Here is a 72,089-nt window from a genome sequence, read left to right as displayed (position 1 = left end):
ACTTATCAAATAAACTGTACTGCAATGTACTTAAGTTGAAACTTACCAAATAAACTGTACTGCAATACATTTAAGTTGAAACTTACCAAATAAACTGTACTGCAATGCATTTAAGTTGAAACTTAAGAAATAAACTGTACTGCAATGCATTTAAGTTGAAACTTACCAAATAAACTGTACTGCAATACATTTAAGTTGAAACTTACCAAATAAACTGTACTGCAATGCATTTAAGTTGAAACTTACCAAATAAACTGTACTGCAATGCATTTAAGCATCAATAAGTGCATATGGCTTTCAATAACTTAAGCATATTTGACTGTTACAAATGTCAATGATAAGTCTATAGTATATGATAAAATATACAAATATTATCCAGAGATATAGTGTGTTCAATGAAAGAGAGAAAAAAACAGTCTTTGATATGCTGATGGTGTGTCAGCTTCCTTTTTATCAAAGTATGCATGCATCTCAAGGTTTCTAGCCTGAGGGCAAGTTCAAAAGATCAAACTGCTCAATTGACCACTGAGAACCTCATCTGCACATCAAAAGAGAATCTGCAAAAATGGGGTCCTCTCAAATTTCCAATCCCTGTGTACTATCCTTGAATACATTAGTAGTGCATGTGCTTGTCATGCACATCAACCAAGCTACATGTTTCCTGCAAGTCCTAAAATTCATGATTAAAATATTACTTTCATATTAATTATTATGTTTACATACTTACAATTGTGTATATATAACAACCAACTTTCTCCCTAGATAGGATAGGAAAGAATATCCTTCCCTCACAGCACAGTTTCATATAACAAGAACCCCAAGTGTTAATGATGTTGACAATTGTTCAGACTTTCCATTTTCTTCCCTTGACAAGATAATGCACATCCTCACTGCAATAAAGTGAATCACAATGTAACAAGGAAGAAGTCAAAGTCCAAGTCATGAATGGGCATCTGAAGCACTTGAAGAGTAAAGTAGCTATTGTTACTACTACCACAAGAGGGGCTCTGTGACTCTACTCAACCTGCTAACATTGATAGCAGTGGAAAAATAGCCTGGGGTAAAAGATGGCATAAAACTTAACAGCCTGTCAGTGGAGTAAACCATCTGAAAATTCAGTCACATACCAAATTGGCGTGCATATAATATGCACACAACTGCAAACATTATATATCATAATCTGCCAATTATAACATGATGGAATATATGGGCCTGTCTTGTTGACAATTGGGTGCACATTATACACTGATAGATAGTATAAGTTAACAATTTACTGTAATTACAGAAAATATTCTTCAAGCAATAAAAATAGTCTAAAATATTACTTTCATATATTTCAAGGATTTTATTTTTATTTGAGCTTTAATAACTGAGATAGAAATAATGGTCCATCATTTTTGGAACAAATTTTATCAATGGAGAAAGAAATGTTTACACAATAAATTTAATCAACTGCATTTATTCTTAACTCTACATGATATGGAAATATTTTATAGTGGGAATGGGGCCAACAGGATAGTTTTTAAAGCAGACACTTGCAGGTGATTTCATTCAGATGAGGTGAAAACTCTTTTTTTTTATCCTTTATGAAATCAAGTTTTGCAACTTATTTTTAAGTACTCACTGCATTATGTACTCAAATGTTAAGTACTTACTGTATTATGTGCTTAAATAATGTTAAGTACTCACTGTATTATGTGCCTAAATAATGTTAAGTACTCACTGTATTATGTACTTAAATAATGTGAAGTACTCACTGTATTATGTGCTTAAAAATGTCAAGTACTCACTATTATGTACTTAAATAAGGTGAAGTACTCACTGTATTATGTACTTAAAAATGTCAAGTACTCACTGTATTATGTGCTTAAATAATGTGAAGTACTCACTGTATTATGTGCTTAAAATGTCAAGTACTCACTGTATTATGTGCTTAAATAATGTGAAGTACTCACTGTATTATGTGCTTAAATAATGTGAAGTACTCACTGTATTATGTGCTTAAATAATGTGAAGCACTCACTGTATTATGTGCTTAAATAATGTTAAGTACTCACTGTATTATGTGTTTAAATAATGTTAAGTACTCACTGTATTACACGCCTAAATAATGTTAAGTACTCACTGTATTATGTGTTAAATAATGTTAAGTAGTCACCATAGTATGTGTTTACATAACATTATGAATTTGTATTATGTACTTAAATAATGATCTTAATATATTTTGAAGTGGTTTATCTTATTTTAACATACTTATGTACATTATTCAGTTGCTTTGAATTTTATTTGAAATTATGATACAATTAGTAGAAAAGATACAATCATTCACTGCAATTAACCAGGCAATATTTAAAGGGAGACAACACTGACTGATATTATATATATATATATATATATATATATATATATATATATATATATATATATATATATATATTTATATGAAAACCAACGTTTTCTTTTCAGTTTAATTAATTAACATTTAAATCAATAATTCTCAGGGCAGAGCAAGAAAAAACAAACAATAGAGCAAGTCAGATGCACATAAGTAAATACAGATGGACAGAAGTTTGGTATGATGGAGAAGCAAAGCCTGTCTTCCTCTGTAACCTTCCAGTGCCAAACTCATATTTATTTATTGGGTTGTGCCCGAGTTAAAATGCACCCTGTACCTATTTTAAGATTATTTTCCTTTTGGGCCGAGAAGCTACTTAGGAAGCTGATATCGATCTCTCTCAAGTGTGAAGTTATGTGCTCAAATCAATGTTACGCAAAAAAAAAAAAAAAAAAAAAAATGACAAAAGACACCTGTTAAATATGTATCGTATGGGATGCGTGGGTACTAATATTAGTGCAAGACGTGTGTTAGTTGGGTTTTCGCCCCGCGGTCTGATAATAATACAGTATAATATTTTTTGACCCATCAAGATTGTGTTTGGTACCAGCGGGGTTGTAAAAGGTGAAAAAGAACCCTCTCGATTTGTCAAAGAGTGATAAGGATTCTGTCGTATAAAACCTGCTGATAATAATATCGGCATTCAAAATAATGGATGTAAAATAGATGTATGGACTAATGGTTGGCTTGATGAATATTTGGATATGGCTTATTCTTCGGTTTCTATTCGTGAAATCCCATCAATAAGATCAGTATGAACTGACCAAATGTGGCGAATTCAGGAAGACAGTCTAATCTTTTCACATCATTTTACATGGAAGCGATGCAGGCATAACCTAATGCTTACCTAAAAGCACATTTAACATACATAAATATTAACATTTCTTACCATGAACTGAGAAATTATACAACTTCTAACAATCTGCATGTGGCTGACCAGGGGACACGACTCGAAAAACCTGTATTGGCTGTAAGCACCTGATCATTCCCCGATTGTTTTAAGTTGCTTCCCTTAGTTAGGTACAACAGCACTTCACTTCACTTTTTTGTCTTGCCTGCACTCAGGGCTTGAGTAATAGTGTGGTGTGAGTTCTTGACTTTATTTTAAAATCTGACAGCAATTTTGTCCGAAATAAAATTATTATTATTATTATTATTATTATTATTATTATTAATGTGATTCAAGTTGTTCTTGTAATTATTTTTTTTTTTAAAAAAATTTGGGGGGAGGGGTATTTCAGCAAAATTTCGTTCTTGACTCCAACTTCAACTGTTTAACCACGTCCATAGCGGATTCTGAAGCCTAAGATGACCTGTAAACATCAGGAGCACTCAAATGCGCGAATATTTTTGACCCACTGTCAAAGCTATGTTCCATCGAAAGCGAGAAAATACATTGTTGTAATTATGAAGCTGCTGAAGTTTATGACACTAGAAGTTTGCCAAAGAAAAGCTGCAAAAAAATAAGTTAGAGGTCGGTGGTAACCTAAATGTACAACAACTGGATTGTAGTCAGTTGATATGCAGATATAATTAAATATTAGCGTTTTATTGTTCTCAAATATCTACAGAGCAAGGGTTGATTAGGAAATAGTCTTAATTTACTGACGCATGGATGTGAGAGCACTGGTTTTGTAAAAGATACATACCGTAATCTTGTGAAATACCAACTTCAAGACTGGTTTTTTTTTTTTTTTTTTTTTTTACTTGTGCGCGAATACGATACATTATATGTTGAAAACTATCTGAAAGAGGAACAGTGAAACATAGTTCACCGTTTTTAATAGAAATTGTGAAGACGAAAACTGGAATCTAATCCCAAACATTTACGTTATGCTAGTGTCCATATTGATCTTCAACCACTCGCTGTCTGGAAGCTTGAAAAATGTTTATCGAAATTACTCGGTCTTTTGCAAACATTTCTTAATGTGTTCAATTTTTGCCTAGGAGGAGTTAACAGACATAAGACCGAGTTATCGTACATGATATTTATAAATATTAGACTCCCAATGATGAAAATAAAGGTCTGACGCGGATATTCATTTGAAAGGTGCCAGTCAAATTTAAAAATTCCAATATTTTATCGATGATTGCACTACTTTTTTTAACGATATCATTCTTAATTGTTCTTTCTATTTATATTTTCCGTTACTGTGAGTTATTTTATGTGGCTATAACCCGAACCCTGTTAGCTTTTAAGCGTATAGATATCTTCAAGTAGAACATACTTTACTTCTTTATTTTGGATGTAATACAATACATACCACGATGTGTATCATACAGGTAATTATAGGCTACTGCATATGTATGGGAAAATATGAACGAGTTTTTCGGATGAAAATACTGCACGACCTTGGGAGTACAGTATATCCATCCGAGCAAAACGTGTTCATATTTTCCCATATAAATGTAGTAACCTTTTTATTATATCCTCATTTTCTTGTTCTACCTAAGGCTTAATTATATAAACAAAAATACACTACAAGAAACAATGTAACTGAATGTATGCTGTATTCCAAACTAAATACACAAGCGCAGACTCATCATTACACAACAACAACATTATTAATGCGCACATAACTCCGCCTAGATAAATTTGAACTTAGTCGCGCGCTAGACATAATTTTCGAAAGAAAATGACATGTCAAGTTGAAATTTAAATTTGGAGTCATATTTTGAATGGATGCGCATTGCAACAACTTTTCCATTTTATCTGGAATGAATAGATTTTGGTATTTTTGTCGATTCTACGAAATTTCGTGATTGTGGACTGGATTTATATGTGACAATTCCACATGAAATACATCGGACTGGAGAAGCGTGCTGACATCTGTAAATGTGTTTCTGTTTCTGTCATTGAATGTTTGAAATCATCATGTGGGGAAAATATGAAGTCTTTCAATTGCAATTACCAAAACGACGCAATGGAATTTAACGTTTATTTAATTTTGAGTACAGTAAGGAGGATGTAATTGCATTTGGAATATAGTCGAAATTACAGTACAAATTCGAAATGTGTAATCAAGCTTGAGAACCCTGACATGGTTCATGTAATTCGGATTTGCAGAACAAAGAAAGTACATTTTGAGGAATTTCAGGATGTAAAACTGTAAGTATATTTTTTGCCATTCTTATTACCAGCTAAAGGAGACAGTTTATGCCTTGTAACTTGCATGTTATTTATAGATACCCAGCAATTTTATGAAATCTGGCGTCTATCGCCAAATTGTGAAACACTGTATCAAAAATTTAACGCGGAATGCAGCAAAGCAGCTGGTATGTAGCAGTCCACGAAACATCTGCTTTAGTTCATTCAGAAACAAATTTAATCAACCAAAACGTAAAGCGTCTGCTACACGAGTGTACATGATTGGTTTACAAAGTAGTTCCTAATACACTATTGGGCACAGTTGTCCTGCACGTGAGTGCAATATGAAGGTGTGCAATATCGTAAAATACTGAACGATCCTGCCAATGTAAAGTTAACGGCTTCTGAGATCCATGATATTGAAGCTCTTTTGGCTCAGAGTGCGGAGACGAAGCGAAGAAACGGTTACTTGTCAGAGATTTTCAAGGAAAAAGTCAGGATTGAATTGACGACTTATCATTATCTTGGATCAAAAAAAAAAGGAAAACAAAAAACAACAACACAAAAACGGATACCTGGGAACGTTATTACCTTTTCAATAACAGTTCGTACACTGCTCTTTGGAATCCAGTGGTGTGTGCTAAAGATGAAATGCCTCATCGCAGACCTCAAGACCATCAAGCTTATGTCATCAACACGGACGACAGTCGTCTCCCAGGAACCCACTGGGTAGCCATCTACTTCCCTAAAGACAGTTGTATGGAGTATTTTGATTCGTGTGGATGGCCACCTTTAGAAGACAACATCATCAACTTTATGAGATGAAATGCCCAGACGACACCATTCAATAATGTGAAATTACAGTGCACAAATTCCATGGTGTGTGGACAATATTGTGTGTATTTTCTTCATCAAGGCAGTCTTGGATATTCTTTGTGACATTTATCGACTTATTTTGATCTTCTAGAAACGATAACAAAGTAGATCGATGATTTTGTGACCATTATGGCTATCTCTTGTCTTTAGCTCGGAAACGAAGTGTACATCAATGGCCCAATGAGTTCCATCAGTTGAAGTCTAGCTTCACTTCAAAACGTTGTCAACCTTGTGAAAAATAAATAGTTTAATTGTTGTTAAAATTGTTTGTTTGTTTGAAAAATTGTTTTATAATTAATTGTTGGCTGTTTATTGCTTGAATAAAAAATGTTGTCATTTGAAAAAAATGTGCCTGTCTGTGAAGGAGCAAATTTCTGGCGATCTATGAAGGACGCATTAGTTAAGACCAGAGAACAATTAATTAGATTTATGGGGACAGGCGCGTATCAAATAGCCATACTGCCATGATCGGTAATGTCATTTCTAGGGGAGAATATCATTCTTAATTAAGCATTCGTTTATTTAGCCAACAGAAGACTGTAAATGTCAACATTGAAAGATCGCAGAACACTGTTACTCAAACTACAAGGTCAAGTTTTCCACGACTTTGGGGCCTCTGGAAAAAGGCGGCAGATATATTTGATTCTAATTGGTTACGCTAAATAAGGGGCGTGTTTCCACATTAAATTTCCTAGTTTTAATATCGCCACATCGCGTATCAAATAGCCATACTGCCATAATCGGTAATGCCATTTCTAGGGGAGAATATCATTCTTAATTAAGCATTCATTTATTTAGCCAACAGAAGACTGTAAATGTCAAAATTGAAAGATCGCAGAACACTATTACTCAAACTATAAGGTCAAGTTTTCCACGACTTTGGGGCCTCTGGAAAAAGGCGGCAGATATATTTGATTCTGATTGGTTACGCTAAATAAGGGGCGTGTTTCCACACTAAATTTCTTAGTTTTAGTATCGCCACATCGAAAATTTTAATCACTCTAAGCCTTTCTGCAAGAGACAACAAGTGTAAAAATACATCGGGAGTAAATCTGGGAGAAATTCTCTCGTAAACTGTTGTCCAAGAGGACTGTTGTCGAGGAAAACCGACGAGCAAATTTGGCGGTAGAAGCGATGAACGTTGATAGCAAAGGGAGAGAATAGCTTCTGCGACGTATTATCTCTGAGACGTATTCTGAGACTTATCCTGTGACGTATTATCTCTGAGACGTATTCAGAGACGTACTTATCCTGAGACCTAGGTAGCTCTGAATCTACGTGCTACGCACAGAGTTGAGGACAGAAAGAGGCATAACATAGGTCGAAGGAACAGCTACAGTGGAAGTGTAGTGAACGGAGAAGCATGTTATGCAATTGTACAAGGCACTGACTTCGATTGTTCACTTGATCCGTTGATGAACTAAATCTATCAGTAAAACAGATCGGCTACTTTATTTAAATATATCTGGGTTCTTTGTGATTCAGTTTTATTTCTAGAAGCAGAGTATATTCCTGATATAATGAATTCTCACAATTGCTTTATGCAATTGATTAAATTGTTGTTTACATGTACGGGGGCTGGTGTTGGTCCATTATATATCACCATTTATATTTATATTTACTCGAACTGGGCAATAACATCGAGGGCGGTCAACCTCTAGATAACGAGAACCAAATTAAGCGGACACCTTGAATAAAAGGTACAATCCGCCAACCCACAAACCTCTTGCAAGAAGAGGGGACTTTATGGAAGGTTTCTACAAAGTGGACCGTGGGTACGCTTACACTGTCGTTTGTTTTCAATTTTTATCATTATACATGCTCTTTGACTACTCTCTATCCCTTACCCTAAAACCAACTCATAGTATTTCCACTCAACAAAAAAAATCGTCGGGATGTTTTCTATCACGTCCGCACTTAAACAATATAAAGCGAGGCCGCCTTCTCCAGTCTGACCACCCATTGTTGACTCGTTCATTTATGAAGATGCCTTCTAATTTAGCTAAACTAAACGAAGCCTACATGCACTTGCATCGTGTCACGCAAAGCCTGATACCTAAACCTGAAGAGATAGAGACTGTCAGGATGCTGAAAGTGGCCAAAGACATGATATAAGAGGTCTTCAGAGAGGAAATCAAGAAGGAAAAAGAAGAATGGACGGAGAAGTACAGACTTCAGAAGTAGAGAGAGTAGCAGCAACAACAGCAGGAACCAGAAAGAGGTTTTGTCGACTGCAGTGTGGACAGGAAAGAGTTCTCAGTCTCTTTCCGAAGAAGCAGACCTTATCCTGTGGGAAAGATTGCCGCCAGACGGGGACGCAATCATAGACGATAAAAGATTACCATAATCTCCGTCCACAAAAAACAACCTTTTCAGGGCTACCCAGATCTCTAGAAGAGGGTAGTGTGACTATAAAGACTCACTCTTTTACTGATATATGTGTGTTTGTGTTTGTGTGTGTATTTGTGTGTGTGTATTTGTGTGCTTGTATTTGTTCGCGTATCTTTGTGTAGGTAGTATATTTTGGTTTGTTTTTTCTTCTTCCCTCTGTGGTGTGTTTGTGTGTGTGTGTGTGTGTGTGTGTGTGTGTTCGCATATGTTTGTTTGGATAGTAGAGTGTGTGTATGCGATCGCGTACGTTTTTGTGGATATTATATTTGGGGTTTGTATGCGTTCGCCTATATTTGTTTGGATAGTAGATATTTTGTATGATGTTTTCTTCTTCCCGTGTGTGGACAGTAGATAATGTGTTTTTTTCTTCTTCTCTTCCCTCTGTGTGAATAGTATATTTTGGCTTTGTTTCTTCTTCTTCCTCTGTGTGTGTGTGTGTGTGTGTGTGTGTGTGTGTGTGTGTGTGAACGTTTGTATTGATAGTAGATATTGGGGTTTTTGTATAGTAAATATTGGGGTATTTTTGATAGTAGATATTGGTATTTTTACACTTCCCTTCAGTGTGGATATTATCTTTGGGGTTTGTATTCGTGTTAATACGTTTGTGTGGATAGTATATTTGTTTTCTTTATATTAAATATTGTCTTCTGTGTGGATAGTAGAGCGTATGTTTGTATGCGTGCGCATACGTTTGGTGGATAGTATATTTGGAGTTTGTTTTTTCCTCTTCCATTTGTGTGGATAGTATTTTGGGGTTTGATTTTTCCTCTTCCCTCTGTGTGGATATTATATTTGGGTTTTGTTTTTTTCTTTCTCCCTTGTGTGGATAATATATTTGGGGTTCGGTTTTTCTTCTTCCCTCTGTTGTGTGTGTGTATGTTTGTATTTTTGTTTTCTACTTCCCGTGTGTGGATATTAATTTTTTTTTATAAAAAATCTTCCCTCTGTGGTGCGTGTGTGTGTATTTTATTTTGTTGGTATGCTTTCGCGTACGTTTGTGTAGATAGTATATTTGTGGTTTGTATGAAAATAGAAGAAACCCAGAGGTCCTTTTTAAGGACCACTCATATCCCTCGAAAAGATTTGCTTTCTTGCCTAACATTTTGTTAGTCGGTTGTATAGTTGTTTGTGTGATAGATTGCTGTTCTTCAATCTATTTTCTACGTGTTATATATGTATATGTCTCTACTGATTTTGCCTCTACCTAGTGTATGGCGTATTCAGGTCAGCCACTTGCAGCATTGTTGTCAGTGTTACGCCCAACTGAGGTAAACCAATTGCTACATTGTTACCAATCGCCAGTACCTTGACATCACCCACCTGTTCCATTCGTATTGTCCGAATACAAAACCCAAACTTTTGTCTTGTCGCTATAGTGGCCTAGGGTGATTTTTTAAAAATGTTGTCGCTGTAGTGGCTCGGTATGTGTCCTGTAATGTTAATTCCCATTACCGCTAATGTGGCCCCATACACTACGGCCACAACTTAGCATGATATCGTCTCACAACCTTGTCTAATATGGCGAGGCATAGTACTTTGTTAACTGAATACAGGGCTATACTGCCAATACATGATATTTATGTGGGCTTTTTCAGCACGATAAATAGCCAATATGATGTATACCATATCTTTATTGCACTTTTTAAACAACATACAAGTCAACTTTCGAGAAATACCAAACTCCTAAGAGGTAGAACAAATGCCTCTGGGAGTCAAGTAGATCAATCAAACACAACACGATATCACTCATACCCCCAGAAGCATTAAACCAGAGGAAACGTTTTAAGTTTATTTACTAAAACTCAGCCTAAATATCATGATTGTTCCTGATAGCTTTTCATGCTATTTGTCATAAATCTTCAAGCAGATGCGGACACTACGGTGGGTCGAAATTTGGTTTAAATAGCGAAGAAAGTCATCGCCATATCACATGGAAGCGACGATCTTTACAAGTTAAATGACAAAACATTTTCACGATATATAATGGTTTGTAGGCACCATTAAGGGCATACAGATTTGAGAAAGACATCACGAGTGAACAATTGAGGAAGCTGCGATCCGGAGCCGTTAAGAACTTGTAACTGAAAGTGTACTGTTCAAAATGTATGGAAACAGTCAGGACACTATTCGCCTGTCAGACAGTAACAAATCACCGTCCACTGCATCTGTGAGTGCTTGTAACATTTCAATCGCCGAAGTGGCTGACCTGATTGAAGGTGGCAAACATGACCAATAATTTGAAAACAGTTTTTAAAAAAGTATGAAAGTGGAATAACTTTCTTCTAGTACTATGTCATGAGAGAGAGAGAGAGAGAGATGCGAATACAACTTTAACTAACGCCACTCTTGATTCAACTTTTATGAGCTAAAGGGTGTTTTATTCCATAAAGATCAGTTAATGTAATCTTAAGAAGGTTTTCAATTCATCGATTTAGTAAATCGGAGTGAATATATAGGGTCTGCCACACTTGGTTTATTCACAGAGTTTTCAACTGAAACAACATTTTATGGAAGCCATTTGATACTTTTTTGAGCAGCAAAGCACGCCGACATTAGCAAAGCAATGTATAAAATGATAACAGTGGCATCTATTGTATCTGCCTTGATCTCAGCAGGACTCTCGGTAATATATTTTAAGGCAGTTGACATAAACTTAGGAATGTACACTAAAGTATTAATTTCAGATCAACATAAAAGCAGGAATATTAGCATACAAAAATTACATTTATTTTACCACTGATTGATAATTAAACATTCCAAGTCATTTATGGTTCAGGAATTATCAGCCTATGTATTTGAATGAACCCTGTTATAAAGTAATCTATGGAATGACGAACTGTGGTAAAATATTGTTTGCACTAAATTTGATAAAGTCTGAATACTCATTTGAGAAGTTGTCATCTGTCCACGTTTTATGTGGAACAATACATACCACATAAAGTGAATATTCAGAGACGAAAGGTGACCGCCATAGGTCCAGAAACTGAACAGGATAGGTAATCAGATGTACAGATTAATATATGACTTAGAAAACGTTGCATTGTTTATGATAGATGACTGGATGAATCTGGATAACGTAACAAAAGAAAGGAATTATTTTATGTAATCCAGATCTGAGTGGTAAGCATTGTGAATTATTGGTATGTAAACATTGTAAATTATTCGTATGTAAACATTGTGAATTATTCGTATGTAAGCATTGTGAATTATTCGTATGTAAACATTGTGAATTATTTGTATGTAAGAATTGTTAATTATTCGTATGTAAACACTGTGAATTATTCGTATGTAAGCATTGTGAATTATTCGTATGTAAACATTGTGAATTGTTCGTATGAAAGCATTGTGAATTATTCGTATGGGTGTTTTTGCAAAAGTACATCTGTTTTGTTTTTTGGTCGTCTTGAACAAGGAAACATATGAACCATGTTTTCAAGAATATCACTTAATTCTCGATTAAATAAGAAATTATAAATGTTTTGAAACAAAACAAAGAAACAACCTTTTCATGAAGCTTGAATTTCTGTAACTTTCAAGTTCCAAAGTGACCGGAAGTTTTTGTATTTGTTCGTTGTCATCCAATACACGTTCGTCATCATACAGTGACTACAGCTATTCGTTAATTACGATGCCGTCAATCTGGTGACTGTGTGAATTGAGCAAATAAATGGCCGTGATTATTGTGATGTCATATATATATATATATATATATATATATATATATATATATATATATATATATATATATATATATATATATATATCTTGATTGTATGACCTGAGTGAATATATCACTTGGGAATTTTACTTTTCACCGATGCAGCAATCGTTGTACATATCAAAATGTATACGATATTTCTTAACATGCATTATTAGAAAATAATTTGCATAATTTCTTTTCATCTTATAAGTCCTGTTCGCCTCTAACTCACATAACTCGAGTATTGGTGTGCCATTCAACAAGCGTTCTCATTCTATAACCGTATCTGAATTTCAGTTGGGTTTGGCAAAATATAGACTTCAGCTATTTAGATATATCTAGCAGAGCAAATCCAAAGTATTAAGTTTCACCTTTTTGTTTTGAGAGTGATTAGTACCAAAGCATCATCTATTAATATCAGACAGGTAAACAATATATCTTGTAGACATTTGAAATCCTTTTTCACCTGGAGATATATTAAGTCCGATCCTCATTCTAATATTTTCCAACTGTTTCACAAAAACAGAATTATTCAAAATCTTGAAGTCTTTTGTAAACTCATGCTTGCTTCTTTTCTATGATTTCCTTTACCCACAGTTGCCGTTCAAAGCAAGACAGCTATGTGAGTCCTTGTTACTTTCAAACTTTGTACATGTAAAGTTTTGAATGTCTGTAATACATAACATACTTTCAAACTCAAATACATGTAAAATTTTGAATGTCTATAATACATAACATACTTTCAAACTCAGTTATATGTAAAGTTTTAAACTTCTGTAATACATAACATATTTTCAAACTCAAATACATATAAAGTTTTAAATTTCTGTAATATATAACATACTTCTTTGTATTTCAGCGGATTCAACAGTTTTGGTAATTATACATTTCTTTTGAAATTCCGGGTTATCATTTTCTTCAGGAACAAATTTATCTGAAACAAGGGGTTGTCCTTGAAATAGATGCGTAAATGTGGTGGCATATCCAGATCTATTTCTAAAATCCACTATGATTCACTAAAATTGCATAAATTTAAGAGAAAATCTTTACATATGTCACGTGTTCATCACTCGCTCAAGTTGTGTTTAATTGGCCTATTTTACCAAACAGTCCAATGATACAAATTATGCCATCAGCATTGTCTGGCGTCAGTGAAATAATTCCCAATTCTCGTCATTGAAAAATCGTGTGCGTGTTTGTGTGTGGGGGGAGGGAGGATTTTAACGTAGCTTTAAACGTTTTCCAATCATATCATTCTAGTAAACTTTTGTCTGAATAAGTTGAAAACTGGTCAATATTTTTGTACTCTACTAAGTCATTATATTTACTGTTGTAAAATTAATTTCCGTTCTCAAACTGAACTTTTTAGATTAAAGCTATTTGAATACTTCTCTGATAGCATCGTGCATTTCATGCACATTCTTTGTGCTTACATTTTGTGCAATTGTGCTTTCTATGCCTACATGTAAATATTTACCTCTCATTGGTCACCCCTAAGAATAACATAAATTGTTCTAATTATAATTATATTTCTTGCCTGCTTGTAAAACCAAACAAGTCGATCTAGACAGTATTTTTGTTTTCAGCAATTTGTAACTTTTTATTCGAACCCACACATTGGCTCAGTTGTATGAGATTTATATCGTATTTGGCAAATTATCACAGTTACTGCATTTAATTAAAGTTCTGATTCATAATGTACCACTAAAAATGGAACTAAGTCTCTGTAACTTTAATCTCTTATTCGTTGATTCATTATAGAATGACCTCCAAAGTTTACGAGATCCTTACATTCTATGGTGAATATATATATATATATATATATATATATATATATATATATATATATATATATATATATATATATATATATATATATATATATATATATATATGTGTGTGTGTGTGTGTGTGTGTGTGTGTGTGTGTGTGTGTGTGTTATTCTTTCCTGATACGTCTCAGTTTTAGTTATCTTGCTGTCAGGTTTGTTGCTACTTATTTCAATGCTATCTTCATTCAAATAAATCTGTGAAGCTGCATCATTTCCGAAATATTTATATAAGCTCTCTGAAATACATTCAGTTTGTGTCATTATTTGTGATGTGTAAAAAATCTCATGTTAGATTATGGAGGTGATTTATTGCATTTTTTGTTCTTAGACATTCATCATAAATTGTGTACTAAGTCAAGCTGTGCTCTATGGTTTTTCAAATTCGAGGAATGAGGGATATTTTGATGCCCCTGTTATCTTCAAGGGGCAGGACTAATCGCTTGGTAGGGTTGTCACTGCAGGTCTCCAAGGTCAAATCAGCTGGCATCTTGCTGTATTGATTAAATTCCGCGAAGTTGTTCCTGAGAGAGATTAGGTCTACTGCAGTTTTAGATGCCATGTGATTAAAGTACTGTTAGTAATGTTAGCTTAAGTCCCTTGGCAGTGATTATATGTCATCTTAATCTGGAGGTCAGTCATACTTGACAAGTCAGTCAACGAGAGAGAGAGAGAGAGAGAGAGATAGAGAGATAGAGTTATCCTTACCGTATGCTATAAAATATTATGTAATATACATGCACCTATCTATATTATCTTACTGTATGTCCGTCTGTCTGTCTGAAAAATGGTTCCAAAATTATCATGTAATATCCGACGGTTATGATTCAGCTTTATTTTTAATTGGCGATTGATATTCTAATATTTAAATAATGACACTCCTTGTCATAGACAAAGCAGAGGCACGTAAATATTCATTGGGAAAGTTTTATATCACGTGTTAATGTTTGCTTTTTGTTGTTAGAAGAGGCTACTAAAATTATACCGTTTGCAGTAAGTGGTCATAAATAATTCATTCGTTGGAGTAGGTGGTCATAAGAATTTCAACAAAATGGATGACCTGCAGACAAACATGAGTTTTCAATTGTCATGCTCGAAGCAACAATAATAGTGGATATAAATCTTTCCGAATTTAATGTATCTGAGGTCAGCCATTGACCTTTTCTTTAAATTATCTTGTTAACGTTATCACTTTAAAACGGGATCTTAGAAAGTGAGATAAAGACAAATGTATAGTTGAAGTTAACATGGTGCCACAGCACCGAAGGAATTTATTATAAATTTCAAATATAATGACAGATAAAACAGTATTTTTCTTATAACCCTCAAATATATGCAGCTGTATTTGTCGCACACATACGCTTAAAACATGCATTGAATCGGAGAAGAAAAAGAAACAAAACTCCAATCCCTACCAGCACCACCACTACTACCTCGGGATCCAGTGGATGATTCAGGATGCGTCTTAATTGGACAACAATTGTTTCATTAAATCAAATACAGATTGGAATATAATTCAGTTAAAGTTTGCATTTTAGTTTGGTACCATATTAATACACGTACGATGAATATTTTTAATTTGGAGAGTGAACATTTGAAGTATTTGAGTAGATGAAACTACTAGTGGACAATAAAAGAACGGATTTGACTTATTATGGAACTGATAAGAAGAAAGATTCAGTGCAAAAATGTAACGACTCGATTTCATTTCGTTGTTGGGCTGCAATGAAAGCGAACAAAGGCGTTTTTTTTTGTGTTGTTCAAAAATGTGATGATCATATAACTTGTAATAGAGTTAAAATAAGTATCAAATTGACATTGGAGAAAGTAAAGAAAGTTAAAAGAAGTAGCTCTTAACCATTCTATATAAACAAAATACATAAATCTAGTCTGGTCTAAAGTAGGTCGCTGGGTGGTGGGGGTGGGGGTGGGGGAGGAATACAAATAATATAGTTAATATCCTTTAACTATATATTTCAGAATTTAGTGTTTTATCAAGCGGTTTTCTATGTCTCTTTGTTTCCTCCATAACTCTTAACATTTTCTGATTATATATATAGATATACAAATCACATACATTTCCTATTGATACATATATATCATTATCGATAGATATAAAAATATAACCAAATAATCTCACATTTATGCATATTTATACTATATATGGATATACAAATTCAATACATCTCAGATGATGCATTTATAGAAATAAAAAACACTAATTCAACCAAAGATATTTCTGAATATATGGATTGAACGAAATGTTGATGTCCGTTACAAAGGTCAAAAGATCATAATATGATTAGTTCATCTATAGATCATTCTCAGAATGTATTCATATATTCATGTGACCCTGGGGTCAACGAATCCAAAATGAGGCTCAGCTAGACAAACTTCATTTTACCTCGCAACACGTAGTGACTCGTTATTCTTTTGTAATCTAAAACACCATCCCTTGGCAAGGCATTCATTTCCATCTTTATAAACTGAAAATTAAAGAGAAAATTATTTTAATAAACAGATTAACAGAATATCCCATACAAAAATGACAAAATTTTAGATTGTTTAGAAACGAATCTTCCTTATTATGTTTACTTTATTTAACGTTTGCATTTACATACTGGGTGTTAAAAAATTAATCCATATACCAACACCACAAAAATAATATTAATTATAATCAATGAAGAAGTTCACATAAATAAGGGACCAGTTTGTGTGTTTGATATATATGAATGGCTTTCAAACAGCTTTGAACCTAAAATCCTGCTGTTTTGTGGGTAAATATATAACTGCCAGTCTGTTATTGAATCAAAACAAATGTGTTCCTATGAATATAATCTTATATCCATATTGTCAGTTGACAAATGATATTGCACTGAGTTGTCATTTAAAGGGAAAATCCCAGTCCCTCCCATCCCCCAGGCACTAAAAGCAGCAAGCACCATAACAACCAGGTTGTGCACTTCTGATACAATTTGAAATGCAAACATACCGACAAGAACCCAAAACTAATTAAAGCACACCACAAAATCTCTACTGGTTTGGGGGCATGGTTGGTTAAATGGGCAGTTTGTGTCACTATGCACATTTTGTAAATGTTTTATTCTGACCGCATGTTTTGACCACAGCAATGATTGATCATAGCTGTACATTTAAACAATTCATAATCAAAAACAAAATCCATGCTTTAAATAGTTTCTTTTCTCTATCGTTAACTTGTAATTTGTGTGCTGTAGAGAAAAAGGACACACAAGATAGGACGTAAATTAACTTTCATTTAAGAGAATGGACATATCCCTCACTGTAATACTTGAATCGTTTCGTCATCTGTTCATTCCCTGAACTGCTGGAGATACCCGTGATGAAATTCTCAAAGAATTCAAACAAGTATCTGGCAAGCAGCTCAGATCGTTACTCGATGCCATATTTTTTCACGATCTGTCTAGCTTAGCCTCGTTTTCGCGATATATTAATATTCATGAGGATCTCATTAAAAATGGTTTATACCTACCCTGATCTGCTTGATTGCTTGGTGGCAACACTGTTGACAACAGTTCTTCGTTAGGTCCTACCCAGATAAATACACCAGTCTGCTTCAGATATGCAGTATTTTCAGGCCTATGACACTACTATCTAGATAATTGTTTATCACATTTTATACGCTTAATGTAAAACGATGGTCAACAGGAGGTAAAATTTAAATATTGTCTTTTTATGTAAGATGATGCAAATGCCATATATGATCTATTATCAATGAAGGCTAACATAAATAAGCTTTCAGTGCACTTACCTTATTTTCGTGAGATTTTCAGCTGTTCTTATAAGTCCATCGGAAACCCCGAAGCTCCAGTTTTCACTTATTTTTGCCTTCATTGTCTGCGCGGCTAAACCCGAGAATGTATTTTTCTGTTCAGGACGTTTGTGCAAGAAGCTTCATAATACACCTCTGTTCAAAAAAGTTTATTATTCACGAGGAACTACATACTAGAGGGTGCAAAAGCTTATGTAAATGAACAGATTGTTGACGTTCGACATAACTAGAATTTTATTACCAAATTGCATCACTCTGTATTGGTAGAGTCCATCTCCATGTGCAAAGGCCGAAAATTATATTGCTCTATAATGTTATGTATATTTAATTTAATTTATATTTGATTTAATTTAATTGTTTGTTCTTACTTTTAATTTGTTATATTCCATTATACGCTTTTGTAATGTAACTTTATTTACTGGATTTGACATTGTCCAGAAAAGGTTCAGTTTTGACTGATTTTTAAAATTTTTGACGTAAACAACTTTTTAGAGACATTTATCTAATGTTGACCTAGTTTCTGACTATAACGTCGCCTGCTTAGTAAGAGGGATGATTAATTGGATTTGGCTGGCGTTATCTAGAGGATGACCTTCCTCTATGTTATAGCCGGGTGAGAGTGGAAAGATAGAATTTCAACAGAGAACTGAGTAAGACTATTGGAAAGAAATAATGCAATATGGACCCCCTTACACAAGAAAAATAATTTTTTAAAATCAGTAATAATTAATAGCAGCAACTCCAATTCAATCTAAGTTATGTCAACATAATTTAATAGCAGTGTCCAATTTGGATTTATTACATCATAATAACGAGTGGTGAAAAGAGCAGAATGTCCACGACTGATTGCATCACCTTCCTCCCTTGACCGTGTATCAACTGTTTCTTTTTCCTCGAGCCTTCATATTCTTCCTGGACTTCCTAGTCCTTTATTTTGAGCTCGTCACTTCTTTTTTCGGACTTCCGTCTTCAGACTGTCCAGTCTCACCCCAGAAAGCTGTTCCTTAAAGAACAAAATTACCCCATAATCTCTATATGTACCCTTTTTTACAGGTACAGAAATTCCATCATTTACTTTACTCAGAAGCATACTAGCTATATGCACTGCATAAACTCTGACAATCCGATAGATCATCAATCTCGCTTCACAGCGACCTGCCATATATTAAAACGTGAGCGTTATATCCAACATTACCGTATATCTGTATCTACACTACCACATGCTCAATTGCTATTGAATAAAATTCACAAACTTCTAGCTCACAGTAATCCCTAACTGACAAGATTATTTAAACATTACAAAATCATATAATATGTGATTATCGTTAACTCATGATAATCAGTATCGACCTAACAGACAAAGGAAATTATTTCATTTGACCCTATGAAATCCTACACATATGAAAATTTGGATAGCATGCGATTGCCAATTCTATCAATAATCTAGTAAATGTAAAGTTAAACAGATAAATTGCGTAACAACTCTAGCATCAACAGATTTTGTGAAATTGAATAAACGATACATAATATGGATCCTAGTCATATCAAACGCATTTGCACAAAACAAGCAATTAAAAATAGAAGATTGCGTGAAAAATTAAAATTGCGTACCTTAATGCTGTTCTCTTTCAGAAATTGTGCGTCCTAGCATTTACACCTGTCTTTGTTGTTTTTGTAGACAGCGACCTCGTACCCTTTTCTTGTCTAACGAGGAAAGCATTTTGTTTTAGGCTTCCTCGGACTCAAACTACTCTCTCTTACAAGAATTTTAAGACTAAAGAATTTCGACCAAGGTCATCAGTTTAAATTCACATTACTTCTAATGTTTATGTCTTAATTTACTCTGCCCAATCGTCAGCAGAGGTTCATAACTTATCCAAAGTTAATCATTTATTTCGTCAGATTTTAGATAGCCTAGAATCTGTGAACTACGGTGCATGTAAATTTCCTTATGAAAATAATAATTTGACATGAGTTCCTATCAAGCGATTATGGTTGGTAGACCAAATGTTTACTTTCTCAGGACATCGTTGCAATGCCCTGGTCAAGCACACTAAGTCAAAAATGATAGCCTTGAAAGCTTTAACACTGTAATGGGTGAGAAAAGAAGAAAGGTCGAATTGATCCTCCAAAAAGACTTCTCTGGATTAAATGTGATAACATTTTAATGCTCAATGCATTCAACTTTAAGGTTCGATGCAATTCAAAATTCGACACTTTACACAGACCATGATTTAGAACTAGAGATAGTTTTTGGTAAACAACCTTTAAATATTTTTTAAATTCTTTCTCAGGGTAAGATTCATAAAGTGGATTCAAGACCATACATGGAATACGTGAGAAATAACTTGTGTTTATTGTTACAAACGTTTGGTTTTCTCAGAAGAATGAACTCTTGACCTCCATTTGGGAATTTGTTTTGCGTTGTAGTTAGACTTATTACTTTGAGAAGAAATTGTCATTAGTGCCTTAACACTTCTGAGACGTCCAGGTGTTTTATGTTGTGTCCAGTTTGGGCTAATTATTTTATTTTTTTAAATTATTTTAAAGAAAAGGGATTCCTATCCCTTGAAATTCTAGTGCTCTAAATTAATTCTTGGACAAGGACATTTACCGAAATTTTTACAGAAATAATAAAGAAACTGGAATACTATTTTCTGCGATTCAACAAGAGATTGTGGACACTGCAGCACTTCACAGATTACAACAGACGTCATCGTCTTCCATTTTGCATTTCATCGGGATTCTAACTCAGTTTCATTTAGTACGTTTTAATAACAGGACTTCTATTTTTGAGTTCTTGGATTAATGTTGGATTTTATTCGTAAAACCGTAAGTTCTTTTTCTTATTTTTATCTTGCTTTTCTAGTGAAATACATTATTTGTTACATTTTGCAAAGCTTGTTGTCTTCACTTTTTTCTTGTTACTTTTGCAAGAGCCTAAACACATAACAATACGTAAGTGAAATCTGCCAGAATCCTTTTATCATGTCAAACTTGGTAAAATAGTTTGTATTTTCAAATCTGTCATCAAATATTGGTATCGGAAATGAGTCTATTTTGGTGATACTGGTCACTTTTATGTAGTCAGTGCACATACGAAATAATGATTTGGTTACGACACAAGAGTACACGAAGAACTGCAGTTACTTTTGCTTGATTCAATAAACGAAGTCGCCTACAGATATTTAAATTTCCTATTTAAAAATTCCAGCTAAGCAGGCTTCACCTGTAAGAGTGATGTTGTGCAGGCTTAAAATCTACAATTTCAACATCATGGTAGATTTTGTTTGCTCCTGTTGGAACATCTGGGAACAAGTGTTCATATTCACATGTTAATTGCTTTAACTCAATCTTTTCCCGTGGCTGTAGATGTGAAAGTTTCTTATCTAGATTCTTTAATATGTCAAAATTTGGAAGACTGCTTGAACCAAAGTAATTGCAACTCTGTTGTACATTATCATATAAATCGTCATTGTGTGGGACAAGATGAACTAAATTTACTGAACTATTTACAGGGCTCTCTCCATCAACATACTCATTTTGCACATGTATATGATTTTTGGCGGAGTTATGTCTGAATCCGACTCCCAGGAGTGTTGATACAATTTAAATCACATTCGTTTTAACTTTATTAAGAGCATGAAATCTAACTTAAATAGGATTTTGAATCATTGGCAAGAGAGACACAATTTTATAACTAGGTTATTACTTTTGTAGTTTTTGTCCTGTCTTAATTATAGTTTTGAGTGAGCAGACAGAAAAATATAGCTTGCTACTTCATAATCAATGTTTTAATCTAAAAGATTAATATTTAAATTCTTTATAGAAAACTATTTCTCTTTTGACAACTCCAACTGTCCATGGACAATATGTCCAAAAGCTATTTCAAAAGAACTAAAGCTGGCCATTTGACAAATAAACAATATGTACAACATTTGGAACATAACCTTTAATTTCCCTCCAATCAAATTAATGTAAGATCGTGTGGTAAGTCTTACTGACTCCTAAATGAACAGACAGATGAGTTTCATGTGCTACACTAAGAATTTTGGGGCCCGGAGTGGCCGAGTGGTCTAAAGCGCACTCCGTTACGGATCTCTGCCATCTCACCTCTGTCTGCGTGGGTTCGAGTCTCAGATTTGGCCAATGTGGGTATGTGAGAAATCTTGCCAGTAGCTTCTCGTGCGTCGGTGGTTCTTTCCGGAGGTTTTCTCGGGTTCGTCCTCCACCATTAATACTGGCCGCCATGTATAGCCTATCGTGTGCTGAAAAATGGCGTAAAACACTACAAAAACAAGAACAACAACACTAAGAATTTCCTGCCTATACAACTTTTGATAAACAATTTGATTGCTCACTGACCACTCGTCACCAGCGAGTACCTCAGGTGGTCTGCATTTTCTCATAAGGACCCCATTTTTCACAAAACAGTAACTTGGTACCTCTGCAGAATCAGCTTCGCAAACAGCTCTCTGAAAAACAGATCTGAAGATCGATTACCTCCTAGACATCAAGTGATTGTCGTTTGTCACCCTGATTCGAAATAGGAGAATGAGTGGTTAATAGAGGATCACAATGATGAATAACGTTTTGATTGATCAGTAACAGGAGCTAAAGTGACATTATCAAAACCCTGATCATGACCTTGACCTCTGAGAAACAAGATCATTTGGAACAGCTCTATCTTGAATATGTTGATGATTTTTTTTAAATACTTAAAGCAATCACAAAAAGTGCCCGATACCCTTGCAGTAAGTGTTCTCATGGAGAGATAAGTATTTCTTGTCAGTCTTATCAGACGTTTGATTCTTATAAGTTGTGTCAGATTGAAAGTTGTAAGTATTCGCTCGAGGCTGAAGTGATTTATTACCAACCATCTACTCAAAGGAACACTTGTTGACAAATTAAACTTTGTGCGTCAAGGGATATTTACCATCTGCACTAGCAGCTTCTTCCAAAGTTTCTACCTGGTGTTCATCAAGGTAAGTCTTGACATCACAATGGATGGAATTCTTAAAGTTTTCAACTAATGTTGTCTAAGTTTGTCAGAACCTTAATCATCCATTTTAGAATCGCACCACCATGCAAATTCGAGATAGGTTTGGTATTTTAATTTTCTACAATTCCTAAACTTCTGTCGATATGCCTCTGGTACCAACTCATAAGCCTTCAAGATGTATCTCTTGTCCAAATCATAATCAGCACTTGCTTCTATTGACAGTGAAGTATATTCTTCACGAGATTTGCCAATACGTACGCTCTGTAAAAACGAAGTCCAGTGATCATTTGGTCATTTCAAACTTAATGCTATTTTTTTTTCTTCAAAAGGCAAACAATATTGATCAACTTAAGTTTGCTGAAAAGGCGAACTAATTTGATGTTTCTGATATAATTAAAACCTGAACGTGTTGGAAAGTACGTTTTGCTTGCTGGTTCTAATTCTTTTAATTTCAATAGTATTTCCATATTTGTTCGTCTCTCTACATTTGGAATTCCATTTGCATATCTTTTTCGTCTTTTTGCATTTGCATTTTTCTCTCTTCCCTCACTCTTTCTTTTTTTATGTATTTGCATATGTCACTGTCTTTCTTTATCCAGCATTCGCATGTACCGCTTTTCTCTTTATTGTTTTCTTCCTTTTGAATTTAAATGTCTCTTTGCATTATTTCTATCTGAAACTGAATATTTCTTTACTAGAAATCGAGCTATTTCTGCAATTCTACTGTCAAACAGTGTAATCGTTCTTGAGTTGGACAGGAAACAAACCTCTCCACCCTAGATGACATTGCGAGAGCTTGTTGGTGTTAATATGAAAAAAGAAACGCCGGGATAATGAAATGTTCGAAATTAAACGAATTTAATTTTCAAAATAAGTTCGATTTCTCTGAAATATTTTTGAAATTCGTATCCAGGACAAGCCCCCAATTTCTGTCACTTCTCTTTGGTCATAAACTAAATAACAGAAAGAAGGAAAACCAAAAGGTTTTGTAAACATAATAAATAATTTAATTATCAAAGTTATAAATGAAAATGTGAGAGGAAATTACAGCATTATGAAGTGAATCGAAAATGATCCTGAAAGTTTGTATTAAAGTCCAAAAGAATGAAATGCTCCGTATAAGTTTCAGGTCCGGAAATGTTCTGGTCCACCATAAATCATGATGTTGTCAAAATGACGCTGTCCAGAACTCCTTGAATAATCACAATTGTTCCAAAAATTAGTATACTCAAATGAACACTTTCTGTTTCCGTTGAATAATCCAAGCAAATGTTTCATATAATCTTTGAATATAAGATAAAACACGTATGCAGACTTAATGTTACAACAAGAACACAAGAAATAAGAATATGAAAACTCCCCAGTCTGAGCTACTTAGAAATAGGCGCAGAGCTACAACACGCATATAATCACCTCTACCTACGTGACAAATCTCAAATTTCGAACGCCTCGGATGTGGGAGGTCGTAGGTTCGATCCCCGGCCGACTTACAAAAATGGTACTAACAGCTGCCTCGCTTGGCGCTCGGCATTAAGAGGTTAGTGTTATGACTGGTCGGTATGGTGTCAGGATAATGTGACTGGGTGGGACATCATGATACATATCTGCGGCATGATGCCCCATTGCTAGACATCACTTTAAACTGCCACACTGCAGCCATCGTAGCGATATGACTGAAAAATTGTTAAAGCTACGTTAAAAATCCAAATCACACAAATCAAATTTCGAACATCGTAGAAGAATTCACATTGTTTAAAGAATCAATTATAGAAATTAAATTGATTCTTCTAAAATACCATCAGACCTATCTCTCCAGTAGGAAAAGAGGCCGAATCTCGTAAACATCTTTACGAATAATTGTATTATTAGTAACTGTCAACACACACGTAAGAGTCTTTTTACAGATCCTATGCAATTTTACATTTCTTAATATCTTAAAATGGAGCCTATGCACGTTCGCCAAACCCAACTATATATATCATTACAATCTACCATCCTGAATAATAATTATAAAAATTAGACGAACTAATGTACCAGGAGTTAAAAATATAGATATACAAAACAATACGCAAATCCAATCACTTTCTATTTAGTCACCCATCGATTCATTAAGCAGAGTGATGTAAAACACTAATTAACTCATTGTCTTTTTAGTCATCCCCCATCCATTAATTAAACAGCGTGATATAATGCAGTAATTTAGCCACTGTCTATTTAGTAATCCATCCATTAATTAAACAGTGATAAAAGACACTAATTGAATCACTGTCTATTTAGTCATCCATCCATTAATTAAACAGTGATAAAAGACACTAATTGAATCAATGTCTATTTAGTAATACATTCATTGATTAAACAGTGATAAAATACAGTAATTGAATCACTGTATATTTAGACATCCACCCATTTATTAAACAGTGATAAAAGACACTAATTGAATCACTGTCTATTTAGTAATACATCCATTGATTAAACAGTGATAAAAGACACTAATTGAATCACTGTCTATTTAGTCATCCATCTGTTAATTAAACCACTAATTGAATCATTGTCTATTTAGTCATCCATCCATTAATTAAACAGTGATAAAAGACACTAATTGAATCAATGTCTATTTAGTAATACATTCATTGATTAAACAGTGATAAAATACAGTAATTGAATCACTGTATATTTAGACATCCACCCATTTATTAAACAGTGATAAAAGACACTAATTGAATCACTGTCTATTTAGTAATACATCCATTGATTAAACAGTGATAAAAGACACTAATTGAATCACTGTCTATTTAGTCATCCATCTGTTAATTAAACCACTAATTGAATCATTGTCTATTTAGTCATCCATCCATTAATTAAACAGTGATAAAAGACACTAATTGAATCAATGTCTATTTAGTAATACATTCATTGATTAAACAGTGATAAAATACAGTAATTGAATCACTGTATATTTAGACATCCACCCATTTATTAAACAGTGATAAAAGACACTAATTGAATCACTGTCTATTTAGTAATACATCCATTGATTAAACAGTGATAAAAGACACTAATTGAATCACTGTCTATTTAGTCATCCATCTGTTAATTAAACCACTAATTGAATCATTGTCTATTTAGTCATCCATCCATTAATTAAACAGTGATAAAAGACACTAATTGAATCAATGTCTATTTAGTAATACATCCATTGATTAAACAGTGATAAAACACAGTAATTGAATCATTGTATATTTAGACATCTACCCATTTATTAAACAGTGATAAAAGACACTAATTGAATCACTGTCTATTTAGTAATACATCCATTGATTAAACAGTGATGTAATACAGTAATTGAATCACTGTATATTTAGACATCCACCCATTTATTAAACAGTGATAAAAGACACTAATTGAATCATTCTCTTTTTAGTCATGCACCAATTCATTAAACAGAGTGATATAATACAGTAATTGATTCATTGTCTATTTAGTCATCCATCCATTAATTAAACAGTGATAACATACAGTAATTGAATCGGCGTCTATTTAGTCATCCATCCATTATTAAACAGTGATAAAATACAGTAATTGAATCAGTGTCTATTTAGTCATCCATCCATTAATTAAACAGTGATAAAATACAGTAATTGAATCAATGTCTATTTAGTCATCCATCCATTAATTAAACAGTGCTCATTTATAAATGTCAAGGTCGATGAATGGATCAATTAAAAAACCTATCAAATAAGGACATTAGTACTGATAAGAAATGTGAGACTGTCCCATTTCCTGATGGGCTAGAATTGTAACAATTGATTTTGTTTATTACAACAGGTATTTCAAAATAACGAATGATTCATTTTAAAACCCCATTATTGTATTTTCTTTTACTGTCTAGTACACAATACTATAAAAGTGTTGTTCTTTTCCGAAGCGTTTTTTATTCTTTTAATAGCTATCAGATCTGGAAGAGATGCATTGAGTAATCTGAATTATTTATTTAAATTAATATCATTTGTTGAAATTGCACTGCAGAAAAAAAAAACATTTATTCAAAAACTTGGAAATATTAACAGTTGTATGGATTTATTGTGAATCATTCGATGACATTTTGTTTTGGACTTTTATTTCTGACGGATTTACTATGAAACATTCCAGGACATTTGGATATAAAACATAGTGATTCCAATGTCGTATTGGTACATAAGCACAGCACACTTATCATTCGGAGTACCTTAGGAACGTAATCGGATTACTTGGATGTATTGAAACCCATAAAACTTCAAGGATTCTTTAAAGGATTTCATTAAACACTGTAAGTTATTTTTTTTAATTCTTTCACTCTGTGTTTGAGGGAAATAAATTTATACTCAGAATTATACATCACTTGATGACTTTTCTCTCTCTTTGTTACGTGTTGCAAGAGATAGTAACATTCATACATCCATTCACTAGAAAGGGCGATATAATACACTAATGGAACCATTCACTAGAAAGGGCGATATAATACACTAATTGAACCATTCACTAGAAAGGGCGATATAATACACTAATGGAACCATTCACTAGAAAGGGCGATATAATACACTAATGGAACCATTCTCTACATAGTCATCCATCTATTCGTTAAAAAGATTGATAAAATACACTAATTCAGTCATTGCCTATTTAGTCATTCATCCGTTCATCTATCAGATATTAATGTTTCTCATTTTGTTTTAAAGGAAGTTACTAAATAATCACTGAGAATACATTTATAAACAGAAAATAAAATCACACAGCGCTTGAAAGATTTGTAGTTCATGTGCCTTTTACTATATACAATCGGTGCAGTATGTTTATTTTTAATTCGCAAATATGTAGAAGTGGAATCTTTCTAGCGTTATGCTTGTTCTCTGTAATACAATGATGCTACTTGAACATTGAGTTTACAATAACAGGTCATAAATATTTCAGCAAAATGATGTCATATAATAATATAGACCCTGCCGGTAATACACAAGAGGAGCAATTTCACATTCGTACACCTACAATCTACTAAGAAATATATTTCAAACACTTAATACAGTATCCTGGAATATCGATTGATTGACGTTTTTCATATTCGTTTTCTTCATTGTATCTTGCAACTGCAGAGGAGTGGCACGTCAAAAAATGTATCCCTTGTTATAACACCACAAAGAGAAGAGTTAGTCATAAAACTTCCACACATAGAGGAGAAAGTTTCTCCGCACCTATAAATACTTCACAAATCTTACCGTGATGTTCTGAAATATCGAGTAATACAACCTCAAGATCAGCCTTCTCAACCCTGGGGAAGATGAAATACTTCATATATGTGTCAAGGATGTGTGCACATCTGTATGCTATATTTTAGGCTAAGAGATGCATTATCGAATCTATCTTTCAGAATTGATGACTACATAAAATTTAAATGTATATAAAGAGAGAGAGAGAGAGCATCCGCCTCGGATGCAGGAGGTCGCGGGTTCAAGGCCTGGCCAAGTCATACCAAAGACTTATAAAATTGGTACTAACAGCTGCCTCACTATAAAATTGGTACTAACAGCTGCCTCACTAGGGGCTCAGCATTAAGAGGTTAGTGTTAGGACTAGTCGGCCTTGTGTCAGGATAATGTGATTGGGTGGGACGTCATGCTACATTTCTGCGGCACGATGCCTCAGAGCTAGACATCACTATAAACTGCCACACTGGAGACATCGTATCGATATGACTGAAATATTGTTAAAGCTATCATTGAATCTCTCTCTCTCTCTCTCTCTCTCTCTCTCGATATATATATATATATATATATATATATATATATATATATATATATATATATATATATATATATATACACACAAACACACAGGAGTCCTCACCCTTTTATATCATGAGACTGCCCCATCGCCTGCATGCTAAATCAACGTGGTAATATATTTAGCCGCTATAAACAATGTCAGAAGTAGCGAAACAAGACACACCGTAACCCCTTTATAATCTACAAAGTTCACATAGAACCAAAAACTTAAGGTCATAAAGAAGGAATTAGATAACGAACCAAATCCCAAAGCTACTTGCAAATAAACATAAACAACCTCACAGTAAAGACACAAATAAGCAACGAACCCAAAGAAAAATCATACCCCATACAAGCTAATAATATCTCTCCACCTCAAAGCAGCCCAACAATGATAAGAGTACCAATGTCCCTAATTACACCATTTCTCGAATTCAGCCGAGATAATAATCGACGGCATTATCAAAATCAATGTAGACAACTACGTGGCAGCTGATACAATATGGTCCCTAATATATGTCTTCAATAAATATGCTAATTCCACCCACGGCATACAGAACTACTTATATTACTTACAGTCATACGGAAGATGTAAGTAGGAAGCATTATAAATCGAGTCAAACGATATAATTCATATATTGAAATGGGATTGTAGGGGACACAAAACACTGAATCGCTTCTAGACTTTCAGATTTAAAAAAAATTAAGGAATTAACAACTTTTTAGTAAACATATACTACTTAGGAAAGGAAAAGACCATTCAACCGGAAACATAAGCAGCAGAGCCTTATGGGGGTTCTGGCTCACCTGTCCCACCACGTAGTCTAGGTGAGTGAGAACCCTCATTTCCCTCTACTACTGTCTTATGAGGCTTCATCGTTAGAGCAGCATGTTTTATAGCCAATCACACATGGGATGAGCTTATGTTCTACTTGAGTAAAAGAATGGATGGGATCTAGAGAAGGTTTTTGTACCTTTTCCAGGATCGCTTCTAAGTCAGAGACGATGTAAGACGTGTGCCCGTATTTTTGTAGTGGTGTTCGAACTGTAGTGTTTCCTCGCGTGGTATCTGTACGGTTTGTAATTCTTGGCAGTATCCGGACGAAACGTGATCTTGTAGTCGTTTGGAGTGAGGAAAGCATTGTAAGCATTGATAGCAGAAATACCCTTGATTCTTATGATGCGTGTACCGAGATCGACATAACCGGCTGAAGTCTTTGATTTATAGAAAGGTTTTGGTAATGCAGTAAATTGATGCTGCGTTGTGAGGCTGTTTTGTAGATCAGAAGTGGATAGACCACGAACTGTTTCGCCCGCTTTCTTACCATCGAGTCAGAACACGTTAATGGAGAGTTCTTCGTTGAGTGTTTCTAGTTTAGAGACGTCTTTGACCGCTGAGGAAAAGGTGATACCGGTAGTTTTAAGGGTATCAAAATACGGCCTGTTCTTGGAGACTTGATCCGCATTGTCGTCAGTGGATGTAGCGCGGAGAGGACGGCCAACACAAAGCAGTCGTCATCGTTGTTTATTTTGGTTTTTTTTACATTGATTCAGGCTTTGTAGCTAAGCTTTGCTTAGGGAGTAGTACGTACATGCTTTCGCGTAACAGTGTGAATTTGAAAGTTTGAAACGAGATAGAATTGACTCCGGCAAAGATCCAAGCTGATCCTGACTTTTGATAATCTTCAATGCGATGTTGGATAAACGATCATGCGATGTCAACAATATGACTGAAATCATTACTGCCATACACGATGAGAGATTTGGCTCTCGCTCCACACGTCGATGCTTTTGTGTTCATTGACCCTATGAAAGTTGAGGGCGACACCCAGTGTGATGGCTGTATGGGTGCGCAGTTCTTCTTGGAACGTAGGATGTAGAATGCGCTGCAGGAGTACTAGGTCTACTCCTTGCTTAAGAATATTGGAATGATCGTATATGCATCCTTTGGCAGCCCCTCCACACTCTTTTACGACGCGTCTAGGGGGTGGAAGACACGTGATCGTATCGCGTTGTGGTTGAACAGCTTGTTGATAGAGTTTGGGTAGTGTTTTCCAGATATCAACTCGACCGTATCGTCTAAGAATGTTGTGCTAAAGTCGAAAAAATGTGCCCTTGGGAGCGGTTTGTCCTGTGAGTGCTTTGTATTTGTCTATCAGATGCTTCAGATACTACCTAAGTTTACCACAGAAAAGTTCAACGAGTCTTGTACGAGATAGTACTGCGATCGAAATTATTCTCTGATTAAATCCAGGGTTAAAGCCCTGCTTGCAGTATCTTGAAGAAGTTCTAGGTCAACTCCATGTGTGTCAGCGCTGAGGTGGAAGAAACATCCGATCGATGAAATATTACTACCAAATATCCAGAACGAACCGGAAACCTCAAAACCATTTAGAACTGTTCAACGAGTTTCTGGCTAAGATTAAGCATGACACAGTGGAAAGTGCATTCCGAGGTTAATCGTTAGGAGGCGAACGAGGAAGGAGAGGTACGTAGCGTACCCACGAAAATCAGGCATGTGGTGAGGTTTAGCACGGCGGGTTGTTTCATCGATCATGTGATTGTCCTTGGAGTGATGGTGACGATGTACCGTCATCGTTTCGTGTTTGTGGTCCATCGAGGAGTGATTCCTATCGAACACTCCATCTTTCATCTCAACGGAGACAAATCCGAAAATCGACTGTGTAATTTGGATATAAGACTATATAAAAAATATGTCAAAAACCATGTTTTCACTCTTTTTATTATACAGAGGATCTGTTCAGCAACTTAACGAGTTCTTCTTGAAGCATTTAGGAGAAATAACGCTTAGCAGAAGTTTTTTATCGTAGGTGATGCTGCGCGTGCCAGTGTCGTATAGTTATTTCTGGTGCACCGCTGTGAGCAAGACGAGATCGTGTCGTATGTTCACGGTTTTGGCTAGGCTGAGTTAAACGCTAATGTCAATGTTGAGATGAAATGCACCGACGATGACATTCGCGAGATCTTCGCGAATTTACACGATGACATAGGTCAGATATCGCGTGTGGTCTCTCTTCTTTCTCCGTGGTTCTATATTAAGATAATATCAAAATCTTTTCAACGTTTTTTTCCACTCAGATATCGCATGCATTGCTGTCTAAACAGATGCGCTTCATAGTCGATCTTCACGATATCTCAGGATAAGTCTGACCGCTGCTCTCGCGTTAGTAAGGCCTGCCAACGCGATGCTCCGAGTGCTTTGGTCAGCATCAGTTCGATATTCACATAAACGTGATTCCGTAAGACCGTGGTAATGGCTTCGTAGAGCGATCTAGGCTGATGCAGGATCACGTCTGTCACAAAGACCTCGTTGTCGCCATATATTCTCTGCATATTTTTGGTCGTAGATTTCTTCGAAAGACTGAAGGTCGTACACTGATTGCTTACCATGTCTTCGATGAGGTCGTCCATGGTTCTCATTTCACTGATCAGTAACAACATTGCATAGGCGTTAGATTTTGTTGAGTATTTTCTGATAGGTCAGCATAGCTTTTTTATTGCTATTTGTGGGAGCTTCCAAGCGTGGCTCGAGAGGATTCATCAGGATCAGCATGATCAGTCCAGCTCCAGACACATCAACATCATCGGATTTGCGAGTGCACCGGTAGAAATCACTCCCGTAGCCGCCACAATCAGTGGAATCATCGAAATGACTCAGGATGCGCGTGCAGCGTCGCTACACGTGTTTGTAGTCGTAGACTCACCGGTGGTATAAGCAATACTACGCTTCTAGCTCGTGACGCTGCTCTACGATACGTTTTCGTCGATGTGGTTAAAGACAAGGATAATTCTGCGTCGACTAATTTCTTTTCATCAGCAATTCAAGTTGTGGTAAGTGATCCGTCAAGAATTGGATGTGCACGTTCACTTTAACATCGTCGATTTCAGACACTTTTACTCTCAAGAGCCACAGTGGATATATGTATAAGTCATTTATGATTAAGGTCAGCTGATTCGAATTTCACGACATCCGACAGCGTCTCAGGAGTCGCTGTCATTTCCACATGGTCCAGATATTGTTATAATTCTATAACGTCCGATGGTACATGAAGCTAATAGTACGCCAATGCGATTTTTTTCAATTTTAGATGGATTTTTTTCAAAGTCTTTGATCGCTGAAAATATGAACTCTCAGACTCTGTTAACCCATGGACAGTATTTGTTACGATATTTTTCTCGATTTTTGATCTTATCCAAAAGTTATGAGAGGTCTTTGGAATAGGGACAAAGTGTCCTCGTGGAAGAGCACTTCCTTTCTTAAACATATTACTCAGCTTTTGTTCTATTAACTCTTGCTGAAATGTTCTAAATACGCGTAGGAGGCTGCAGCCACATCGGGTTCAATCTTCCCTACACGCTAAAAATGATCACGTCAAAAAGCGCTTCCGCTGCCTTGTTGTTTTCAAACACGGGTGCATAATCGCTAGCGTAACCTCCTCTAGAGCTGTCGTCGACTCGATCGTATCCACGTCATCGTACTGCAGTCCGAGCTGCTGACAAAATTTACCTTTGTTGACAGACCCAAGGGCTTGATCTCCTCGAAAGTGTTTTCGGGAGACCACTTTGTCCATGCATGTTCTCCATCAACGAATGAGACCGCTTTTGATCATCATTCTTCCATCGCTGGTATACCTCTTCCAAGGAATTCGTTTAGGGTCTCATGCATAAAATCTCAATCTAAGACTCATAGGATAATGCTTACTAGGGAAGTGACCCCCATCTTCTATCTTCTCTCCCTTCCCTCAGAATTAAAGAACGCTCTATTCAGAGAACAGGGGTCAGCAGAGGAGGAGATTCCCGTCTTTTCCACCTCTCTTCCAACAGATTTAGACATCGCTCGACTCAAAGAACAAGGACCTCCGGAGGAAGGAGCCACAGTGCTAGCAGAGGGATTAACTAAGTCAATCATGGAATCAGTACAAAGAATACTAAGTAGGACAAGGACTCCACATTGGAGGCAGCTTACGCTACCTTCACATGCCCGCTGCGAACGTCTCGCGACTCAAGGTGATAATCGCCTCCAAACAAGCGAGAAATATTAGCGTGGACGTGGATAACGAGATGGTGAAAATACGTAATCATCTGCTGTATCAAAAACTCGTCACTTCCGATCAGCATCGCATTTTTTTACGGGAAATTGATATAGACTATATGGTCAATATCACGCTCCTGTTCGATTCCAAGTCAGCCACGTCCAGGGTGAGGTATAATCCTCTCCTGAAAATGGACCAATACTCGTTGTACGAAATCTTACTCATCTCCGCCGTAATCTGGAATAGCTTCTTCATCGTCACCGTCAAAAACAAATGGTTCTCGTATGTCGTCGCGTTTCAGCAAAACCGATCGCGATTTTCCCCGGTGCATACAACATCACCAATGGACAATGGAAACGTATCCGCTAACATCCCAATCGAAGCCAATTACTCTACCCTGAGGACTCGCTATCGCTGAAATTACATTGTACAATTCGACATTGCTCACTTCATCGGATCTCTCCTGGTGTTTAACACGGAAACGTCTCTGGCTCAAAACGGTGTGTACGAAGGAGATATGCCTGTCAATATCACCGATGTCAACAGTCTCCTCATCAACTTCTCCATCGCTCAGGGATCCTTGTCCTCCGTAGGCTCCTCTTTCAGCGTGATTCATTCCATCTCGATTAACGTCCCACCAGGCTCACTCATGCAACTTCAGCCCAATCCCTTCATATACCATCCCATCCTGAACACGTGCGTGATCTCGGAAATCACAATGTGGCTGACCGATCAGTCTGGCAATATCGTCAATAACAACAACAATAGAATCACCCATAATCTTTACGTCAGATGCAAAGTGACATAATAAATGTTCGCAGATTTAAAAAAAGATGAAATCTTCACGTGTACATCGACGTAAAATCATAGGTGGATTTTATCCTTTATCCACCCTCTTTGCTTTCGTAGCAGCAGCTCTTCCAGGCATAGCCACCAGAGCTGCTCCCATCGCTCTCAAAGCCGCCGAAGCTTGAGCCACCGTAGCAGCCTCTGCCGTGGTGACGGAGGTAGGACAAAAAATAGCTAGCAAAATCACGCATACTCCACTTGCTGAAACATCCATGGAGGAAATGACCATCTCCAGAGAGGCGAAACAGGCTCTTAAAAAAATAGCTAGGTTTCTCAGTGAGCGATCCGAAAGAACTTTACATGACCTAGACAGAAATGTCAGTGCACCCGTACATAGCATACCCTCCTTGATTGTCATCAGGTTCGGGTATGGCTTAAAACGATTATGGTAATATTTTATCAAACTATTATAGCTTCCCATCATGTATTCACTCCCGATTATCTCCATTTCAACGACGATACTTCCGTGGATGTCTCCACCACCGAGTACGAGTACGTGGAGTATCAGTATAGTAGCATCACCAATTTTAACGCGAGCACCCATCGAAAATTTGAGACGCGCGACGAAGATGTGTATCTGCTTCTGCTTCCCCCAGAAGACCTTCCTGGAAGTCAGAAGATAAATAGTGCGATTGGATAACGGTAATCCTTACGATGCTATATCGCATGTCACGCTCCAAAATAACGGATGGTAATTATTCAAGTCGGTTCAAAACGAGCTGAACAATCAAACCGTACAATGAATCAATGGCTACTTACCTCAAGCCAGCACCATCCTGAACTTGATCACGTTCAGCGATAACTACATGCGATCGTGCGCGATCAACATGTGCTGGTTCAGAGATAATTTCGTAGGAGGGACGGTTTGCAACGAATTTCGTACATGTGTAGCTTCAGCCAATGCCACTGCGCCGACGGATACAGAAGCCGCTATAGTTATCGTCTGCAGACCCGCTATCGCCATCGTCTACAGACACGCTGCTGCTGCAGCAGATAATACACTTTAGCCAATATTACAGCCAAAGTTGCAGGATCAGCCCTAATAGTAAGCTCTGTTGTGACCCTCTTAGCAAATTTACACACTACAGACTATAACGTGGTATTCACCACTCAACGCGTTCTGACGGATAGTGACACAAGATCGGAATGTTTCTTCCTCTCAGTAGCATATTCAGTGTATGTCGAGATATCCGTACCATCTTTAGAGGCATCCAACACACGATGATCCTGGAAAGAGACTCACCCGCTCAGTACATGCTCAGAGCAGAAGCATCAGCGGATGGGCAATTTACCAAGACGTGGTTATCGCTGTGGATGTCTACAATTACCATCTCCACTGCGCATATGCTCGAACTGGAAACGAAGTCAGCAACTTGATTCATCAAAGGACTGTACAACCACGCATCTACATGCATCAGTTCCTCGCCGCTCAGACCTCTACCTCGTGGAGAGTGGTCACCAATCCAGGCAGCGAACCTCCCAGACTAGTCTTGTCGCATTTCACCTGATGCACAGCATAACAACGGTCAAACAGGAAACAAGCACATCTTCAAGCATCTCAGCCTGTCTCAGATTCACGTCCGCATCAACTCGAGACAATACCCAGAGCAAGAAATTATTATTGAGTCTACATGATACTGATAGAAGCCTTGCGGATATACCAAGAAGTGGATAATGGTACTAAGATCGCGTTTGCATATTTCGCTATCCTTTATCCCATCTTGCACTTCGTTGTCTCCAAATATTCCGACCGTTTCTGACATCGAAATCCGATTGGCGGTGACTCCAAGAGGTGGTGAAGATTATGTTTGCTAAACACTGGTCACCTCATACCGATTCATGACGCTAGACGATCCAATGGAAAAAATAATATCCTTGCATAGACATGTCCAAGAAAAAGACATCTCAGTGACGGATACAAGACGGGGGCATCATCGCAACTGCTATTTTCCCCTTCATCAAAACCATGGCTCTCAAGTTATTAGGTAATGTTCTCCCCCCCCCCTTAAAACTCTCTGGAGCCACGGAAGCCATCACCGGAGCAACTCACAAAGCAGTCATGGGCAGCGGCACACATCAAAGACGATCTATCGTGACCTCATCCACAGGATATAAAAATGAGAGAAAACGAAAAATATAATAGCATTTCATATAACGTCATCATGTCGTATATTCTAGTCGATGTCAGACTGTCCCAACAGCAGAAAAAAGTATCGATGTGGCTGCACTCATAAAAGACCTGTCTCTATCGGTCTGAAAGCCTCAGCCGTCCTCGAACCTGATCAGCTCATGCTGTCCAAGTAGTAATCCACCGCCTTTGCTAAACATAAGTCAGCCCGAAAAGGATGCGTTCTGAATTTATCCGCGGAGCAAATGTCCAAACAGTGAGGATATATCGGTTCATTGCTCGTATCCATCGCCTGAACCATACTGCGAGGATTGCTCGGCATCGATAAAGGACTCCTGCAGCCAGGTACCACCCGAGACAAGGGCATGAGAAAACAAAGGTCTTAAGCAACTTTGATCTCTAACATTTCTTATCCTCTCCCACTTTCCGAAGGGTCTTTTCCAAAGTACGTCTGCCAGAACAGATCAGGCCTGACAAGAGCTGTGTCGTTATTCTCCAAAACTATTTTGATGGACAGAAAAAACACTGTCGCCATCGTCAATGATCCTCACTCGAACGATGTCGAGTATTTCGATTCGTTTGCTTTACCTCCTCCCGAGGACGACGTACGCTATCTTCATATCGCACATAAAGGAGAGGTGTATAATTTCTTACAATTTCAAGACGTGGATGATATACTACGTGTATGATACTGTGTCGACTACATCCAGGGCAGGCGTAAATGAAAATATCCCGTTGAAACAGTGTTGCAACTGTCAAAATAATAACCACTCCTCCTATAAGCATCATGGTCTCGTGGTGCCTCAAGTGTAAGGCCAATACGGAGAGAGTCGATCCCGTCGAGGTGGTCACCAAAAATAATCGACACTTGATCAAGTCGAGATGTGCTTTGTGTGGTTCTAAAAAGCGCACATCGTCACTGGTAAAGCTTAGTGTCATGAATTTTATATACATGAACCCTTACAGACACTGAGCTTCGATACGAGCTTCGAGAACCTTCGCTTGGAATGAAATCTGTGCGTGGGAGATTGTAGAGGATGTGGACATCGACGAATTCTCGGACTATGGATGTCGATGCTCTCATCGGAAAACTTCCTAAACTTCGTGGGAGATGGACGTTGCCAGGACATATATAAACAGGTCCATGAAACCCCTTAGAACAACAACTGGATGAACACGAACAACTGCGGCCAGGTCAGGAGCCCTGCAACGGTGTCGATGCCATCGCCATGCACTACGATATATGTTATCAAGATCATCCTGACGATAAAGCGGGATGCGATCGAGTCATGCTGAGTGACTTTAAATAAAACCTCAAACCTAAATATTTTAGAGATCGTGTAGACCGATCTCTCGTCAGAGGCATCATTCGCACTAAACATAAGCTTGAAATAAGTGTACAAAGAGGTGACAAGTCAGCAGGAGCTCTCGCAGAGGAACTGCAAAAGCCCCTACACAAGCATTTTCCACGACGTAGAGTCATCGCCATAGACATAGACGAGATATCGTCAGCAGATCTCGTCGATATGAGAGATTATAGCGCGTTCAATGACCGTTTCCATTATCTCATGACAGTCATCGAAGTCTTCAGTAAATATGCTCAAAAACAAGAAATGAACTTCCATTGTAGAAGCAATGGATAAATTCGGAGGTACATGAAAGCCTCATAAACTCTGGGAAGATCATGGAATTTAATTTTATAACAAAACCATCACAAACTGGATTTAAAAAATTAACATCACCTTGTACAGCACTCATAATCCCCTCAAGGCCTGTGTCGTAGAACGATTTAACAGAACTCTCAGAAAAGATTCAACAGCGATAACACTAACGGATACTTAGATTTCCTCCCAGACATCTTTGAACACTACAATCATACCTGGCATCGAAGCATTCGAATGACTCTAGCAGAAGTAACCTCCCTAAACCAAAAACAACAGGTCGCAGAGGACTTATTTTTTAGACCCAACTTCAAAGCAGGGGATCGCGTCAGAATCAATTCACAATTATCCACCTTCCAAAAGGATACACTCCCAACTGGACGGAAGAAGTCTTCGTCATCGATATCATTCAAAAAACCATTCCAGTCATCTACACACTCAATGATTCTTCAGGAGAACCCAACCAAGGGTCTCTTTACGAACAGTAATTATAAAAAGGCAATCCAAGACGTCTTCAGAGTTGAAAACGTCATCCCTACCCAGAGGGAAAAAAATCGCTCGTCAAGTGGTTTGGCTATCCTGAACAATTCGACTCGTGGAATCCAACTGTTTCTTTGATTACGATAGAGCCTCCGAAATAATAGCATCATACTCCTCCATCAAAGTCTTACCAGAGACGGTCTTACATTTTGCAGTATGCTCGTCAAGACCCATCTTCTCAAAGATACGATTAAACACACTCATATTTTATGAATTTCGCACGATCCACAAGCTGCACTCGTCACCTTATTCAACCAATAATCATACTCATTTTGCTGGGGCTCAGACAAATGAAAACGCTTCAATTTACTGATGACTCTGAGTACGCTTTACTCATCTGACTACGCTTTACTCGACCCTCTTTCTTCCATTCACTCCCTTCACAATGAATCATCTCAGGCACACAATTCATATCCTTATTCGCGTACGCTATCAACTCCTTCGCACGCTTCAACCATTCCTGAGACTCCTCTTCACTTAATTCTCACACTGGATCAAAGCTCGTCTCACTCAAACCCAGCTTCTCCACACTCCAAAGATAACACGGAAGAGACATCTTTGCTATACTACAAAGCACATTTCTAATACAGTGCATCAGAAACCCCCTTCAAGCACAGATGAGTATTGAGCCAGAATCCCCTTCGAGCACAGGTGAGCTATAACCCTCATAACACGGTAGTACAGGGAAATGAGGGTTCTCACTCACCTTGATGGTCACCACTATGGTAGTGGGTCAGGTGAGCCAGAACCTCCATAAGTCTCTACTACTGACATATCATAGAATTGTAGTGCGATAGGCCATAACACAATTATCTGTGAAGATTTCAATGTCTACACTGAACAATTGGGAGGAAACCATTTAGATAAGAGAGGTAAAAATGTTGAAAAGTGGATTACGATATATAACCTAGTATTTTTAAAGATGGGTTCACGTACCAATGTAAATCCAGAAAATGGGGCCATATCAGCAATCGTTCTAATTATACACTCACCCAAGATAGCAGAAATTGCCGATTGGGAAGTTGATCAATCAAGGACCATAGGTAGTGAGCACTGATCAATAATTGCCACCCTTTATATGAAAATTCATAAAAACGAAATCTTTCCAATCCCCCAGCTTAAGATTTGACAAGGCGGACTGGAAAACATTCCTCTCTAATGCGATGTAATTAGTGGCAATCAAATGTACGATGATAATATTGAGCACATTAAGGAAAATATGGTTTGGGCGCTGTCCATGGCAGTTGAGAATGTATGCACCATACCCAAAACAGGAGGTGGGCATCAAACGGTCAGAACCTTGGTGGAATGAAGACTGTATACAAGCCATAAAGGTAGAAAAGAGACATAAGAAGATTTAGGCATCAGAAGAATCCCAGTATTTCCTAGTTTACAAGCCAAAAACTAAGGTTTAGAAAAAAGTCATTTACACTGCGAAACAAAATTCAGTTAAGGAATTATGCTCATCACTAAACCATAAGGCAAAAGCAAAACAAATATGAGCTAAACTTAAGGCGATTAGAGGAAAAATAACTTTTTCAAAACTCAAATTCTCCGGTTTAACAAAAGGCAGGGAAAAGCCCCCCAAAAGCCTAACAATTTGCCGATGTGAGAAGCAGCTCCATCCATTCCGCCAACATCCGAAACCACCAGAACAAGGTAGAACTGAGATACCCTCACTTATTCACATACAAGGGTAACGGATCAGTGGAGAAAAGCGCTCAGGCGACCAGCTCACGTGGTGAGGAGTCACTGGGTTATGAAACCTATTAGAAAAATCTTCCTGAAAAAAGAAAAAAAATAAAAAAACAACGAACTGACGATTTTGGATTTGTTGAATTCAGGAATTCAAACAAGTTGGAGACCAGGAATTATTATTCCGATCCCGAAACGATCTAGCAGATGTAAACTCGTACAGGCCGACGTCTCTCACCAACAGTATATGCGAGAGTTTGGAAATCATGACCAAGAACAGACTGAAGCATCACCTAGAAAACAAAAATTTGTTTTCGCACAATCAGCGCGGAGTCCACAACAAGCGATTAACACTAGATCAACTAATGCGCTTGGAATGAAGTATAAAGCTTGCATTCTATGCGAACAGAAAAAATCTATCATAACCTATTCGCCGTCTTCCTCGATCTTGACAAAGCCCATGATGTAATTTCGACATGTATACTAAGTGCGAACCCAGCTACTAAGGGATAACGGGCCGCATTCATAAAAATGTATAACTAACTTTCCAACCGGTCAAAAAATGAAAAGTAGAGTGGGCGACTAATACTTATAGGTACACGAGATCAAAAACGGAACATGATTAACGATCTAGAACAGTTAGTGAACCAGTCTTGTTTGGACATATCTAAATTTTCTGACGACACCGGAATCTGTGAAGCTGTAGAGGGCGGATTACATGTAGGACTGGATAGGAGTGGTTAATGGGCTGACAGATGGGGTTTTAGACTTTCACCTGGCAAAATAATATAACTTTTACACCTAAAATAAAGCTTTTTAAGGAATCTCATAAACTGCACCTCTACAACGCATAAATAAATTCGAACACGTGGCTAGCAGGAGCACCTAACATGGGCAAACATATACTTGAGCTTGCGAGAAGATGTGGACGAGACGAAGACCTCCTGAGGAACCTCAAAGGTACAGACATAGGGGAGGATCAAGCCACTCTTTTCACACTATATAGGATACGAATTCAACTGAAAATCGGCTATGGCCACCAGTCGTATGACTCGACACAGCTCAGTTTATTAAATAAATGTGACCGAATTCAGCAAAGCTCAATCTGAACCTACAAAATACTCAGAAACCGCCCCATGGATATGCAATAATCCCAAACTAGATTTTAATCAGACAAATTATTGTAACAAACAAGAACAACCATTGGAAATAAGGTCAAAATAATCTCGGAAATAGACGGTAGAAGTGAAAGATATACCGCAATTCCGGGTGAGAGTATCATACTGGATGTGAGATAACCGAAAACAGTCTATTTATACGGTAGAGTTCTGGGCAATAAACCAAGCAGTTAAATGGATTCAAAGCACCCGGACAACGAAGAAATTTATAATTAGCGACTCCCAGTCTAGTATCCTATTATCCATCAATTGCACTATGGCGTCGAAAAAATATACAGTATAATGTTTTTGTTTTTTTTAAAAACGATAACAAATGGCATGGGGAATGGGACATCAGTCCAAAAGAATGCAGCCTGTACATACGGCAAAAACACATACGCAGAAATGTCGGCATCCCATACTTGGTGAACTCACATGAAAGTAAAATCATTACAAGATTAAAAACTGGGAGAAAAAAAAACAACCTTATTTGCCAGTACCATTGGAAGGATCTTACCGAGTAACAGAGCAGCGGGCATTAAATGGCCACATTTCCCCGTCCCAGAATCGCTTCAACATGTTGTCAATGCTTATACCAAATATAGCGAAGAAAGGCTCATACTACGGGGAATACAGAAAACTCTCAAAGCACAGACTTTCTACAACTATGAACAAAAAGATTGATCGATATACAACACTATTTTGGGATACCTGTTTGCCTTAGGGAAAAGACGAAAAGTATAACTCTTCTAGAACTCAAAATTAAGAAAATAAACTACAAAAGTACTAAAATCGCCACAAGACATAACAAATATAATAAAATAGGCGAAACCCACATATCTGTTTTCAGTGAAGGGGAGCTCCGCTCCGGGGAAGCGGATTGGTAGACCATTCCCAGTGGGTGACTTGGTTCACGGTAAGGGCGGGCCAATCCAACCTTCTGTTTCCCTAAGTGTCCCCACTGCACTTAATTGACTTACACGGGCACGTTTCATAAGACTTCAAATATAATCAATGTTAGAACCCACCTCACAACTAAATCAGCATTAAATTATATTTTATTGAACAAACTGGTAAACACTACAGATCAACAACTCCTCTACCCCGTAATACGACCGATAACCTACGCTCTATTACTAAAATTGCCAAATAATTATAACATATACTAAAATAAAATTCAACATTCCATCTTCTCTATTGAACAAAAAACGGTGTTTGTGAAAGGCCATGAAACAATTCAAGTACTAACTTAGAACTTAACGAACACTTCAGTATACGGTACCCTAAACACAGATCATCAGGCCCGGCCACACAAGGCGGAAACTCTTCGGCAACAGTAAATAACTTAGCCAAAGGATCCGTAAATCTGACCTAAAAATTTATTACGAGGGTAAGGTGGCTCAACACCCAAACCATCAAGGTGGGAGTGCTTGGTTCATTACACCACAATTAATCATAAGACCCACTAATCGGATCCCAGAAAGTAGGAATATAAGATGGTCCAAAAGACAACCAGGGCGCATCGCACACCGCAGTAAATATCAAAATCTACCCACGAAGATCCCCAAACAACCAAAAATAAGCCTTGTCGCCTATTAATTTGCAAGACAAAGCTCAGCCCATATAGACTTTACACTTTAATGTGGTTAATAAACCAAATCATCAGGCCCGGTTAAACAAGGTGACCGATTAAATAAAAATAAAATCCAAAACAAACCCGTCATCAAGGTGCAGTTCTTACCAATTTAAAACAATCCATAATATTGCAACCCATAGCTGGAACCGATATAAAAATCCCCACAAAACAAAAGAAAAACAAATACTCTCAGTTCTAAACATCACTAAGTACTAGCCATAATTCAGAGAACATTTTTTTTCAAATTTCAGTGCAAAACGACACAGTTTGTGAAAAAGATCGACAGTTATCAATGCAGGATCAATAGGAGCCATGCAGTGACGTCGATGCGCGAAGCTCCAATTCCGTCCCCTCTGTTTCCGCCTATGGACAAAATCAGTTTAGAAGTGTGCAGTGCACACACTAGTCCGATAAGTCAGCCCCACAAATATGTGTTGATACTGATGGACGATGTTTTGGGCGTGATATCACCTGTTCATTAAAATATGAATTTTGATGCAAGAAAATCATTCCGGAACAAACCCGCGTACACTTTAAACACATACCGGTAATTGGTAATAGCCATATCAAGCGCGAAATTCAAAATGGCCACATAATAGATGAATGTGCTATTCCAGGTGGATTTACAAGTCACCAAACATATGACTTGCCCAGGAAATATAATCTACATGTATCCAAAAGAACCCTTCAGCCAACTGTAGCTGCACAGCCAAGGGAAATACCGGTAAGTGTATAAAACATACATCAATATGTGCAGCCAAATTTAGATGCAGATAATTGCAGCTTTTAATGAATACGTGATATCAGCCCCTCACCAGAAAATTAATATCGTCACGGGTGAAGGGCTGATTTATCAGCCTATGCACACATTAAAGCGTCGAGCAGGTGACTAACACTAATTCATCTAATAACACTGGACAACAAATTTTTACAAAAGTCATGTTACTGAAATAAAATTAGTCAATTCTTATCAATTTTTATGTGCTGAACACGAATATGACAGTCAAATTGCAAAATTGGCTCTAGTTTTTTTGTAATCTGCAAGAAATTAATGTTTACATAACGAAATGCATTCCAATAGTAAAAGGTCAACTGTAATAGCCTACCTATAAAAAATCAAGTCATTGACTACATCTTAGATTTCTTCGCCTGTCTCTTGTACAGCTGTTCGGGAGCATCTCTGAGGAGTGTCCAGCAGTAGTCAGCCAGCATTGTAGTGGACCATTTTCCCTGGTATCTTTGTTCCATTGTTGCGATATCTTGATGAAAACGTTCGCCGTGTTCATCACTAACAATACCACAGTTGCTAGGAAAGAAATCCAAATGGGAATGAAGGAAGTGAATCTTTAGAGACATATTGCAGCCAAGTTTCTTATACTTCATCAACATGTCTTCTACTAGTTCCTTATAGTTTTCTGCCCTAACATTTCCGAGGAAGTTTGTAGAAACTAGGCGAAAAGCATTCCATGCTTGTTTCGCGTCACCTTCCAGCAAGTTGTTGAACCGGTCATCTTTGAAAAGCTCTCGAATCTGAGGACCCACAAAAACTCCCTCTTTAATCTTTGCTTCGCTGAGTCGAGGGAATTTTTCATGCAGGTATCGGAATGCTGGCAAAGTCCGGTCAATGGCTTTCACGAAGTTCTTCATCAAACCTAGTTTGATGTGAAGGGGTGGTAGCAAGATTTTCTGAGCCTCAACCAGAGCTGGGTGTTGGATATTCTTCTCTCCAATGGCTACATTCTGCCTGTGAGTCCATTCCTTCCTCATGTAGTGCATTTCCCTTGCTCGGCTATCCCACTCGCATAAGAAACACATGTATTTTGTATATCCTTGCTGCAGTCCCATTAAAAGGGCAACTACCTTCAAATCACCACAGAGGTGCCAGCTGTACTTGTTATACTCAATGGAATTCAGTAGCTGCCTTAAGTTATCGTATGTCTCTTTCATGTGGACAGCATACGCTACTGGAATAGATGGAAGAATGTTTCCATTGTGCAAAAGCACAGCCTTGAGACTCAGTTTCGAAGAGTCCACAAATAGTCTCCATTCTTATGGGTCATGAGTGATTTTTAAAGCATTCATGAGGCCCTCAATATCGGAACAGAATATCAGATTACTTTCCTTTCTGAAGAAAGGCTCCAATTGCTGGTGGCGCTTTCGATATGCAGTAATTGTGACATCTTCTTCTAGAAGATTCCATTGTTGGAGTCTTGATCCTAGCAATTCTGCCTTGTTCTTTGATAAGTCCAAATCACGAATCAGGTCATTTAGTTCTTCCTGTGTTATTCTGTGTGGGGTTGATGATGCACCACAGTGAAAATCTGGATCACTGCATGCTGATGGACCAGGAGAAGAACAGGTCGACTCACCTTTGTCTTCGTCAGATGAATCAAGAGAATATTCTGCTGGAGGTTCTGGAATAGGAAGTCCCTCACCATGTGGAACTGGTCTCAATGCAGACGGAATATTTGGGTAGACTATTCTCGACTTCTTTTGCTTCGTTATTCCGCCGGAAAGAGGAGGAACCAAGCAGAAGTAACAGTCATTTAGGTGGTTGCTTGGCTCTCTCCACACCATTGGGACTGCAAACGGCATTGATGACCTTTTGCAATTCAACCACTGTGAAAGCTGTGTTGTACATGTAGCACAGCATATATGCGGAGCCCAAGGCTTGTCTTGGTCACCAACCTTGCATCCGAAGTAAAGATGATATGCCTTCTTCACTTGAGAATTGATACTTTTCTTCTGGTTGGCAAATGTCACTTCCCCACAAATATAGCAAAAATTGTCCGCGGTATTAACACACTTTCGAGGCATTACTGTTCTTTATTGTACGTAAATGGATAAAATAATAAGTTTTATGTAACAGTAGCTTGAACTGTCTCGCACAACGTCTAAAATATTTTAAATGCTGAACCTATCTGATTGGGCTTTATATAGTACACTGCTTACGTCAGCTTCAGCAGCCGCCTGGCATTAGTATAATAGGCCTACACATGTATAGTACACTGCTGACGTCAACTTACTTCAGCAGCCGCATGGCATTAGTATTGCATTGCATCAGAAAATGATGCAATCAACTGTGGATGATGTGAGCATGATGGTATTATGCAATGTTACATCATTATTCCGGATGTTGCTGCAGTCCTACTGGAGAAATTTACACAGTGAAACATAGAAAATGAGGTATATGAATATCTTCAAAACGAGAGCCAATACAAATTTTTCACGGTTATATTCGTGTTCGGCACACCAAAATACTACAGATTAGGGCCTTTTCAAGTCAGTAATGATTTCACTGTTGACCAGTGTAATTAAGTAAGCGATACGTACATTTCCTAGTTGCACATGTCCAATAGAATGAACGCGAATATAAATCAAGATTAGTCAGTCGTGCCATATACGAACTACATGCACATGGAAAATCGTCAGCATCCCACCAACAAAGGATATATATATATATATATATATATATATATATATATATATATATATATATATATATATATATATATATATATATATATATAAAAGCCTCAAATGGGCGCCCTTGACCCATTTGACAAGAAATTAATTAGTAGAGCTTTAGCTAGACGTACATGGCCAAATGAGTGAACACGACTCAACTATAATATAAGTAAGTCGTAACATTCTGTTCCTGATGAATTATTGAAGAAAGAAGATCGACAATCGTTCAACATTGTCAAGTGTGAAAGCTGAAGGAAGCATTCTGTTTGATGGAGGGAATAAAATATCTTCTACAGCAGGTAGAAACACAATGGTGTTTTCTAATTACATGTCGTGTTCTAAGGGGAGTGGCCTCTCAAAAATTCAAACGATTGGGTCATCTCATGTGAACCATGATGAGGAGAAAGCCTTATGTTAACTACGTTGGCTAACAAATTCAACGGATCTTTTCAGGGACAGACATATCTCAAGAATAAAAAGATGATCTTAATTGTCACTTGTGTTTTATATGTTCTGTATATGTCTTTGTATGTTTCTGTTTGTGTACGTTGTTGACAAACTAAAACGTAAACCCCTTTACCCCTTCTTTCGTGTTTGTGTTTGTTTATATGAATATTGTTTGTCGATAAACACTAACAATACCAGCCCCGTTTGTCTATATAAACTATAAACCCCTTAACCCTTTACAAATTTAGCAATACCAATTCTGTGTGCCCCGAGAAAATCTCAACCGTTTTTGGTTCACCATTTTCATATTTACCATTCCCTTTTGTCCACACAAACACTTTGTCCCTATAAACCATTGTTTCCCATGAAATAACATTCCCATGTTAAATCTATAGACACATCTAACAGATGATTTCTCGTTTATCCCCATACCTACCCGCATGTTAAAATTATGGTCGACTGCTAATTTCCGTTTGTTCCTCAATACCCACATACAACAACCAATATTCGGATTTTGACGCTCTTCTTTCTATGGGGGTGGTTAAGTGGGTGGCGTACGCCAGATTATTCACCCTATCGACCCTCGCTTGTTATACCTATCTCCAGTTTAATATCGATATATTTTGACTAAACGTTTGAAACATACTGAGTGCATTAGATAAAACCAGTATGACATATTTATGACTCGATAGATTACTATATATTTAAAGCACACCTCCCAAAGGGCTGTAAATCTTAAAGGCAGTATTTAAACCCAGGACTTCTCAGAATCAAAGTCATTGTGCTGACTGTTTTTCTGATGAAAATTCCAAAGCTACCAATATGACTAACCGATCTCTTCCAAGCCTTGTTTGCTTGATTGCTTTGGAAGCTGCTTTTGTCACAGTAGTTCTCAGGTAAGACCTGTCATTATGAAGTTATGGAATATCTACGTTTATTGAACACATATGCAAAATATTTATCGAGTGCATTGGAAACATTGTACTTTCTCACAGATGCGACAGAGAAATCTACTCGTTTTGCTAACCTTACTTTTATTATCTCAGTCTAGTCATCTCAGACCAGTCGTCTCAGTCAAGGTGTCAACGCGCTCAGAACTACTTTTAAAAAAAAGAAACCCTTGGTGTCTTCTGCTGTGCCTGACGTAGTTGTACTAAAATCAAATAACAACAACAACAACAACGGCAAAGATTATATAACAAAAACATAGTAACTAAAGTTAATCCATCTTTGAGAACACACCATAAAAACATTTCGAGAAAGACAAAAACAAACGTATATGATGTCGAGCTTTTTGGTATTATGCTTGTTCGTTCCACACAGCACGGTCAGTTTTATCGTATATGCAGGCCTAGCTCAGGCAAGCCTCGTGGGGAGACAAATAATATAAACCCTTGACAAAGATTTCTTTGTCTCGGTCCAAACCCCAACATAGACCCCAACATAGATTCCATATGTCGCAGTGACACGAGAGACAGTATAAAACGTTTCCACTTCACGAGTGAAATATTTCCTTATATCTGCTCAAAAAGTAGATTTATATTATGTTTCTTAGTCATTCTTTGCTTTTCGACCAAACAATCAATATGTGTCAATATATATATATATATATATATATATATATATATATATATATATATATATATATATATATATATATATATATATATATACTCTAATACAAAAAGCTTCGATTTAATTAGATTTGTTTCTCTATTCTGTGTTAATGCAATTAACGGCTACATAGCTACATCGATAACATGAAGTTCCGAAATTTTAAATTTGTTTAGGACAGCGAGATTTGACAAATTTAGAAAGTACATATAATACTTCTGATTGTTATTTTTTCTCTCAAAATGATGAATGTTTTCATGCAAAAATAAAGATATCATTTATCTTCAATCACAAATTTCTTGCGTGGATAAATACCGTGAACAATGCAAACAACATTGCGGGCGTGGTTGATACTATAGCACATAGCACATGCCGGAACGCTCCAACACGTGTCAGAGAGTAACATGATAAAACAACAGATTTTAAAAGAGCACTCGTGCATAAAGTTTTTAAAAAATGTTTGGTTTCGGTTTTTTTTCCTCTCTCTCTTAGATTACATTGTCAAAAAATATTAACTTTATGGGTCAGGAAATTGTGTTTTTACAAGGACTGCAATTCCCTAAAATTTTCTGGAATTTATATTTTCGTATTATGCTTTTAATTATTGCGAGTTTACTTGCAAGGAGTTGGCAGCTAGTTTTGTATATTTCTGCATTATAGCGTGAATTTTTGTGTTGTCACGTTTGCAGTCTTTTTCGATTTTCTATTGTCATTTAATTTTGTGTTGCAATTTGCAGTGATCAATGCCTGATTTCTCCAGCATTTTCATTCATTATTAAGATTGTCATTCATGCAAGACAGGGGTCCCTTGTGGTCAAGTGGTCTAAGGTGCTCACTTTTATAGATCACTAACATATCACCTCCGTCGGCGTGGTTTCGAGTCTCTGTGATCAAGTTTACCAGTACTTTTCCGTGGGTCGGGGATCTAACGGGTACTTTCTCCATCAGGTATACTGGCCATACGTATAGTTGTCATGTGCTGCAAAATTACATTAAACCCACAAAGCCACAAACTAGCTCAAATCCATCTTATACGTTTATAAAATATTCATTCTTCCCACCAATAACGTTTGATCAGAGTCATGGTCTTTCTTCATCATCATCATCATCATCATCATCATCATCATCTTCTTCTTCTTCTCCTTATTATTATTATTATTATTATCAGGATTACATAAAACATTACAATAACGACTCTTATACATCCCTGATAAAATGTACAAATAGATTACTTTACCTCGCCGTAGGTGGCTACATTGTGGCTCTGTACATGGAATGGTTTTCTTGTTTCTTAGTCATTCTTTGCTTTTCGACCAAACAATCAATATGTGTCAAGCAGTTCACAGTGAAATTTGTGCTTCTTTCGTAATTATAGGAATTTAATTTACATTTCCTACCTGCAGATTTTTCTGTGTGTAATGTTGTGTTTTGCACTTGCATCTTTGACGAGTACTTGCATCTGCCAAAGGATACCGTATAATCTTGAAAGTGCAAAAGCTGGTTTAAATTAATATTCCACTGCGTGTTGTCGGTTTGTAGCTGTAACTGAGAAGGGTTTGATACGTGTGCCTTGTATTCTAATGGTCGCTTTCCAGTGATGTTTTTTGCAAAACAACAAGATTTTTCGGTAACGGGGTTTAGAATTTCGGAAAAGGAGAGCTGACAAAAACCTATACGCCCTCCTTCCAATACACACACATACGCACACATAAAACACACCGCCACCACATTTCCGGTTTAAAATGTTTAAATTTATTTGTATCTACCACAAAACAAAAAGAAAATAAAGCAAAAAGTTTGAGTAATTTAAATATCAGTCATCAGTAGCTTTGAAGATTAGAAACATGAATAGAATCAGTTGATGCAGTACTTTGCTACGGTAGTCTTTCCGAGGAACACTGATGTTTCGTACCATACTTATTTGTACTTTTCCAGCCAAAGCTGCACCTACACGACCACGTGTTATAATCTAGAACATTACACAACATCATGCGGATGGTGGTCGAGATGTGGCCGTTACAGGTATGTTTTGTGATCATGGAACGTTTTGTATATTTTGTATCTCTTACAATACGTTATTCTGTGCTGTATTGAATGTTTGCTTTTCACGATGTACGTTTTTATTTATTCCTCCACAATAGTATCATTGTTTGTTATCGAGCCAGCAAGTGTTTGCGGACATTAAGTCCCATTTCATCGAATTCATTGATTATCTTGATTTGCCTTTGAAAGATAATTAATCTTCCGGTTGTTGATTACTCGCCCATAATTGAAAGCAATAACATACAATAGGTGAAAATGTTAAATCACTGGCTTGTATTGTTTTTATTTTATTTTCTTTCAAGGATACTTGTTTGAAAACTTTCCAAATCATACATTAATATAGTTTTATAGTAAAAAGCGATGGATTATTATTATTGTGATTTGTTCTTAAACGAGAACTCTTTCATGTTTTTGGTGACGTAACCTTTTATATAGCGTGATTCAGTTTAGATCTAGAGTTACTCAATTTATACAATATAGTTTGTACAAATGGAATGTATTTGCATTTTACCATGCTAGGTCATCTCTAACCGTTGACATAAGGATTTAATGTCCTACTGTGTGGAAATGTATATTTGAAACTAGGCTTTTTCTTTGTTGTTATTGCATACTTTGTACAGATTTGTTCATATGGCAGCATAAGGTCAGGGCCGTAGAGAGCGGTCACGGGCCCTGGGGTAAGAAACACCCGGGTCTTTCCTAGTTCTTGTTCAAACAAAATTTTTCTTTTATAAAATTAAAAAGTATTGTTCGGCACGGGCCCCCTAACGGGCCCGGGCCCCGGGGATATATCCCCGGTTGCCGCCCCCTCTTTTCGGCCCTGCATAAGGTGATGTGATGAATGTTTATTAATGATCATTGTAAGCTTATCTGTGATGACTGATATCAAAGGGACTTAATAAAATCGAATTAAATGTGATTCTAATTCAGTTTTGAACTGCATAATTAAAATTAAAATATGCCTCTATTAATTACAATATTAACATTTTTCGAAAGTGATTTCTAAGTTATTTTTTTTGGTCTCGATCTTTTATATAAACTTTAAAGGTTATAATGCTCTTCTTGTTAAAACAAATCTGAGTTAATTAACATGTCCCGTATCTTTCAATGTTCCTAATAACTGTGTCATTAGAATCCATTTCACTCTTTTGGTAACTGTTTATGCTTTCAGGTCTGTCTCAGTTTCATGCACCAAAACGGCTTCCTGTAGTAAGTATAGTTTCTCAAACGGTCATTTTGTCATAGATTTTTTTTGTGTCCTTTTTTGAGAAAGGGTCCAAGCAGATTTGACAAACTCTCTCCTCTTGATAATAGTACATGCGTGCAACCCAGTTTTTAAGATGCTAGTGCAGTACAAATGTGATTTTACCAGTAAACTAGTGCTTTAGTAAGTGCATACTATTTCGTACCTTCTACTAGGTTGTTCTTGTTAGAATCTGTATAGTTTTGGAGAGGGTGGGGGAGAGAATAACTGATATGCAGAAAGAGTGTTTAGCCTGCCTTTGAGTCATTTGTGGAAGGACCCTTTCAGGTGATAATAATATGGCAGGGCGATTGTTGCCTTAAAGCTAATAAGGAAAATCAGCGAGATACTTTTTTGCATTCTTGTTTATCGACAATGCTAGATTTTTTTAAAAAAAATTTCCTGTTTATACCTCGCGTTTAGTGTATATATAGCTGTGATTTGTTTCTAGTTTTTCCTTCTGAAATGAAAACAAATTGCACCCAACAACTGATTTTATGGCGAGAAGGGATTTTGGTTTAGGAACCTCGGTGGTTCATTGGCTAACTTGACGGAACGACAAATTCGGCCGAGGCTGACATAGAACGGCTAGCACGATTTTTCTTCGTGTAAGTACTTTACTCCTATTGTATCAGCATTATATAGTCTTGTATGTACGAAAGTGCCGTTAAACTCAATTAAATTAACCAGTCTGTTGTAGTTCATTCATTATCGTGTTTTATACTCCACTCAGTCAACCAGTTTATAGTAGTTCATTCGGTAATGTGTCTTCTTATTTCTAGTCCATCCATCATATGTGCTTCAATTACCTAGTAGACGAGTGCATGTCTGAATAGTTATTTTAGATGCTCTTTACATGTGTCAGTTGTAATGGTATTCGTAAAATGTGTATACACTTAGTTTGATAAAGTATAAAGTAATTAATTAATGTTGTATGTATGACGTTGAGTGAAGAAACAAATATTTGAATAAAACTCAATACAACTCTCTAAGAAATCGAAAAACTGAAGGCGATGACATGTCTGTTATAGCTAAAAGAGTACGGATGTGTCAACTGTCTTTTGTTGAGTCACAGTAATATAATTCCAGGCAGGATTTAATACAGCATAAATTCCAGTGAAATGTCTTTATCCAAGAAGCTTTATTTGAGCAATTATGTATTTCCAGAGAAAATAATCATTTGAATTCAATAATTTGAAGAAAAAGATTCCCGGTCACAACATAGAATATTACTTGACTGTGCTATGACTTAAAGCACGAATGTCCAAGTCCTCACAATTACAAGATTATATAGTTCTCTGCTTGACCTCAGGTCATAATTAACATTTTCTAAATGAAAATTACCTAATGGAAAATAACTTTCTTGGATGATCCTGATGTTTACAAAATCAAAACATAAACCTGGATTACACTCAGGAAATTCCAAAACTTAGACCCAAACAAACATATTTAATTTACTTCTTCTATTAGTAATGATCCTGATATTAAACCCATACACAGAGAGAATAATTAACTATGTATTAGTTGTGTAGACTATTTTTTCTAGATAAAAAATGTCAGTCAGGTCAAGCAAAAATGAACTCAATTTTGGACAAGGTCAAATCCAGCATACAATGTTACATTACAATATAATGGAATGAAATAAATTTAAAGAAAACAAGCAATCAATTAAATGAAATATATATATATATATATATATATATATATATATATATATATATATATATATATATATATATATATATATATATATATATAATAACATGGCATTTAAAGTGTTGGTATAAAGCAAATTGATGTACCAATGCTATTGGTATATTAAACTGATCTGCCCATGGCGCAATAATACGAATATATAAACATTCTTTCAACAGCAGGCCTATAGTCCGTATTTTCTAAATGAAATTAAAATTGTACACAATTACATCGGTATCCTTTCTTTTTTTTCTTTCTTCCATTCTTCTGTCCCCTCTCGTGCGTAAGGGACAAAATAAGAAAGCATCTGGAGTGAGAGAGAAAAACATATTGCGCTGGATGAAAACATTGAAAACTGAACTTGTCCAATTAACCTACAGTAATCTGGTTCGTCTTAACGGTATGTTTGCGCTTTCCTTGGGATCTATCTACAGTGTTCATAATATAGATGATACATAGTTGCAATAGTCAGTCGACACTAGGCCTATATGTTAAATTTGTCGGCTATGAGGCACACATACTGTAGCGTATTTAATGCTTTGTTGTTGTTGTTTGTTTTTTTAAAAACCTATTATAATGTTCTAAAAATCAATTATTAATTATTAAATATAAAAATGTCCAAATGATTGCCCCCGCCCTCCCCCCTCTGGATAATCGTAGCTAGATACGGACAAAAATCAACGAAAATACAAGCGTTGGAGATTTTAGCTTGTGTCATACGACGATGTCTATGGACCTATGAATGATGTCAATGTTTAGTCAAACCATCAAAAGGAGAGAGAGAGAGAGAGAGAGAGAGAGAGAGAGGGGCAGGCCTTTGGACATTTTCATATTTAATTAATAATAATCAATTTTCAGAACATTATAGTATGTTTAAGAAACAACAACAAAAGAAAACATTAAAAACATCACTGTCTGTACCGCGTAACCGAGAAATTTACTGTATTATGTCGACGTGGTTTGCAGCTTTGTATCATTGATAAACACTGTAGATAAATCCCCCAAGAAGTGTACACATGTCGTTACGACGAACCATACTCTTGTAGGTTACTTGGTGTAATTTCTATTTCAAGGTTTAAATCCAGCCCAAATTCTTTTTCTCTCTCAATCCTGAATTTCTGCGTAGTTTGTCTGTTATGTATGAGAGGGGAGGTGGGGAACTGAAATCAGAAAGAATTGTGATGAAAATGTGTACCATATTAAATTCATTTAAGAAACGAGGATTATTAATATTTTTATCGTTAATTTCATACGTTACTATGATTAATATGTGAAAATTCTTCATCAACTGCAGACGTGTGTCTGTGTGTATGAAATTTACGAGCAAGACTTATCAAATGGTTTTTACGTCTTGATCGCCGAACGTCGTCTACTTAGAATGTAAATATATTAAGCTTATTACCCACATGCTATAAAATTCATATGAAGTGTCACATCAAATAAACAAGATCTAAATCTCAGTTTATATTCTGACCGGTGATTTATTATGATCACTGAGTATTTAGTTATAAATATTGTACAGACTTACGTCAACTTTCCTTTCCACCCCTCCAACCATGAAGTGTTTCATTTATGTATTTATTACAGTGGTCTGCAACAACATTAGGTAAAACACTGAACATTTCTTGAGAAGTAATTTGCATTTTCAAAGAAGTTTTTGCATCTTTTGCCTGTCACATGCTTAGTAAGATCTGCTATAAGAAGCAACACATGTATTCGTTTTATAAGCGTGGTAAAGTGTCTTATAAGATGATTCTGTCCGTCCGTCTGTCTTTGAAGAATATTATTTCTGTATAATACTACGTAGTTAGAAAAGCATGCCTCCTAGGCAAACTGTATATGATGCTCCATTTTTAAATTCTTATTTATCTTTCGTCGGTCGAATGTTTTCTCACTAAGGCCCCTGTCTGAAAGCATTTTTCCTCTAATTTTAGATGAACATCTTTAAAAACACTTTCACACAAAGATCTAACTTGTTAGTTTTTGAATCTTTACCGTGTTGCTAAATTTTGAGCGTTATTGGCCTAGTGTTTTATGAAGATTTGGACGAGAGCAGTAGAACGCTAAATTCAAACATTTTTTGAAATATTATTGGCCTCTAACCCTGACATGACCGATTTAAATATGTGGAACAATAACCATCCCACCCCCGAATTTATGTAAATAAATTGGCTACTAACCGCCTAAACGTTATGTTAATATATCTGCCACAATTTTATGAAAACCAATTATCACTAAGACCCAAAACTATATTAAAAAGGATTGGTTATTATCAGTGACAAATGTTTAGTTAAAGAAAGGTATGTGGTAACAAGCTATTAAACGACCGAGCACTAAACAACAATATATTCAGCCTCAAATCTCCTTAAATTTATGAATATTCTCGGTCACTAACCTCGACAAGTTATGAAAAACTGCTGGCCAATAAAGAACTGTAGGCCATAAACTCCCAAATCGATTCATGAAAAACCGTAGTCCACTTATCCAAAATATTTTAAATAGAAACCATCACACATTGTCACACAAAATTGTACAAAAAATCGTTTTCCATTAACACTCAGAATTTTATTTAGAAACTATCGACCACTAGCACTCAAAGTTTTATGAAATAATCCGCCCACTTTTCCTATGTTCTAATTTCATTACTTTTAATTTCAAATTCATTATCTTAATTGAAAATGCTATCATTAACAAATAGTTCTTAGTTTTTTTAAAGTATAATTACTAAAACCTTTAGTTAAAATATCCACACGTTAAAACGGAGCAAAGCAACGTACAATGAGGGGTTTTCCGATTGTATTAGCTTTAAGTTCGGTAGATCCAAATAATATGTCACATTAAGTTTGAAAATGTAACATTCAGTACGATTTAGGCTGTACCATTCTTTCCAATTTAGTACGACGTATGCAGTAGAAATGACCGCTAGTCACGAGTAAAAGATCACAAGGACAAGAATGATAAATCATAAACGTTTATTTTATTTATTGCTTTAAATAACTAAAAAATAAGATAGTTTGTTGGGGTTTTCGTTGGTTGGCCTTTTATGACCGAATTTTTCTAAACAAGCCTTAGTCTCCTGTAGTTTTTCATAAATGTTTGGCTGTTATTGCCAATGGGTTGTCATAAATACGTGGGTGCTGTTGGCCTATGGTTTTCATTGAATTTAAGCAAAACACTGCGAATAGCGCTTATAATATAGTATTATAGTTAGAGCTTAAAGACTAAAAGTAAGAAACTTGGATAAAAATGCCTTTAAATGTGGATTCAATCAAATTAGAAAAAAGAACATGTACATCACTTAATAGTCTTGGGAATTAGGGCAAAACAGTATCGATTTTAGGGTACAAACGGTGGAAGAAAAGTGATAACAGTCAGTAGGCTTGATTAAATTTGTAAAAGATCCACCCCAAAAGCAAAGATTGGGTCAAAACGTAATATGACGTACGGGAACTCCAGAACGTACTTTATAAGAACACTGGCCTGGGACACACATAATTCCAACTTGGAGAAAAGTTGAATTTTAGTTGAAACTGCTTTGAAGCAATTTTCGTGGCCAAAAGTTAAAAAAAAAAGTTCCTCTTCCTCCGCCATGAAAACAAGATAAATAATGTGTTGCAATGTACATGTGGCCCAGTATGCATGCTTTGATAACTCTTACAATACAGTAATAACCATAATAGTATACCTTTCACAGCTATCAAGGTTTATGTATGGCATGCACTTGGGGTAAGGAAGCATTCTGTTGATTTCGAGGTTTAATGGTTAAAAATTCTCTACAGTTAGCACACGTTGTGGATCGCTTGTACTCGTGGTAAGGAAGAACCATTTCGAATAGGCGTAAAAATGTCAAAGGTCATGGTCATTATAATTGAAAGAATAATGGTTTCCACGTAATGGCATTGGTTCTGCACAAATACCTCAGTCAGATATGGCCTACACGTGCGGTATGGAAAAAAGGTTATTGATCTGAGGTTCAAGATCAAAGTGTCCTTGACCGACATAAAAATAATTCGAGTGCTGTACCATCGGTAGTTGCTAAACGTGTGGATGATTTACACTTGGAATAAGGAAAAACCTTATGATTACAGGTCAATCTCATTTTGAAACAACAACAAAAATGGTTTGCACACAATAACTGGAATTGTCCACCATTTACAGCTTCCAAAACTTATCATTAGTTCCACATCACATACCTTGTCCAAACTTTGTGGATAGATTGCACTTTGAGCAAGGAAGAGGGATATTGACTTTGAGATGAAAGGTCAAGGTTACTGTGATCGAGAAAAGTAACACGGTTTCCTCACAATGCCATGGTTCTAAACTATAGACCCGGATCAAATGTTGTTGATGGTTAGTTCTTGAGGTAAGGAAAAAGTCTATTGATTTTGGCATCAGCAGGGCATGTGGATAGGTTATTATGATTTAGAAAAAGGATTTTGCACAAGAATTTCGATTATTTACATAATGTGCTACTAAATATGGGGCGGGTGTATAATGTTCCGTTCACGTTTTCTTATATAATACAACAAGAAAGACGTTTGGCCACAACGGTGATTCGTGTGCGACCTCAGTATATGATGGATGTAAACTAACTACGGTGTGGGCAAATTTGCAGTGGAAGACTTCGCCATCCCTATATTGCAACAGTTATCCATCATGTTCCAGAACCACTGTAAATCTTTGCACCTTAACGTTTCAACGAATTTATGCAATTTTGCTCCATATCATCATTATTAAATTCACTCGTTTCCACAATTGTAGCGAACACTCTGCTGTCATGTGGTTTGTGCTCGCAGTCTTGTGACGGAGGTTTACAACCTTGTACATACCAATGCAGAAGTACTTATTGTTCTCTCCCAAGCACGGTTCGAAGTCAAACGTGTAACACACACAAATGCCCACCAAGTAAGTACTATTCTCTCTCTCTCTCTCTCTCTCTCTCTCTCTCTCTCTCTCCACTGAAAACATTCTTCATGTACATGAGAAACCCAAATAAAGTTTTCAGCAAAATCTAATAGCAACTATAATTTGGGGCTTTTCAACCAGACTCAATAACATTTTTGTCGATTAAATATGACGTTTCTGAAACAACTCGTACACATATATCTGTTTTAGTTGGAATAAATACACTCTGCTTAGGAAAAAAACACATTGCAGGTAAAACAACAGCTCTCGGGAATGTCTGGCAAATAATAAAATTAGGCTATTCCCTAACTGCTCCGAATAAAATCAAACTTCTAATGGAGACATGAATGCCGTAGGATTGGGGAAATGGTTTTCTTAGATACTAGAAGTTGTTCGGATGTCGCAGATGAAGCATCTTGGTCTAAACTCTTTATCGAGTATTACAAAAAAGGTTTAATAAAACCAACGATATTGGATCGTTATTCACTTATAAATCACAAAGCCAGTCAGTTTGATACATATTCATACATTCTGCCCACCGCACCTGTAAATGTTAACATTAAACCCATCGTGCACGACTATGTGTAATACGTACGCTGCAATGACTTTGCCATAGAGAATCTCAGACAAGCATAGTTAAAGCTAAAGTTTATTTTCAAGGCACGTACAAGGCCTCAATTTAAAAAACGTTCTGACTCATAAAAATAAATCAAACACCCGCAGAAGTCGAGTTCGTTAGGAGTACTTTAATCACACAGAAAGAGTGGCCATTATCGTCGGGTCATCTCAAGTAAATTGATTATTATAAGGTACATATCTAAAACTAACAATCTTATAAATAAACACAAGATTTTAACCCCATTCGATCATCACGTACTATTCCTCCATCGTAGTTCCTGGGGGATGGGTAAACTGGGGTAACTATTTTTCATGCAGCGTTACAGGTGAACGAATGCATGGGCGAAGTCATTCTCCGTTCAGCACTAATCTTTTGCCTGAGTATGGTGAAGGAAAAACAACAGAATCTGATACAGTTCTATGCAAGAATGATGATTACCTGCCGAATAAGATACCCTGTCCTAAGATCACTTTGAAAATTGTTATGAGTCTAGGTGTTAAATCGTGCAACAAAAATAATGTAAAACCAACGATTTATCATTCGTCTCCACAAGGCGTACATATCCCATATATTACTTGATTTTAGAGTGGTTTGAATTTAACCTTATTACTATATCTCAAATTGTGAGGTCTGCAAAGATAAATTTGTATGTATGTATGTATGTATGTATGTATGTATGTATCACAAATCGCTCATATCGAGTTGGTTAGGAAACCTTGAATTATTCAAAAGCGTGACAATACCTGCTGACTGGCAGAAAGTAAACATTATACATACCATTTATCAACTTAAACTATGTTGCTACACATTTCGATAATGACCTGATCTTCATACCTCACAGTTGATGGGGGATGGACCGATTGGGGTGACTGGACTCATGATGCCTGCAGCGTCACATGTGGTGAAGGACTGCAAGTTAGAACTCATTCTCGGTCTTGTACTAATCCTGAGCCAAAACATGGTGGTAAATCTTGTGAAGGAAACCCAACGGAATCTGAAGAAATTCCATGCAAGGCAGAAGATTGTCCGCCAAGTAATGAAGATATTTTTACCCTCATACATTGTAGTAATGGTATTGTGTACATCTAGAAGGGACTAAAGTTTATTAGACTTTTGTTTGGAAATTTTGAAGTCGTTTCCTTTTGGATTAGAACGATGAAAAGCTGAAGAAAATGAGCACTCACTCTGTTAGTCTAATACTTATGTATGTATGTATGTATGTATGTCTAACACAATACAAAATTAAGCTAGTTCTTATATATATATATATATATATATATATATATATATATATATATATATATATATATATATATATATATATATACTAGCTTAATTTTGTATTGTGTTAGATAACTTTATCTTAATATTAAACTATTTAGCTACATAATTAGATAATCACCTGATATAACGTCATTATAGGTCCTGGGGGAATGGACCGAGTCGGGTGACTGGTCATATGATGCCTGCAGCATTACATGCGGTGTAGGATTGCAAATTCGAACTCGTTCTCGGTCCTGTACAAATCCTGTGCTACATATTCCGTTATGTTTCTTGCACAAGGTTCTCCAGTATGGTGGAAAACCTTGTGAAGGAAACATGATGGAATTGGAGACAATTCCATGCAATACAAGCGCTTGTCCACCGAGTAAGAGATATCTGCCCTGAAATCACTTTGAAAATGAAGCTAGTGTTGCTCAGTCAGACACATTAGCCGTCACATTACCCACCCTTTTGGAGGCCAACAGTCAGGTGGTGAACGAGTGCATGGGTGACGTCGTTCTCCGTCCAGCACTAGTCTTGTGCATGAGTATGGTGAAGGAAAAATAGCAGAATCTGATACAGTTCTATGCAAGAATGATGATTACCCGCCGAATAAGATAACCCTGTCCTCAGATCACTTTGAAAATTGTTACGAATCTAGGTGGTAAATCGTACAAAAGAAAGAAAGTAAAACCAACGATTTCAGTAAAACCAACAAACTAGTTATCTACTATACAAAGTGAAAATATAAGGGACACTTACATTATTTCGAATTAAATCTCTGATTATCCTAAATGTCCTATCAAAAGTCCAAAATGTAAAATGTTCCGAATGAATTCCAGTAGTCCTGTATGTCATGAAATAGCACAATGATGCGTCCAGAATTTCCTTGAAAGAGTCAACAGTACTCCAAATGAGTGTATTAGTCCAATCGTGAATGAGCACATTAATAACTCTAATGAATATTTGATGTAAAATCTGATCACAAATGGAAAATGGATCCCCTGAGAATGACCTATATCAGGAATGAATTGTTTGTTTATTAAATCCATTATATATATATATATATATATATATATATATATATATATATATATATATATACTTGATCTAGATGTGAATCATACCAACCGGAAATTGCAATCGGGCCTTGAATGTTCGGAACCCAAATGTTATGTAAACTTCCTATTTACAACTTACAATCATGGACAAACTGTAAAAACAGAATAAAAAAGAAATAAACAGAACAAAAAGAAGAGATTATTTTCACGTAAACATACTAGCAGTCGCATTGCGTGCCCATGCAAGGAATAATGTATGTAATACTTTGTATTTTGAGATCATTTCCTTGTGGGGTAAAACAGTGTAACTCTGTTGTATGGACATATATTGCATAGACAAACATATTTTCAAGTAATGAGATGGATATGAAGATTGTAACATTATACCTAAAACTGATATTTTGTAACTACACACAATTTTATTACACAATTCAATAATCACCAGATCTTCCTTCATCACAGTTGATGGGGGATGGACCGATTGGGGTGACTGGACATATGATTCGTGCAGCGTTACATGTGGTGAAGGACTGCAAGTTAGAACTCATTCTCGGTCTTGTACTAATCCTGAGCCAAAACATGGCGGTAAATCTTGTGAAGGAAACCCAACGGAATCTGAGGCAATTACATGCAAGACAGAAGATTGTCCACCAAGTAATGAAGATATGTTTTGTTTATTTAGACATGGTAGCAATCGTATTGTGTACATTTTTGTAAGACTTGATGTTTGTCAGACTTAATTTGGAAACAATGAAGTCGTTTCCTTTTGGATTAGAACGATGAAAAGTGGAAGAAAATGAACACTCGGTCCATTTGTTTAACTGATATATTGTTACCTATCAGTCCTTGCAAGGCAGGAATGAATAACATATGGCCCCAAGTGTCTGTTCTAGTAGGTTAGCTATGCAATCTTTGCGCCGTCTACGAAATTTTCCATCCCGGTTATAATATTTCAATCCTGTATTATATTATTTTAATAAGTTGGTTGTTTGTTTAAACTTGCAAGATCTTATGTTCTAAAGTAATATTGAATCATTAAAGGTGGTTGCATATAATAACATAATAAACGATTTTGTGAAAAATCAATTTATAAAAGTGTTTTTTTTAAATACCTTTCTAAATAAATATGTTGGCTAAGACCATGTGTTTGAGAAAGCGAATAAATGACAGAACAATGTGATTTTGGTAACCTGTTAATTCCTTGTTACCTATGCACTGGCATATGCCCGTTTGGATTTTCTTCCTGATTTCCAATCGTCTGTGCTCCTTTTTGAGTTATGGGCGATCCCAGTCAGGATTAAATCATTGAAAGTAGGGCCTGTAAGAGAGAAATATTTAGCAACTGGGCTGTTTTCCTCTTTATAGGTTTTGTCAGTCTGGTTTGTGGAGATTCTTTCTAATGTTTAATTTCTGCCTTCAACATGATGGGAGCTACATACCTTGCGTGTGATGAGGTAGATTACATATTCTATGTTGCATGTAATAGCATACTAGTGAATATGAAGCTTTTTGCCTGTGGATGTGATGGAATGTGTTTGTTTCCTTCATGTGTTGACTCGTCTTGCATCGTTTGTTTCCACAAGGTTTTGATTTCCTATATATTATTTGATTTGAAACTGGCTTTACATTAACCCTGACTACCATGTCCAAATCGTGAGGTATGCGAAATTCAACTACAGGTTTGTGTGGAAAGATTAATATGTATGTATGTATGTATGTATGTATGTATGTATGACAACTCGCTTAATCGAGTTGGTTAGGAAATCATGAATTATTCAAAAGCGTGACAATACCTGCTGACTGGTAGAAAGTAAACATTATACGTACAATTTATCAACTTGATGTTGCTACATATTTTGATAATCACCAGATCTTTCTTCATCACAGTTGATGGGGGATGGACCGATTGGGGTGGCTGGACATATGATGCCTGCAGCGTTACATGTGGTGAAGGACTGCAAATTAGAACTCATTCTCGGTCTTGTACTAATCCTGAGCCAAAACACGGCGGTAAATCTTGTGAAGGAAATTCAACGGAATCGGAGACAATTCCATGCAAGATGGAAGATTGTCCGCCAAGTAATGAAAATATTTCTTGTTTACTTAGACATGGTAGTAATCGCATTGTGTATATATTTGTAAGGTCTAATATTTGTGAAACTTTCTTTGGAAATTTTGAATTCAAAAGTCAGTTCTTCTCGGATTAGAACGACGAAAAGTGGAATGAAGCGATCACTTGATCGATTTGTCTAACTGTTACGGATGTTTTTATAAGTAATAATGCATATATATATATATATATATATATATATATATATATATATATATATATATATATATATATCACTTTGAAAATGAAGCTAGTGTTGTTCAGTCAGACACACTAGCCCTCACATTGCCCACCCTTTTGGAGGCCAATATATCTCATATTTAAAAAAAAATTGTTATAAAACATACATATACAATTAAACATACTGTATAAATATATTGTGCACAGTTCTAAATAGATTAGTATTGACATATGTAGAAATATACGATTGCGTCTATGCATAATTAAATGCAAACTAACAGGTGTATATATATATATATATATATATATATATATATATATATATATATATATATATATATATATAATTTGCATCTGAATGTTTGAATCCTACAGACATTTTGACCATACATGAAAGATCTTCTTAAATAGAGTGATGAAAATGAAGTTTAATGCTAAAATGTATCAACGGATAATGAAGCACAAAATTGCTGCTCACTTCAATATTTACACGATCTTACATGATCTTCCTTCGTTACAGTTTCTGGGGGATGGACCGGTTGGGGTGACTGGACATATGAGGCCTGCAGCGTTAAATGTGGTGGAGGATTGCGAGTTCGAGCTCGTTCTCGGTCCTGTACTAATCCTGAGCCACAGTATGGTGGAGAACAGTGTGAGGGAAACACGACGGAATCTGAGACAATTCCATGCAACACAGATAAATGTCCGACTAGTAAGTCACATCTGTCCTCAATTCGCCTTGAAAATGAAACATTGTTGGTTCATTCTGACATACCAGCAGTCGTATTGTTTCTTTCAAAGGACAAATGCATAAACTCATTGTAATATCCTTAATTGGACCCCATAAGAACGAGACGTAACTGTCCAAGACAATTATGTTCTATTTCTCCTTTATCCATAAGTCAAAATGAGTGCCTGACGTCACATGTGTTGTCTACTTACTTTCCAATATATTGGTGCATTACTGAAACATAGATTTCAACTTGTTACGTAGTCGAATAGGACATAGTAAGTTTTTATATTGACTGTTGAAAAGAATGAATAATCCATAATATTCTCGAGCCACGATTAATGTTTTGACACAGTTTGAGATTCACAGTTTTACGCTGTGAATAAAGAGTTTTGTTTCTTTTCTGAGACATGTGCATAGTAGAGTTATCCCATACCCAAACAATCAAGATAGACTCATGCAAAACTTCAACTTGAAACAAATGAAACCAGACCATAAACTGATGTTTAATGGGTGAGTTGGTAACAGACAACGTATTTGAAAACAAAAGAGAGATACATTTGCGAGAGAAAAGTCTATCAGCCAATGTGTAGTTATAGTTTTTGTGGTCGGATCCTCCAGACATGTATTTCTAGAAAGAAATGTTCAATTAATGGGTCAACAGAAACGCTAAACATATTAAACCTGACGCATACTAACAGGAGAGTGATATAGAGTTTGAATTGCAAGAAGCATAAATAACATATTGATTACTTATTTGTAGATATTCCATTAATATTTAAGGAATATTTTCAAGATGAAGACGATTGACAGAATAAGGATGCACGTCACCAGTTAGCTGGGAAAATATGTATTTTGTTCTTCTTGCCGAAATTACAGAAAAGTATTTGTGCTGTTGATACTTTGAACAAGGTTCGAAACACACACATATATTTTATATATATATATATATATATATATATATATATATATATATATATATATATATATATATATATATATATATATATATTCTTTAGAAGTGCACGGTGGATGGAGTCCTTGGGGAAAATGGGTGGACAGCAATTGTTCCAGGACGTGCGGTGGAGGTATACGAGTACGGTACCAGACCCGGTCCTGTACAAAGCCAGCACCTATGAATGGTGGGAATCAGTGCGTCGGTTTGACTTACAAGCATCAAGTTTATGTGTGCAATACGAAAAAATGTCCAAGTAAGAACGGTGTATCATGCAGTCAGATACAAAATTAAACAGAGTAAAACAAACTTAGAATGCGTTTAATTTGCGGAGTTTTATATCGCTCAGTTTTCATGTCCAATTTTTATTCATTACTTCATTCTGGCACACATTAGACTTGTATGGTGATCATAACACATTCAGCTTAGTTCTTGCAGACCTTGTAATAATTAACTTGTAAGAAATGCCCATACTAGCCAGCTTTAACTTGTGATATATATATATATATATATATATATATATATATATATATATATATATATATATATATATATATATATATATATATCATCATCATCATCATCATCGATGCGTTTAGTACTGAATATTGTTAATGTTTCTGGCCGTTGTTCTAGCTGCACTTTCTATTCGTCTATATATTTGTGAAACATGTTGTACTGAAGATAAACTCCATGCAAACAAATTCGCATTTCGCTCTTCTATCATTTTGACTCTGATAGTACTTCAGACATATGTCAGTCATATATTCTTCCATTGATGAGACTATCGTTCCTTTATATATACGATCCAAAAACATCTGAATGTGAATGTGTCATATAAAATAAACCACAAATTGAACACACCAAGAGTGGCGTAATGTTTTTTGTAGTTAAGTAATAATCATTCAGAGCAGAGTAAAAAGAAAGAATCTACCGGAATAATTTTAATGATCGACTACAATGTATTAACATAACTGACTCATTGTACTGAGATTAATCATTTTCTGAACTATCTTTGATTTATCTAAAGGCACAAGTTAGCGGTATACTATAAGACCAAATAGTAATGGATGAAAAGAAATTATCAACATTGAGCGTGGTGGTTTATCTTGACAAATCACGGGTTCTTGTGTTCTTGAGAGTTAATTTGCTCAGCGTTTACCCCATGTAGCTTTCAATAGAGACAGTTATACAGAGACAAAACGTTGTCAACATAGGCAAATATGTTCGTTAGAAGATAAGTCAAATTAGGACTATGGTTAAAACAACTTAACGAACGTTTTTATATGCTAGTAACTCATCTCCGGTCTGTATGTAAGAATTATGACGCCCCTTGGATATTACGAACCGTATTTTCGTCGTTCTTTTCTGCGACAGATTGCAATCTGCGGTGCGAAATTAAAATACACTTCAGTTGTACATATTTCACTTGTGAAATTCATCGATCATGGTTCAAAGTTCGTATTGTTTAGATTAATTCATATTTTTATCTTGGAATTTTGCCGAAAATATTTTCAAACATTTTGTTTATAATTAATATGTATTATTAGATGAAGGTCATGTGTAAAGTACCAATCGTAGACAAAAGTTTTAGACGATTGTATTTTCTTTCATTCCAGAACCTAAGATCCGAGGATATCTTGATTTAAGAAGCTTTCTGGATGCTATGTTTTCGGATCAGTTGAGTACGGTTTTCATTGCTAATCTTATTTAAAATCACGTCGGATTTATCAGTGCAGTCATACATATAGAAATGTACTTTTTTGCATTGATTACGAGACTAAACCGAAGCGTTGGAAGAGTCAGGATTGGCTATTCTAAACAAAAACTTTATTTACATGCTATTTTTAAGGTACGAATTATCCGTTGTTTCCAGAAATTGCCTATCGCAAAAGCAAGAATAAGTGAAAAGCAGACAGAAACGAGAAAGGATTACAAGCACTAATAATATTTGAAGTATGCATCCACACGTAATCATATCTTTTTAGACGTTTTTTATTCTCGCTTTGTATTGAATATATGAAGAAGAAAAAAAAAAGACTTTTATTTAGGAATAGTTAATAGTGCGAGGCCACGTGATCATTTAAGTTTACAATTTGATATTAACTTGCAAATAGTTTCAACTCGAAACATTAGGCTTTTTCACAAACGTTGATTCACTTCAGATATCGCAATTCCAACGAATACTTTATCATATGAGTTTGAAATACTATTTGGCCACCATCTTGTTTTCAGCGTGTAAGGAGGGAAAGCAGCGAGTGAATATGGATCATTGTGAGAGATTTCAGGTGTGCATGAAAAACACGTGGCAGGAGCTGGAGTGCATCAATGGCACAGTGTACAATTCATACACAGAGGCATGCAACTGGCCCGATAACGTTCCAGGTTGCAATACCACTTCCAATATTATATCAATGGACACTGAAACTCGCGGAGGAGATGGATCTGAGTGTTCGTCAGAGGAATGTTAGTATTTTGATTGCACATAAATACAAAATTATTATCATACTTGATAGCAGTTTCACTGCATATTATTCTAAATTACGTTGACGCTTTTAAAGGGACATCCAACCCGACACCGCCATAATTGTAATGCCTGCTTTTGTAGATGTATTAGTGCTCAAAATTAAAACACTTGTGTACGCAGCAGATAAAAGCTTGAATGTCTGCATGGTTAGTCAGTGATAGAGCATTGTTATCTTGAAAGGGAATCGAAATTCTGATTTTGATCATTATTTGAAAGGCGACTAATACGATAGAAATTTAATAAATTAAATACAGCTACAAAAAGGTCAAAAATGTTACTGAACTTTGCAAACGAAGCCTTAATGAATCAGATGCAAACGAAGCCTTAATGAATCAGATTTAAGCTAAAGAAAACATTTTTTAACGAAAGGCGGGAACACACATCGGCGCTGGTTTTATCTATGCTTTATGACATTTTTTGCAGGTGCTTGTCAAGACGGCAATGACACAATTATTCGTCATCCCACCGACTGCAGGAAATTCATCATTTGTGCGATGAACACCCCATTTGTGGAATCGTGCGCTGACACCACCTACTGGAATCAAAGCATGCTTTCATGTCAGTCGGGTATGTGTTGAGAAGCCTGGTCGTGCGAGAACAGATTGTACGAAGCGCTCACCATACATTTAAGTCATGTAGCTTTGCACATGCATTTGGTGTAACTCATACTCTTTGTATATTTTTAAGCGTTGATATGAATGTAACCGGATTTTCTTTTCGTTAGTTGAATAGAGACAAGTCGACGGTGAGACGAACTGATAAGAGGCACACCGGTTTAACTCTGTCTTTCTGTGCCTATACTAGGAATTATAAACTGATTATTTTTTTAAAAATAATTTACTTGCAATTTGTAATATAATTCAAATCCAAACTATGTGTTTATTTTGAAGGAAAAAATGATTGTACTTGTAGTTCTATTTTGATTGCTAAATCAATTTAATTTTTTTTTGTACATAATATATCAGTATTCCGGAGGTGCAGGAATCTAAATCATAGGACTTTAAATGTTATATAATCACAAAAGTTGGATGAAATACGTCGACTCTGTCCCATAATGTCAGTATTCAGACACATTGCGTTATCAGCAGTGCCTTAGATTCTCGACCATCATCGACATCAAGTTTTATTATTGTTATTATGGACAAAATATAAAACGACACAATCACACTCTACAACGTATTTCCTGAAGATCTGATTGTTTACAATTTGAGACAGAAGAAATAACTATTTGGAGAATTGTTTGTCATACATAATGGTATATTTCTTAGAAGTTAATGACATTTTTCAGTCAGAAAATGCATGTTACACATTAAACATTGCCGCAAAAATTATTTTACTTTGTTTTTTCTTCGGTCATAAATTATAAGCCTTTTCTTATATCATTCCGAGCGGTGAATTACTTGTATTACTTGATGAATAATTCCAAGATCGTTTGGATTAGTATGAAGCAAAATATTTAGTATGTACAAGTGTTCATTTTGAGACCTGTATAAGTATTCAATTTGAGTACTGTACAAGTATTCAGTCTGAATACTGCTGACGTGAATGTGAATATTATTTATTCCCGTCGATTGTCTTTGCGACATGGGTCAGATGAACCTGAACGTGCTAAGGAATGGTTGAAGGGATGTACGAAGTGTGTGTGTGTGTGTTGGATGATTTTTGTGATGTTATAGCAAAGAAATGAGAGTTAAGTGATTCGTACTAAGGAGAAACCGAGGCAGCCACGTCAAGCTGTTCGGGACATGTGTCGAAGCTCCCATCTTTGGGTTACGAGTTGTTTCTTTCAAAATCACACTAATTTCAAATTTTAATTAACAACTCTCCACATTCAGTAAAATGCTTTCTGTTGATAATTTGCAGCATTCAAAACTCTTTGAAAGTGAATATTGAAAATTATGTTTAAGGACAAATCATACTGTTCATATATACAATTACAATCCTCCCAAAGCTTTGCATGTGACTTGAATACTAGCAGTTGAGGAAAAAGCGATGAATGAATTATTGTGTCATCTGTTACCACTCAATGTCTAAAACTGGGTAAAAGAAAGAAGTGAAATAAAAAAGTTTAGTAAAATCAACAAATACTTTATTTCTCTAAGTGGCGAAGTGAAATAGAAATGTCAATTAAATCCTATATAATTCTAAATATCACTGATAAGCTCAAAATATAAAATATTCCGAATGAATTGTACTAGTCTTGAATATTCTGATGTACCACTGAATACAACCCAGAATATCTTGAATGAGTTCTCAATAATCCCAAAGTAAAGTCGTAGTCCAACATGTCAATGAGCACATTGGAATTTAGAATTAATTCTGAACACAAATACAAACCCAGATCATAGATACCAAACGACTGAGGTGAAATAGGAATGAATTATTGTTTACCAAGTCCCCTACATATACAAATACGCAATTGACCTACGACGCAACAGATTATTGGGGAAAACCAAAATATCCGATGGAAATGCTATTAACTCTTGAACTCAGCATCGTGTGTACTATTTAAAATATGACAAAGGTCTTGTAAGCATTAGCTAGATTCGCAACTCTCAGTCACGACAATTACAACAATCACGTAGGCAGCAAGCAAGCACACGCATAGATTAAACATCTATCACCTCATTAAGATAAAAAGGCACCGTATTTGATCGGTAGTCGATTTGAAATAAGACAAATGGATGAATAAATGAAGCAAACGTCTAAATAAATATGGGTGCTTTTGGAAGAATTCGCTTTTGTCGTAAAATGTGAATGTAATAAATGTAATGTTTCTTACCTGTTTAAATTACATTTGGTACAAATATAGTCAATGCAACCACACATAATGTCTAAATTATCTTTTTTCTGCAGGTTTTATACTTTGTGAGAGATGTGCGTAAAACGTAATATTACAAAGTCTTCAATTTGATTTTTTTAAATCAAACCGCGGTACAGCAAATAGGTAGTGATTGAGAAAAGCTTAAGCTGAGAAAATTGGTATGCCACCTATCTTCGAACCAAACAAACAGCAAACTATTATAATAGACGGCCATTTGAGAGACAGAGCTTTATAGGGACATAGGGACAAACGTCATTAGTATTAGATGATATAAGGTGTAAACGTGCTAAACTTTAAAGCAAGTGTCATGTAGTTATTAATATTAAATCTCAAAAATAGATTTTTCACTTAACCAGATCATCAAGAGTCAATGAAGATTGTATATACTAAAGAAATAGACTAACTGCATACAGTACTAGAGATGACTCGGATTGCATACAGTACTAGAGATGACTTGGATTGCAAACAGTGCTAGAAATGAATAATGTAGTAATTTGAAAAATAAAAAATCGGGTTTGTTCTTGTCTGATACAGTTCCCGACTAAAACATCATTAGATTCGTTCGCAGTTTTTACTTATTTAGGATTTGCTCGATTTAGTAATCATAATCCTTTGCATTTTCATGATGACATTGCTTTTAGTTAAGCTATCTATTCAACATTTTTCTGGAGAGAATCATGGCAGACGAGCTTGAAAAGCACGAATGGACGATCAGCATCGGAGGCAGAGCAATCACCAGCTTACGTATTGCCGACGACATTGATGGACTAGCAGGAAATGAACAAGAATTGGCTAGCTTA

At 36.1% G+C, this 72,089-nt stretch overlaps 1 protein-coding gene across 1 annotated transcript; it reads left to right on the top strand.

The window, feature by feature from the left end:
- Positions 1 to 48,289: 48,289 nt before the first annotated feature.
- LOC149789210 (properdin-like) lies at positions 48,290 to 69,794 on the top strand. Its single transcript, XM_089975372.1, has 12 exons — positions 48,290 to 48,416; positions 51,070 to 51,156; positions 52,349 to 52,386; positions 58,877 to 59,020; positions 60,481 to 60,672; positions 62,426 to 62,617; positions 63,851 to 64,042; positions 64,774 to 64,965; positions 66,003 to 66,194; positions 67,558 to 67,623; positions 68,174 to 68,404; positions 68,889 to 69,794. Exons 1-12 carry the CDS (start codon positions 48,343 to 48,345, stop codon positions 69,041 to 69,043), a joined length of 1,755 nt encoding a protein of 584 aa, XP_089831498.1. The 5' UTR covers positions 48,290 to 48,342; the 3' UTR covers positions 69,044 to 69,794.
- Positions 69,795 to 72,089: the final 2,295 nt, after the last annotated feature.

The sequence above is a fragment of the Sinohyriopsis cumingii genome, chromosome 11 (genome assembly GCF_028554795.1).
Source record: "Sinohyriopsis cumingii isolate HCF-2022 chromosome 11, ASM2855479v2, whole genome shotgun sequence".
NCBI classification, from domain to species: Eukaryota; Metazoa; Mollusca; class Bivalvia; order Unionida; family Unionidae; genus Sinohyriopsis; species Sinohyriopsis cumingii.
Note: the sequence above shows the minus strand (reverse complement) of the source record. Positions and strands in the feature narration are given on the sequence as shown.

Bases quoted from the DNA above. Each gene is read 5' to 3' on its own strand.
- LOC149789210 (XM_089975372.1), top strand. From the start codon at position 48,343: ATGACTAACCGATCTCTTCCAAGCCTTGTTTGCTTGATTGCTTTGGAA. The intron at 51,157-52,348 runs GTATGTTTTGTG...TTATGCTTTCAG, and splicing joins TCGAGATGTGGCCGTTACAG to GTCTGTCTCAGTTTCATGCA. The intron at 66,195-67,557 runs GTAAGAACGGTG...CTTTCATTCCAG, and splicing joins CAATACGAAAAAATGTCCAA to AACCTAAGATCCGAGGATAT.